Source organism: Macrotis lagotis, chromosome 3 (genome assembly GCF_037893015.1).
Source record: "Macrotis lagotis isolate mMagLag1 chromosome 3, bilby.v1.9.chrom.fasta, whole genome shotgun sequence".
Lineage (NCBI taxonomy): Eukaryota > Metazoa > Chordata > Mammalia > Peramelemorphia > Peramelidae > Macrotis > Macrotis lagotis.
Window position 1 is genome coordinate 8,529,998 of NC_133660.1, and position 72,089 is coordinate 8,602,086.

The window sequence follows — 72,089 nt, forward strand, 5'->3', positions numbered from 1 at the left end:
TTAGGGTGGCACTAGGGCGCTCAGAGGGTTAGGGTGGCACTAGGGCGCTCAGAGGGTTAGCAGCGCTTCCAAGGCCTTCTGCCCCTTTCCCGCCGCTTCAGTGCGCTGGGCCGGATCCGGAGCAGCGGGTTTGTGTGGCGGGCACAGGGTGGCGCGGGGGCGGGTGCCCGGCTCGTGCCCGCCGGCCTGGCACGGGGCCTTGGCGCCAGGCCCGGGTGCGCCCAGGGCGCTTGTCCGGCCGCGGGCCGGCACGACGGCGGCCCCTCTCGGGGCTGGGCCACGCTGGGCCGGCGCGGGCAGCGGGGTCCTTGGTCTTTGCCGCCCTTGCGCCCCCGGCTCCATGTCTGGCCTTGTGGCTTTAGTCTCGCCTCAAGTCTCACCTTTTAGCACTTTTTTATTGAAAAATGTGATTTTCTTGGCAACACGCACGCGCCTCCCTGCCGTGGGGTGCGGACGCCGCGCCGGCGCCGCGGCAGCCCCGACGGGACAGGGCCGCGGAGGCGCGGACGCCCGCGAGGGCCCCGCCGGGCCGCGCCCTCCCGCCGCCGCGGCCCTTTGTCCTCCGCCGGGCCCGAAGCGCGAGCGCGGCGCGGCCTGGCGCCCCTCCCCCCGCGGCTCCGGCCCGGAGGCCGAGGAACACGTGCGCCAGCGCCGGCGGCGGGGCGGGCGCTTCCGGGGCGGGGCCCCCTCGCGGGCCCGCCCCTTCCTCTCTGCCCCGCGCAGGCCCCGCCCCCGGCCCCTCCCCCTCGGCGCGGCGGCGGCGGCGGCGGCGGCGGCGGCGGCGGCGGCGGCGGCGGCCGCGGAGCTCGGGTGGCCCCGGCGGCGGCAGCATGGCGGCCGTGGAGAGCCGCGTGTGCGAGACGGCGGGCTGCAGCAGCGAGGCCAAGCTGCAGTGCCCCACCTGCATCAAGCTGGGCATCCACGGCTCCTACTTCTGCTCTCAGGTCAGCCCCGGCCCGGCCCCGGCGGGTCCGGCCCCGCGCGGGGCCGGCCGAGGGGTGTGCGCGCGCAGCCGCCGCCGCCCGCGTGGAGCGGCCCCCGCCCTGCCCCCGCCGCCCGACCCCCGCCCTGCCCCCGCCGCCCGACCCCCGGCTCACGTGGCCCGGCCCGGGCGGGGGTCCCCGGCCCGGCCCCCGCCCCCCGCCCCCTCCCGGGACAACTTTGTAAAACCACCCGGCCCGCCCCGGCCCCCGCCCCGGCCGGCCCGCCGCGCGCCCCGGGCTCCGGAGGCCCGAGCGGGGCGCGGGGACGTGGGCCGGGCCCCCGGCGTGGGAGCCGGGCCCCGGGAGCGGGCCCCTGGGCTGCCGGGCCCCCGAGGAGCGGGCCCCCGGGCTGCCGGGCCCCCCGGCTGGGTGGCGCTGCCGGGCCCGAGGCCGGGCTGGAACCCGGGCCCTCCCGACTCCAGGCCGGGCCCCATCCAGCTGCCCCTGGAGTCCATTTTAAAACCCGGTTTGTTGAATGAAATGAAAACTGCCTCGGCTCGGAGGTGCCCGCCTCGGAGGTGCCCGGCTCGGAGGTGCCCGCCTCGGAGGTGCCCGGCTCGGAGGTGCCCGCCTCGGACGGGCCCGGCTCGGAGGTGCCCGCCTCGGAGGTGCCCGGCTCGGAGGTGCCCGGCTCGGAGGTGCCCGGCTCGGAGGTGCCCGCCTCGGACGGGCCCGGCTCGGAAATGCCCGGCTCGGAGGTGCCCGCCTCGGACGGGCCCGGCTCGGAGGTGCCCGCCTCGGACGGGCCCGGCTCGGAGGTGCCCGCCTCGGACGGGCCCGGCTCGGAGGTGCCCGGCTCGGAGGTGCCCGCCTCGGACGGGCCCGGCTCGGAGGTGCCCGCCTCGGACGGGCCCGGCTCGGAGGTGCCCGGCTCGGACGGGCCCGGCTCGGAGGTCCCGCCTCGGACGTGGCCGCCTCTGCCCCGGGGCCCCGGCGCTTTGCGCTGGGCGGGCCTTGGCACCCCCGGGCACGGCCCGCGGGACGGAGGGCGGGCACCGCTCCTCGTGCCCCTGCCTCGCTCCCTTCACCCAGGGCCGCTTCACAGCTCGCTTGGCTCGGCGCCTCCCGGTGCCCTCCCGGCGCCTCCCGGTGCGCCCCGCTGATTTCGAAGGCCCCTTTCTGGGCCCCCTAGAAGTCGGAACTTTGCAGAATAGCAGAGGGCGCTTGCAGGCCTTAGAGGAGTCCGTGCCTGTGTATGGGAGCCTGTCTGACGTCATACTAGTAGAGTTGCAAATCCAGGTCCCGCACACACAACTGGACCAACTAGAGCATCCCAGTGGCTGGCCTCCCTCCTGTCCTCCCAGTGATAGAGCATAATAGCCCTTCGTTCACCCCGTGTCCAACCGGGGGGCACCTGCTTTATCTTGAGTATAAGTAAGAGTCTGGAACTAAGTGAAAAGTCTCTTTGGGTAGTAGAATAGATGTTGCGCCGCTCTCCTACTGTCACCGGGGAAAGAATCCAGAGGCGGGAGAAGAGAGGCAAATTGAGTGGAGAGTAGGGCGTCTTTAGCATGGCCTTAGAATGTCGCCCAAAGCCAGGTCCGTGATCCCGGTGAGCTACATTTTGGCTGTGAGCCGATCGGGATACTTGTAGCTCGTGGAAGTAGTTCATGCTCCTGAAATTACTCCGAAAAAGTTTTAACACCCTCAGATCTAGACCAGTTAAAAAAAAGATTTCATTCTGTGGCACATGTTTTCATTGGGACAAAGTAAGATCTACCCAGCTGAAACACTCAAGCTCCAGCTACCAAGGGAAGGATGATGGGATCATCCTGACGGTTCTGGATTTTTATTTATTAATGAGACTTTAAAAAAAAAATGGACCTAGGATATCAGTGCCAGGAACTTCCTCTACCAGTGAAGGTCATCACCCTCCTTGCAGTTTATTGTCCCAAGTTGCCCGGCGAACCAGTCAGCAAACATTAATTGATCAACTAAGAGGTGCCAGACCAAGGACTGAAGGAAGATTCAGGGAAAAGCAAAACACTGTCCTTGGTCTGGAAGAGCTAACTAATATCTGGGATGAAGTGGAGACAGCCAACAGCACAGTAGCAGCATGGGGGGGGGTCAGGAACAGATTCTTGAGAAAGTGGGGATTGAGTTGAGACATGAAGGAAGCAAAGAGGAAGAGATGAGGGAGTACAGCCATTAAAAAACCAGTCAGGACATGGAGCAAGGCAGTTGGCACTGGGGCGTAGAGGAAGGGCGGCCTGTGAGGTTTGTAATACTATAACATAGTAGAAGTGCAAGAAAGGACAGTGATAATCTGAACAGGATTTTTATATTTGATCCTGAAAGTAATAGGAACCCATTAGACTAGAGTTTATTGAGTGTGTGTCAAGGCATTGGGGGTGGGGTAGTCTGACCTGCATTTAAGAAGGTCCATTTGATAGTTGAGTAAAGAAGGATATACTGGAAAGAGTAAAGTAAGATCACCCAGCAACCTATTGCAATGATCCAGCCATGAGGTGAAGAAGGCCTGCACCAGAATGTCATCTGTGGCAGAGAAGAGAAAGGAGGGTGTTATATTAGGAAGGTGGAAACTACAGGCCTCATGTAAGTGGAGCCTGCAGATGAAGAGAGCAGTTGAGGATGATATCTGAGGAATAAGGGAGTTTGATGGTACCTCACCTAGTAGCATAAAACTGATAATAAGACTCTTAACCCAGGTCTTCCTCACTCAGACCAGCTCTTATCCATACTGCTTCTCAGTGAGCAATTCCCGATAACAAATAGCATACCCATTTATGATTCATTTCAGTACTGATGGGAATGCTTTATTGAGAATCAGTCCTTTTTTGACCCCATATGCATACACATGAATATCATTCATTATTGGAAAGTTTTACTTTAGAACGGATTGTTAAAACAACAAAAACCCTCACTCCTTTCTGTTGGACCCTATTGCTTTCTTCCCTCTTTCTGGTTCTCCTTGTACACAATTAGTAGATTAGGGTCCCAGGGTCTATAATTACTAATCTTTTTATTCTTGCTTTGTTTTCTGTAAAATACCTAAGCTAGGCATTTCTCTCTAAGGTATTAATTTGGCAGTGTCAGCTAGACCTTCCTTGGAACAACTTTTATTGAAAACGTCTGTTTCCTTGTTATAAGTAATAAAACATATTCAAATAGATACCCCATTCTTAGATGGGGGCAGGAGGAGGTTGACAACATTTAATAAGCACCTAGCACAACAGGAATACAGGTGCTAGTGATATATACAAAGGCATGAAGAGAGGGATTTTTATAAAGTTTAATAGAATGTATTCATAAGTTAAAGTTAGGTTAGTATGTAATAGTAATAGTTTCCATTTGTATATTTATGGTTTACAAAGTATTTCTCTCTGACCCCTGGTGTACAAAATGCCATCATTATTGTTGTTGTTATTATTTCCATTTTATAGATGGGAAACTGAGGCCCAGAGCAGTTAAGTGGCTTGCCAAAGTCAGGTGAGCAGAGTTGAGTTTTCCTTTTTTTAGATGGTGATTGATTATACACAAGATTTTTAACGTTGTTGTTCCATTATTTTCAGTTGTGTCCAACTCTTTGTGACTCCATTTGGGGTTTCTTGGCAAAGATATCAGAGTGGTTTACCAATGCTTTCTCCAGCTCATTTTACAGTTGAAACTGAGGCAAACGGGTAAATGACTTGCTCAGGGTCAGAGTCTGAGGTTGTATTTGAACTCAGGTCTCCTGACTCCTGGCCTGGTGTTCTATTCACTCTACCACCTACTTGTTCAAGATTTTGAAGAGGAGGTGTATATATATATATGTATTAATAGAGAGAAGGAAAGAAGATATTTCCCTGGGAAGGAATGGTATCTACCAAGACATGGAGTCGGAAGCAGCGCATATATATATATATATATATATATGTAATGTTTTACTGGTGGAGGAAATTCCCCACAGGGCAGCAAACTGTTTGATAGAATAGTTGTTCATGTGACTAATAAAATAAACAGCCGAACTTGATTCAAGGAGGCAAGGATCAGTGAAGAACTTGGTACCTGTTAGTGGAAATATATAACTTTTCTTGTAAGTCGACATGTTTGGAATTGATGTGATAAACAGTAGTAGTGAGCTTCTGTGACTCCCATAGACAAGGAAATGATATGATAGGGAAAATGTTAGTCAGATAAGATGACAGTGTAACCTGGAGCAGGATGAAACCAGTCAGAGACAAGGATGGTAAGATCCTGAAATCAGGCAGAGGCTTTGAGAAGTCAGTTCCTAGGAAGATTTAGCCTATTTAGGGAAGAAAGAGAAGGAGGGGGAGGAGTAAAGAGTTGGTTTCAAATATGGAAGCCCAGAAGAATAGCAGTGGAGCTGGCAGATAAAACTTGATGTTCTTCTCAGAAACTCAGTGTGAGAAGAGATGTTAGAAGACATAATCATTCAATCTGCCTCTGAGAAGAAATCCTCACCATGGGAGACTTTTAAGTGGAAGGTACCTGGAGAGGCAACCTCTTTCATCTTGGATTAGTTCTCATTTTTAGGGAAGTTTTTTTCCTTACCTCAAAGTCTAAAACCTCTTTGTAATTATATAGGATTATAGTTAGTTAAGCTGGAGGGTCATCCACAGTGGTGTCAAACTCAAGTAGAAATGATTCCTTCTAGCAGCATATTGTCTAGAACATTCCAAATGGACACTATCCATGCCATATTATGTTTATTGAACATTTTCATTACATTAATTATGACTGGGGGGGCCATGATGTTGACAACCTTTGATCTAATCCAACTGAGGGATCATTTTGCAGACAAGCCCAGGGAGGTGAAGTGATCCAAGGTCACTTGGATCACACAGATAGCAAGGATTCAACCTGATCTGCCCAGATTTATGTGTTCTCTTCAGCCTAATAGAAAAACTAATGTCTCTTTCTACAGTTTTTTAAATACTTTGAAGACAGTGATTTCTGTCTACTCTATCTACTTGTGATTTCTGTACCAGATTTTTCTAGAACGCCTCATCCCTTTGTAGTACTGGTCATCCTTCTTTGGAAGTATGTCCATTCCTTCCTCTATATCCAAAACCCATTCTGCAAAAACTCCATAAGGCCAAAGCCTATAATGAAAATCTTATCTCCATTAACTTCTATGGGGAAAATGGTGGGATAATTTCAGCTGGGTTTTGCAGTGAATAGAGCTCACTTGAACAGAGTTTTGATGCTAATTGGTTTTATTGCTGTAGTACCAAAATTTATTTGAAATTTTTCTCTGAAAACCTAACAGCATTATTGTACAGGTCTTAATGGTATTGGGAGGACTCTTTCTACCTCCTTTTATAAAGCACAAAGAGGTAGCCTGGGGGGCATGGTGGGGTTAGGATTGAATTTGGAATCTAGAAGACCTGGAAGAATCCTGCCTCCTTTGCTTATCAGCTACGTGACCCTGAGCAAGTCACTAGATCTCTCTCAATCTAATTTTTCTCTATAAAAATGGGCATAATTCTGAAGTGCTTTGTGAGCCTTAAAGGCTTTCTATGTGCTTTTATTATAAAGACTTTCTTTTGTCATCTAGATCTGCTAAAATTACACATTCCTCAAAATAAATGAATGTTAAGTCAGTGTGATGGGAAAGGTGAAGGAGAACATACATGTCATAAAAGGAGTAAGGTTAAAAACAAAATGAGTATCAAGACACAGCAGAAGGTTTTGTCATTTCATGGGGTATCAAGCAGACTTAGTAGCAGCAGACTAAATATTGGAAATAGTGTTATTTTCTACTTACAATTATGCATTTTATCTATTCCTTTATGTATGCCTATGTCTGTTATATGGAGGAATTTATCTATTATGATGAAAATAAGTCCATATAATGAAAAATAAGCATAGATCAATGTTCATTAAAATGAAGAATTCATAAATCTGCTGTCTAGACAGTGTGAGATGGATTTGCCAATATCTTCCAGCTTAAGTTTTCTAAACTAATCTTTTAACTGACCCAGTGTGGTTCATTATTTGTAGAGGGTCCCATGAGATCATGTCAAAATAGAAGTGGGTATATTCAATACTGAATTATGTTTTTGAAAGGAAGAGGTACCGCTTCTTTCCCTTTCTTTGAGTTGGCAGGGTATTTAGGGGCATTTCCATTTAGCCTAGCTGAATTCAGTGAGTTCAGAAATATTGAGAGTAAGGAACTACCTTTTGGATGAGCAAATACAATCTGAAGTACTTCTTGATATTTCTGGAGCATTTGCATGCTATCCAAAAGAGGGGTCAGTGGCATTACCTTAATTCAGCTATGAATTTGTGAGTTTTATGAGCTCAGTTCATCATAATTATGGTTTCAATATTGAGAGAAGTGTTTTAAAGATGGCAGAAGAGAGATGGTGGAAGGCAGCCAAAGATAATTTCATTCCTTTTATTTTTTTTTTTTTAAGAAAAAGGCATAGATTTTAATTCACAGGTTGTTTCCAAAAGTTCACTGGTTAAGTTCTCTAAGCAAGATAAAGACTTCTTAAGACAATAAATTTAAGCACAGAAAAACTTTGGTCTGGGGAGAACAGCACCATTAAGAAAGGGGGAAAAGGGCAGCTAGGTGGCGCAGTGGATAAAGCACTGCCCCTGGAGTCAGGAGTACCTGGGTTCAAATCTGGACTCAGACACTTAATAATGACCTAGCTGTGTGGCTTTGGGCAAGCCACTTAGGCTCATTGCCTTGCAAAAACCTAAAAAAAAGGGGGGGGGGAAGAGAAAGGGACCAGCCATGAGATGGTGATTGGGCTTAGATTAACATGGATCCAGCTGCATGATGAAGGTGGTGGTTCAGTTTGGCGATGATGCTTCCCAAGAGCAGGTTGACCTCCCGAGGAGAGGAGCAAGCTGGAATACATAGTTGAGAAGTGCATAGGGGAGTGAGGGGTTATTTGGGGAATGAATGTTCCCTTAGAGCAGGCTGATCTTCCTAAGGAAATCAAGAAACTCAACAGAGTGAGCAAGCTTTTAAGGAGGACTTGGAGGCCTGTAACCCAGAAAGCAGAGAGGAGGTAATTAGGTTATTTGTGCAGAGACTTAATCCTTTCAGGCTAAGTAAGGCTCCATCCATTGCTTAGTTGCTAGAGGCTCCTTTTGTGCCCTGGGGACTGATGGGATGAGCGACTCCATCAGGGTTGCTCATCACCCCCATGTTGCTGTTAGGGTGTACAATGTTCTGGTTTTGTGCATCTCACTCAGCATCAGTCCGTGCAAATCCCTCCAGGCTTCCCTGAATTCCCATCCCTCCTGGTTTCTAATAGAACAATAGTGTTCCATGACATACATATACCAGTTTGCTAAGCCATTCCCCATTTGAAGGACATTTACTTGATTTCCACTTCTTTGCCACCACAAACAGGGCTGATAGGAATATTTTTGTAGAAATGATGTTTTATCCTTTTTCATCATCTCTTCAGGATGTAGACCCAGTAGTGGTATTTCAGGATCAAAGGGTATGCACATTTTTATTGCCTTTTTGGATGTAATTCCAAATTTCTCTCCAGAAAGGTTGGGTGAGTTCACAGCTCCACCAACAATGCATTAGTGTCCCAGATTTCCCACATCCCTTCCAACATTGATCATTGTCCTTTCTGGTCATATTGGCCAATCTGAGAGGTGTGCATTTCTCTAATAAGTAATGAAAATCTTGTTTTCTTCATCACTATTTTCATTTTAACCAGAATAGTATAACCATGTCTATAGTTTGATACCAGTTATATTTGTTTCTTATTATTCATTGACATTTAGGAGACACCTCATGGTTTTGCATATGGTCTGTGTATGAATGATTTAACATAATTAAACTTAACCATAGAATCTTCTTCTATGTTGCCTTTTTTATTTGCATCCCCACCAATTCTTCGATATTTCATTCAGAAATCATCTTCCTTGTAAAGATTTGCCCTTTTCTCCTGACCAAATATTTCACCAGATACAGCTATATTGTAAGGATTATTTATTGGGGTAGCTAGATGTTGGACTTTGGAGTCAGGAAGACCTGAATTCAAATTCCACCTTAGACACGGATTAACTGTGAGACCCTGAATAAATCACTTAACCCTGTTTGTTTCAGTTTCCTTATCTGTAAAATGAGCTGCAGAAGGAAATTGCAAATCACTCAAGTGTCTTTGTCAAGGGAGCCCCAAAGGTGGAAACAAAACATCAGGCATGACTGAATATCAACAACAATAATTATGTATTAAAAATGGAGCCAATTTTTTTTTTTTTTTTGTGAGGAAATAAAGTGACTTGCCCAGAGTTACACAGCTACTTTGTGTCAAGCATTTGAAACTTTGAACTCAGGTCCTCCTGATTTCACAGTGCCACCTAGCTGCCCTGGAGCCATTTTTAAGTTTATAGAAGTTATTTTAAAAAATTCTCTTTTCTTTTAATTAGACCCCAAATACATATTCCTCTGACTTGTATGAAGGAGAAAATTTGCTTTGTTGAAATCTGGGTTTTTAGGAAATTTTTTTCAAGTCACAAACATGCTTTATTTTACAGAAAAGATTTTCTATCAGCCAATCTACAAACATTTATTGATAGTTTTTGTAAGGCAAGCGGGGTTAAGTGGCTTGCCCAAGGCCACACAGCTAGCTAATTATTAAGTGTCTGAGACCAGATTTGAACCCAGGTACTCCTGTCTTCAGGGCCAGTGCTTTATGCACTGCGCCACCTAGCCACCCCTACAAACATTTATTAATACCTGCTGTGTACTAGGGAATTTGACTATAAAGTGAATTTATGTGGTCAAACCATATTTTCCATTGATGTCTGTTTACAGGTTAGAAATGTGGTTCCCACAGAAAAATTGTTGATCCCCAATGTACTTATGACCAAATTTCAGAAATTCAGTACTTCAAGCCTTTATGATTTATTTCATCAGAATTTCTTTTTACTGACAGATTGTAAATTCTTTTATGTCCTAGAAAAGTTTTCATGAGTTTCAGATGGCTGAGTTCCTGAGCTTAGGACCAGATCAGGTGTGCTTTGGTTAGACTTCTGCTTTACCAATGTGAAAATCTGATTCAAGAATTAGTCGAGCAAAATTCATGCTACAGTAAAAACAAAAATACTATTTGAAACAAGTTACTAAGTACACATACTAAGTATACATACTTTTGAAATTATATATTTGGTTTTTGCAAGGCAAATGGGGTTAAGTGGCTTGCCCAAGGCCACACAGCTAGGTAATTTTTAAGTGTCTGAGACTGGATTTGAACCCAAGTACTCCTGACTCCAGGGCCAGTGCTCTATCCACTGTGCCAGCTAGTCGCCCCTTAGTCTTCTTTTTAAACATAGTTCTCATAAGCTTGAGTATCAGTTTTCCTAGTACTCAGAAAGATTGATGATCCCAGGTGTGTGTGTGTGTAGTAACCTACCTCTCTGGGCTGCTCTTCCTTCTCTTTCCCAAAATCCCTCAGAGGAGAAGACAGCATATCTAAAGTTTGGAACTTGCAACCCTAAAAAAAATTTTAAAATTGCTTTTTGTAACATTTTGATGGTATGTGGCCCTATTATTTAGAGGATGCTTTCCCTTTCCCCTAAAATGGGACAATAAGGAGAGCTTCTACTTTTTGTAGTTAATACTGGCTATATTAATATCTAACCTCTCCGGGGCTTACAGCTAAGGTCAGAGGTGATCTTTATACTCAGGTCCTCATGATTTCAAGTCATTGCTTTTAACAAAACAACCCATCCTAGAAAAGGGGCAGCTAGATAGCCCAGTGGATAGAGCACTAGCCCTTGAAGTCAGGAGATCCTGAGTCCAAATCCGGCCTCAGAAACTTAATATTACTTAGCTGTATGACCCTTAGGCAAGTCACTTAGCCCCATTGCCTTACAAAACAAAATTCAGTTAATTGCTTTTGGCCATCCTCTTCATCTCCTGTCCTCTGGAATTTGAACTCTGTCCTCACACCAAACATTTTCTTTTTCTTTTTCTTAGGTTTTTGCAAGGCCGTAGGGTTAAGTGACTTGCCCAAGGCCACACAGCTAGGTAATTATTGAGTGTCTGAGGTCGAATTTGAAGTCAGGTCCTCCTGATTGCAGGGCCAGTGCTCTATCCACAGCGCCACCTAGCGGCCCCCACACCAAACATTTTCAAACTGTAATTCAGTAGCCCATTCTCTTTTTCTTCTTTTATGTTTTATCTTCCCTCATTAGAATGTAAGCTTTTTGAAAGCAGGGGCCTGCCTTGTTAGCTTCTGTTTGTATCCTTAGAACATAATATCCGACCTAGCATCTAGTAAGAATTGAATGTTTTTTTCTTTCATTCACTGTGGATTAGGCAGCTACATGACACAATGGATAGAGCATTGGGCTTGGAATCAGGAAGATTCATTTTCAGGGGTTCAGATCCAACCTCATACTTTCTTAGTTGTCTGACCTTGGACAGGTTACTTACCCCTGTTTGCCTCAGTTTCCTCATCTGTAAAATGAGCTGGAGAAGGAAATGGCAAATCACTTCAGTATTTTATTGCTAAAAAAATAAATTGGGAATCACAAAGAGTTGGGCAGAACTGAAAAATGACAAGTCTATGTAGATTGTTAACTTTTTACAATTTTATTTTTCTTATTTAATTAAAAATGTATTAATCTATTTAATGTTCAAATGCATTAAATAGACAAGAACATCATTAATAGTTCTGAGTTTGAATTTTTTTTCTGCTCCTTTCCTTCTCTCTTCCCAAGACAGCCTGTAATCTGATAAAGGTTATATATGTACGATTATGTCATACATATTTCCATATTAGTCATGTTGTGTAAAAAGAATCAGAACAAAAGGGAAAAACAAATGAGGGAAAAAAACAAAATTTGAAAAAAGTGAAAATAGTATACATTGGTCTGCATTCAGACTTTGTAGTTTTTTCTCTGAATGTGGATGGCATTTTCCATCGCCAATCTTAGAATTTTCTTTGGTTGCTATTGCTGAGAAGTCTAACATAGTTTATTATCATAAATGTTGCTGTTTTTGTGTACAATGTTCAGTTGGTTCTTCTCAGCATCAGTTCATGTAAGTCTTTCCAAATTTTCTGACATTTGTTTGCTAATGATTTCTTACAGAATAATAGTATTCCATGAGATTGTCAGATTTTTTTACAAATTTCTGTTTATTAGAAGTTTAATAGAAGTTTAAGTGATTTTCTTAAATTCATTCTAAGGCAAGGCTTGAACCTGGGTCTTCCCACATTTGAAGCTTCTCTTTATTCCCTACTCCAAACTGCCATTCCTTTACATCTCTGAAGTCTATTCATTGCATTTTCAAATTATCCAGGAAAGATCAAATGAATGAACCATTTACTTCTAGGGTTATGGTTTTTAATTACATTTTATTTTTTGAAAATTTTGTAATGTTTGTTAACTCATTTAAAATATTTGACTAACCAGAAAACCCATTTCCTTAAATATATCTGAAAATGTGTAGTACTGGGTACATACTAGATTAGAATGACTGTATAAAGTGAGAGGTACTGATATCTTTGAAGAAGACTTATTTCAGAAACAATCCCATGATTTTCCTGCTTGAAACATATCAGACCTTAATTGACTCTTGTGAATGGACAAAAAGAAAAGATACTTTGTCCAGTTTAAATGTTTAAATCACAAGCTGGGTCAGGCATCCTGACCTTTTAGGATATTCATTTTTATTTCTAATTGAAAAGAAATCAAGTTTTATCTCTCCAGACTTCTCTCATATATATATATTTTTTTTATATTTTCACATAGAGTGTAAGCTCCTTGAGGGTAGGGATCTTTTTATCTTTTACTCAGGCACTTGCACATAGCTTACACACAGGTTGGGTAGATGTATTTAAACACCCATAATCATAGTTTTGGGTCTAATGAAGTAAAGATTTCCATTTTCTATATTTATATTTGAAAACTCTCCTGTTCCTGGAGTTAAACATGCATGCTAAATTGCAGGAACATTGTTTCATTTGAACCATGAGGACCATTTAGCAACCTGATACAGTGAAAACACTGAAGTTGGTGCCCTAAAGTATTGGCTTCTGTCACTGATCCAAAACTGAGAACTCAGGCGAGTCACTTACCTCTGAGCCTTAGTTTCTTCATTTGTAAAATAGAGGTGGATACTTGGCATATTTGTCTCATAGAGTTTTATGGAAACTCTTGCTATTTGGCAAGGGTGAGTCATCATATGAAATCTTTTACAAAAATTGCTTTGTAAAACTTTTTAAAAGCTCTTCAATGTAAAACAAGAATAGATTCAGTTTTAATACTTGATTACCTAAACATGGAAAAGCATGTCATTGCTGTGCACTCCAACTAACACTAAACCACTTAGTAAGTATAAAACCTTTGCAAGGTGGTAGAAAGTAGACAGAAGTCCTTGAATTCAGGGAGCTTTTATTCTGCCAGGAAGGAATGGTAAATGTTTAGCCAGGTAAATGCAATATAATTTGTGTAGGGAGGAGGGCACCAGGAAAGACTTCCTTTAGGATGAGGAGCCTGGGCTGAGCCTTAAAAGAGAGAAACTAAGAATATATAATTAAAGAAACATTAAAAAAAATAGAAAACAGTGACTTGGGGGGGACCCCTTATAATTCTGTAATAGAGATGTGTGTGTACATACATACGTGCATACATATATAAATGCACATGTGCTTGTATGTTTATTCTTGTTGCTTGCCACATTAGATTGAAAGCTCACCCTTAATAGGATCATTTCCTTACTTGAATCCGTAGTGCTTAGCACAGGGTCTGACCCTAGCTGTTTATTGAACAGATAATTGATCTAGTTCTCAGAAGTCATTGGAGGACAAGGAATCAGGAGTGCCTAGTGCTGCAGAGAGATGTAGGTTTAGGAGGACTTGAGAAGCAACGGCAGCTCTGTGTGATGGGAAGGTTGAAATTCACCTTGCCCAGGGGTTATTCTGTGCGACCTGGCATTTACGGCTGGAATGGAAAAGTCAATCTTCAAAGACTAGCACTGGCAATGGGAAGCTCAGGAAAAGACTGGCTTAAGAGAGATATAATAGGTGATGTTTTTATAAAATTTGGTGCTTGGATAAAGGAGTTGAGGAGTAGAGAGCAGCACTTTGGTGGTGGTCAGTGTCAGATGTGGCTTGGGCACAAATCCAAAATAGAAGTTATATTGGCAGCTCTCTTAAATCTGGGTTTCCACCCATGCCATTTTTCCTTTTCCTTTTCAATTTTATTCATACCTGGGAATGTGTTCATTCAGCTCAGTTGCAACTGAATTTAAAAAAAAAAGTTGTTGTAAATCTGTTTTTGTGATGGAAGATTGGAAGATTTGGAAGATTGCTCTTGCCCTGGTGAAGACAAAGACCTGGGGCAGAATCTTGGGCCTGCTGCTTCCTGCCTATTTGGCCTTGGGGAAAGCACTTAATGCCTCTGAGCTCAATTCTGCATTTATTTATAAGTGGAATTGGACTAGATAACCTAAAAAAATCCCCTCCATCTCTTGAGTTCCTTGGAGAGGTCAGGGGACTCAGCTGTGGCAAGACTGGGCTTGTCTCATTTGGCTCTGGTTCTTTCCATTGTGTTATACCTCCTCTCAGTATTTTTGGAAATTATATCCTTGAAAGAATTGTCATGCTTGTAAGAGGGATTGCAGTTGGAAAGGATTACTTAGCTACTTTTCATCTATTATCAGTTAAAAGGAATTTAATTATAATATGAAGATGATTAGTTAATAATAGCATTTATATATTATTTTAAAATTTGCAAAACATTTTGGATATGTTATCTCATTTGATCCTTAAAACAACCTTGAAAGGTAGGTACTATTAGCCACATTTTACAAATGCGGAAATTGGGTCTCAGAGGAGTTAAGTGACTCCCCCAGAATAATAGTGAGGGTGTCTAAAGCTAGATTTGAACTCAGGTCTTTCAGACTCCAAGTCCAATGTTCTGTACTCTGTGCCACCTAACTGCCTATCATAATAAGCCTTTATTAATTACCATCTGTGGCTGATGCTGAGCTAGGCCTTGGGGATAGATACAAAGACAGGCTTTCTCCCACTTGATATAGCAGATAGAATTTGGGGTGGGAAGAAGGGCAATTACAATTAGTCTGACAGATAGGGAAAGTTCGCCTGTAGCAGATAGACTTTGAGCTTATTCTAGTAGAATTGCATTATTACCGTAGTTGGGGAAAAAAATCTTTTCCCTTTTTTTTTTTGGTCTTGTAAATCTCACTGTTTTGTGGAACCTCTTTTCATTGATCTTATCTGTAATTTGAGAAAACTCCAGAGTTGCCAGGGCAATGAGAGGAGTAACCTGTAAGGTTAGGGAGCTAGCCAGTATGGGAAGGGGGACTTGAACCCATGCCTAGATCATGCCCTGCCCTCATGGCAACAAAATGTTTTAAATAAACAATATTTGAAAAGATATACTTGTAAAAAATAATTCATTATAGTTTGGTTACTTGCTTTATAGAGCATTCCCTTTTTGAATTCTTTTAAGTAAAATGCTTCCTCTAAATATACAAAAGTAAAATTCTAGTGACAAAAACGTTGGTATGATACTTTCTCAGTCTGTATTTGGTGGGTAATAGCAAAGCCTCCAAAACCACTCTGTGCTTTTAGGGCAAGATATAATTCTCTTCCTAAATATTTTATCATAATAATCCTTGCTTTGCATTATTCTATCTCATTTGATCCTCACAACAACTCTGAGAGGAGCTGTCATTATCCCCATTTTTATAGAGGAGTGAACTGAGGCAGACAGAAGTGGAAGAGTTCCTTGCTACTTAGAGCCTGAAGCCAGATCTGGACTTTGGCCTTCTCTGCCTACCACCTGTGGTCTTCTGTAATTGTAAAATCCAGTCTGACTTCCAGGCCAGCCTTCCATGGTGGTACCGGATTCATCATCTAACACTACTTCAGCTCGCCTCTTCTCCATATACAAAGCCTAATCACGGCACATCTCATGTAAACAGGCATCAGAAAACCTCCCTATGGATGCATCCCTAGTCCTTCTTGACCTTTTGTCCCTTTTGTGAAATAAGAACATTGGATAAATGAATCCCAGGGAACCTTCTAAAACCAGCATTCGATGACTGAGTCCAGAGTCAGGCCTCCTAGTCAGGGCTTTTTCATTGGGGCACCAGTGCATACTGAATAGGGCTTGGGTCTGGGGTCAGGGAAACCTGACCCTGGGAATGTCATGGAATAGATTTGCCTCAGTTTTTTCACTAAAAATGGGGATAATAGTGTTTAATCACAGAAGTTTGTGGTGAGGACTAAATGAACTATTTGTTTAAAAAAAACTGTTAGCAATATGTCCGGCAACTAGCTCTACAAATGCTTTTTCATTTAATTGGTTTCTTTTATAATACTATGAATTTTATTTTATAAATTTCCAACATTATTCTGAGGAGGGGCTCAGAGATTTTGATAGATTACTGTGCTTATCTACCACATAAAAAAAGGGAAGAAAACCTTTCTTATCAGGTTGTGAGGAAGTGAAGAAATACAGAGGAACCTTATAGATGACTCCAGATCCTTTCCTTGATACTCATTGCCCTCCATGTCTGGACTGAGCCTTTTTTTTTTTAGGGTTTTTTTTTTTTTTTTGGCAAGGCAAATGGGGTTAAGAGGCTTGCCCAAGGCCACACAGCTAGGTCATTGTCTGAGGTCGGATTTGAACCCAGGTACTCCTGACTCCAAGGCTGGTGCTTTATCCACTGTGCCACCTAGCCGCCCCCTGAGCCTTTTTTTTAAAGTTTATTTCTCATTTCCTTTCAACAGTCCTTCACTGCTGCCAAAGTGTTTAACTCATCTCTTTTTGCTTTTCTTTTAATTTTTCATTGATAACGTTTTTTCTTTATAACTTAACAAAGACATCGAGAACACACACACACACCCCTACACCCCTTAAAATCCCCAGATCTCATTTCCCTAGCTTCCTTTGTCCTCCCCTCTCTTAATTGGACACCTAATCATGTGGCATTGGTTCAACTACTGAATTTTGGCATTCTTATTCAGCCTTGCAGGGGTCTGATTTTTCTGTTTATTCACATTTAAGCCTCTTGAGAAACAAGAACCTTGCTTCTCACTTTTTGTATTTTCCCAAGCATTTAGCCCAGCATTGAACATAACAGATACTCAGATATTTGATTACATAAATCTACATTTACCTAAACTCATAGCAGCAAAATTATTGTACAGCAAAAACTAATATCAACTCAATTATGTAGATGAAAATGCTGGTGGCATTGTTTTTGATAATGGCATAAAGAATCATTTAGTCTTTATGACCTAATTAGTTTGATTACAGAATACCTAGGATAAACTCATAGAGAAGGATTTTAAAGAGGTGGAAAAAAGAGTTTAGTTCAACCCCTTCATTTTGTGGATAGCAAACTTAGGCCCAGAAAGGCTAAATAATTCACTTGGTTTCTACAGAAAAGATAGCTTGGCAGAATGAATGGGTCACACATAGGCCTCATAGCCAGAAAGGGCAGAATGTTTGAGGCTGGCTCCTGTCTTTCCACCTTATGGTGCTAGAAGCAGTCCACTGAGGGTCCACCAGGTCAAAACTCTTTGCCTGAGACTACTAAACTGGTTTACTTCCTCATAATGCAAATAAATAAAAGCATTTTTTTAGGGGGGGAGTCCTCAATAATGAAGAGTGCAGAATGCTCTTGAGGTCAGTTTAGAATCGTGACTGAGTTGAATTCAAGGTTTTTGATCTGCATTGATAGAGGGTAGAACTGTCTGTATGTGTTGCAAACTTTATTACAACTCCTCATATTAATATTTTTTTTTTAGGTTTTTTTTAGGGCTTTTTTTTTTCTAAGTGGCTTGGCCTAGACCTTTTTTATTAAGTGTCTGAGACCGGATTTGAACCCAGGTACTCCTGACTCCAGGGTCAGTGCTTTATCCACTATGCCACCTAGCCGCCCCATCTGCGCCACCTAGCCGCCCCTCATATTAACATTGACTCATTTTATTCACTATTTTAAATTCTATTCTTTAAAACTCCCAATTCTGGCTTCTTTATGAAGCCTTCTCTAATTAATGAGCAGATGACCATTTCCTTTAGTTTCAGATACTTTTTTTCACCTCTTATCCAATGATTAATTTAGGGTTATAACACATTCCCTTCCTTTGCCCCTCCCTTCCTTTAGACAGTAAAGGTCATTTGGAAATTTTCCAGTGTCTAAGGTCGGATTTGAACTCAGGTGCTCCTGACCCCAGGGCCCGTGCTCTGGACCCCTGGGCGCGTGCTCCATCCACTGTGCCACTTAGCTGCTCCTAGGTGGAGATATCTTAAGTAGATAGATTGACATAGCCAGTGAGCAGCACGCATTGCTTCTTGACCTCCTGGACTCTCTGGCTTGTCCGGTATTCTTCAGAATGCCCTCTATTCTAACCACTGACTCCCTGTTATCCTCTAAGCCTCAACTCTCTAATCCCAACCTCCTAAGAAGTCTTCTCCAACCCCCTTCATTTCAGTGCCTTCTCTTTATTAATTATATTTCACCTGTATATAGTCAAATTTTGAGGTTGTTCATTGTGAAATCATGATGTATAAATGTGGGACATTTTTAAGGTGACAAAAAAGGAAAAACAAAACCCAGGTTAACAAGAAATATAGTTAAAGAAAGCAAATCCACATATTGGTCGTAGCCAGAAATAAATAAGTGGTCATGTTTTGCTGTGATTCACAGCCACATAGATCGTTGAATGAAAGAAAGTGTTAGAAAGGTGGCCTCTTGAATCAGGGAAAAGCTTATACTTTTTGAAAATGCACTTAACTTTCTCCAAAATAATTTAGTTTTCTTTCCTTTTCTTTTTTTAAGTGATCCCACCTTGTTTAATTTGCCTATAGTTAACTCAGTTCATATACTACTTCACCTACCCAACTTCCTGTTATAATCTATATAGTATATCATCTTTTGTTTGCTTGGTATTGATAGGCTCATCTCTTTTTGAGTGGCTATCTTATTGAGGAGACTTTGGAGTGTTTCAAATTCCTTATTTTTGAATCATTCCATTTCATCCCTTGGAAGGACAGTTCTCCATGTCATTGGGATCTACTTTTTGCAAGACTTGGACCTTGTCTTTCTTAATAATTGATAATCAAAGGATAGTTGAACAAGGATAGTCCCATTGTTGTGTCTTGTCAGGGATCTTGCATGATTTTTAAATGTATGTGGAAAACAGTTAGTTGCTCAGCTGAGTCAATGTCTTTTTGGGGGTGAGGGGCGAGTAACTGATAAACAGTGGAATCTTTATACATTAGTGTGATAGGAAATTTAGCTTGCTGTGGAAAATTATCTGTGAACGTGTTTCTCCAAGAACTTCACCTTTTGAAATCCTCCTTTTGACAAAAGCAGTCCCTGAATGTTCCTTATATGATTTTGTTGTTCTACTTTGTCATGACCACTAGTGATCTTAATTTCTTCTTCTTAAAAGTCATATTTATTCCTTCTAAGAGCACCTTAGGAACTATGATATTCCCAACAATTGTGAGGTGAGAGGACATAATCATTTTCCCCATTTTTATAGATGATGATGAAACTGGTCATTCTAGTTTGAATGCCTCATCCATCTAATTATGTCAAACTCAAATCTCCTGGTTCATTGTTATGCTTCAAGTCATATTCCTATCTCTTCCAATTTCATGTATATTTTCTCTTGTTCTTCCAGGTTTTGGGTTTTTTTGTCTTCCAACAATTATTTTGGGTGTGATTTGGCTTAGATTGCACAGCAATCTTTGTGGCAGACCTTTTCATACTCCTGGTTTTTGCAGTGATAAGTTAGGTATAAGACTTGCAATTTTATTTTGTTGATAAGGAGGGAATCTTTCTACTTTGAGAGCCCTCTACAAATATGAAACAGCGTGTTCTCAGTAATTTCTTCTTCTTGAGAAAGTTACCTGGAGCACCAAGAAGTAAGAGAGTTGATGAGTGACGTAGCCCAGATGTATCATAAGTGAGACCTGAACGCAGGTCTGACTGGTCAGGAGACTCCACTGCCTCCCCTTTTGGAATACTGTTCAAACGAGCCCACACTCCTGTGGTTTTTGTCCCTGGCTGTTAAATCTCTCTCTGTCAAGAAGATCCACTCTTGGCTGACTGGGATAGTTTTTCAAGCATTGTAGGCATCTCTCCCTTCACAACATCTAAATCCTTGCCCCCATCCACACAGGCCCTTGGCTGTTCTCACCCCCTTGTAACTGTTCCTTTGCCCCAGTCCCCCCCCCCCCCCCCCCCCCCCCCCCCCCGTACTCATAGTGGTCTTCTTTTAGCCCAGGTATGACTTGGTGTCTGCCCTTCTCCACCGTGCCTCCCCTCTTGCACTCCACAGCAGGCTCAGACCTGCTTCTCACGGATGAACCTTCATCTCTCATCTCCATCCCTCCACCCCGTCAGGGCCTCTTGCCTGAAATGCCCTTCCTCCTTGTCTCCATTTCATGCCGGCCAGTCCTTTTGTTTTAAACGGTACATTTACAGATGACTCTTGCTTCATGAGAGTTCTCCTGTAATAAAGAAAAGCTAATAGTACAGCAACGGTATCTGAGAGTTAGTTCCATGTTCCATAGCTGTAGCAACCTTGGCCCCCCCACTCCACCTGCTCATGTGATTAAAGTCAAAATGTCTGTTTTAACTTTCTTTATCCTCTATGTATTTTTATGTGTATTTGTTGGTTCTATTAGCAGTTCAGCTCATTGCAAGAAAGAATTGTTTCATTCTTTGTACATCTATTCCCAGTGCTACCAAAGGGCCTGGCCTATTGTCGTTGTTGTTGTGACTCAACTGAAAATTCATGGGGTTTTCTTGGTAAAGATAGTGGAGGAGTTTGTTGTTTTCTTTTTCCATTGCCCTTGTTTTATAGAGAAAGAACGGAGACAAAAGGGGTTCTGTGGCTTGGCCCAAGGTCACACAGCTTGTGTCCGAGGTTGGACTTGAACTTAGATATTCTTAACTCTAGACTCCAGTGCTTTATCCACTGTGCCACCTAGCTGCCCCTAGACCATTTCAGTTGTGGTCATTGCCAAATAGCAGGGGCTTAATAAAGACTTGTTGATTAATTTATGTGTGCCGAGTCTGGTTTTCTTTTTTCCTCTTTTTGTTTTGTAGGGGGTAGGAGAGACTGTTACACACTTAAACCTAATAGGGGAACCATTGTAATGAGGAAAAGTCATGTGTGGAGAGCAGTTCTCAGTTCTGGACTGCAGGTCTTGATAGTTTGGTCTCTTCCAAAATTATTCACAATCCACTTTGCCATCTCACCGCTTGCGGTCTCTGTTTTAGTCCTCCTCCCCTTCTTCTAAACAGATCTCCACTTTGGATGAGTCACTGACAAGCTCCTTTACATCCCCATCATCCTGTACAGTTTATGCTATTCCTTTGAGCCTGGGAACAGCAAAATTCCCTGGTTTGGTCCTGAGTAACCCAGACCACAGATTTCTACTTGTCTGAGCATCTCAGCCGAGTCTGAGCAGAGCTTCAGTTTGGCCCCAGACCACTGGCTGCACATCTGTTCTTTGAGCAAGAACAGATGCAAAGTCTGCTTTTTTTTGATTCCCTTTGAAACCAGAGAGAGCAGCTCGCCAGCTCTTACCTCAACCAGTCTGAACTTAGTGTTCTTAGCTGATTTCTCCTGATGGCTTCTTATCTTAGTTCATTCATAGTTGCAATTTTGTTTTTGTTTGCTTGCTTTTTCACCTCTCCAGTGCCTTAGACAATCTACTGGTGGTCATGACATGACTGACCTTTCTTTTCTTAGGCAAAACTCTTGAAATCCACCTGATTTAGGAAATCAGTGGTCTTGATTTAATTTTCCCATAATCCTCATAGTTATTTGATTTACAACTTTGTAAGTTATAAGCTCACAGATAAGGCAACTGGGTGACTAGTGAATTAAACACTTCGCCAGGAGGAAAGAAGACTTGAGTTCAAGAGTGGCTTCCAGCACTTGCTAGCCTCTTGACTTAACCTCTTTCTGCCTCTGTTTGCTCATTTGTTTTTTTTTTTTTTGCAAGGCAAACAGGGTGAAGTGACTTGCCCAAGGCCACACAGCTAGGTAATTATGAAGTGTCTGAGGCTGGATTTGAACTCGGGTCCTCCTGACTCCAGGGCCGGTGCTCTATCCACTGCGCCACCTAGCTGCCCCTATCCCTGTTTGCTCATTAATAAAATGGGGTCTGTAACAGCACCTACCTCCTAGGCTTGTTATGAGACAATATTTGTAAAGTATATTTTTAACATAAGCACCATCAAAGGGCAGCTAGGTGACGCAGTGGATAGAGCACCGGCCCTGGAGTCAGGAGGGCCCCAGTTCAAATTTGACCTCAGACACTTCATAATTGCCTAGGTGTGTGACCTTGGGCAAGTCTCAATCCCATTGCCTTGCAAAACAAAAAAAAAAACTCCCCAAAAAACAAAAACTTAAGCACACCATCTTAACTTGTTAATTAGCTGAGAAGCCACACTGCCCTGCAGCCATCAAGCAACTTCCTCTCAGTCCATTCACCTGAGAGATGAAACAGTAAGGTATAATAGAACCTTTAGATCTGTGTTAAATACTGATTGTAAGTGTAAAATGATCTGTTTCTTAGATAAGTACCATGACATATTGGAGGATCATCAGGATCCAGAATGACCTCAACAGGCTAGAACATTGGACCACATAAAATAGGATGAAAAGTTAATAGAAACCAATACAAAGTTTTAAAAGAGTGGACAGCCTAAGTATTAGATACAATGTATGCATGCTTAGATTTCAGTTTTCCTGAAGTTCTGGGGCTTTTGATGGTCTCTTAAGCTCAATATGAGTTACATATATTATAGTGGTTTAAGACCAGATTAAGAGGGGAGATAAGAATTGACAAGGAACTTTAATAGCCTTAAATTCTGCCTAGATAAAATCTTATTCAGGTTTGGATACTCATTTCTTTTTTCTTTCTTTTTTTTTTTTTTGCAAGGCAAATGGGGTTAAGTGGCTTGCCCAAGGCCACACAGCTAGGTAATTATTAAGTGTCTGAGACCAGATTTGAACCCAGGTACTCCTGACTCCAAGGCCCGTGCTTTATCCACTAAGCCACCTAGCTGCCCCTATGGATGCTCATTTCATTCATTCATTCATTTTTTTTTATTTTTTTATTTTGGGTTTTAACAATTTTTTCCCTAATCTTGCTTCACTCCCCCCCATTGTTTCCATGGTATACATTGATCCAAGCTGAATGTGATGAGAGAGAAAAATCATATCCTTAAGGAAGAAAAATAAAGTATAAGAGATAGAAAAATTAAATAATGAGATAATGTTTTTTTTCCCCTAAATTAAAGGTAATAGTCTTTGGTCTTTGTTCAAACTCCACAGTTGTTTCTCTGGATACAGATGGTATTCTCCATTGCAGAGAGCCCCAAATTGTCCCTGATTATTGCACTGATGCAGTGAGCAAGTCCATCAAGGTTGATCATCACCTCCCATATTGCTGCTAGCGTGTTTGGTTCTGCTCATCTCGCTCAGCATCAGTTCATGCCAATCCTAACAGGCTTCCCTGAGTTCCCATCCCTCCTGATTTCTAATAGAACAATAGTGTTCCATGACATACATATGCCACAGTTTGCTAAGCCATTCCCCAAGTGAAGGACATTTACTTGATTTCCAATTCTTTGCCACCACAAACAGGGCTGCTACGAATATTTTTTGTACAAGTAATGTTTTTACCCTTTTTCATCATCTCTTCAGGGTATAGACCCAATAGTGGTATTGCTGGATCAAAGGGTATGCACATTTTTGTTGCTATTTGGGTGTAATTCCAAATTTCTCTCCAGAAAGGTTGGATGAGTTCACAGCTCCACCAACAATGTATTAGTGTCCCAGATTTCCTGAATCCCTTCCAACATTGATCGGTGTCCTTTCTGGTCATATTGGCCAGTCTGAAAGGTTGTGAGGTGGTACCTCAGAAATGTTTTAATTTATATTTAATAAGTAATGGTTTAGAGCAATTTTTCATATGACTATGGATCACTTTGATTTCCTCATCTGTAAATTGCCTTTGTATATTGGATGGTCATTTTAGCAAGGATATTTATGTCCTGGGAGAGCATTAGAAAAGGGTGTTAAAATACCTCAAGATGATGTCAAATCTATCTGTTTTTCTAGTTTATTTTTCAAGAAATAACTGAGAAAATTGTTGAGAAATTTCCTTTGAATGCAATGTTAATTTTTTTTTTGTGGAGAAAGAGAAAATGACATAATATACTATGGATTGGAAATTTTACTTAGGCAATATAGTCTACATAATCTTTTAAGAAAATTTTTGTACATAAATCATAACAAATTATGGAATATGTATTAAACCTTTCTTATAATATTAATTAATGACTTCCTTCTGAGATTCTAGTTTATCCATATATCTTTTTTATATAATTGTCCACATGTCTCCTCTTGTCAGTTTGTGAGCTCCTGGAGCTCACACTATATTTAGCTTTTCTATTTTTGCCTTTCTTTGTGTTCCCAGCCCTTCTTGGTACAGGGCAGGTGCTTAATAAATTCTTCTTGGTTTCCCTCTGGCTTCTCATAGCATTCCTAGTGCCCCTTTTTAGAAGTTTAAAAATACTAACAATATTTTACACAGGAACACATTCTGTTTTTAGTGGTCTACATCGAAGAAGACTGTTCTAAAATGTATTTTGAATCATAGGGAAAGGGACAAGACCTGTGATTGCATCTGTGTGGGGAACTCCCAATTCCCTTTACCAAAGTCTTCCAAAGCAATTTCTATTCTTAGAGAGTTGCCCGAAGGCTGAGTTTTGAACGACTTGTCCCATCATGGTCACTGTGTGTCATTCTGTGTGTGAACCCTTATCTCCCTACACTACTATATCAAATTCATAATAGCAGAATTTGAAATACAAACTTAAAGAATGCTTACATTCATCTCATCCTCCATTCATTGGACATTGTGAAGTTGAAAAAGCAGGGGCAATTTTTCTTTACCAAGACATGAAGAACAATAGAAGAGGATGGATGATGAGAACTGCATAACTTTATTTTAACTTGCCTAAAATAACATTTTTCCATTTTTGTTAAGAACTTATAGTGTCCAGATAGAGGTAAGAAAGAAAAATAGTTGGGGAGGGGAGAAACAAAAGAGAAATTATTGAAAAAAAAATCTAGATTATATAACTCTTTTGCTTAAATGCACTGACTTAGGTATGTTGCTTTTGGTTTTACATGCATGATTTTGTCAGTCCTTTTTATGTTTATATTTTCTGGGAAAAGGCAGCAGTAGATTTGGTCATATTAAAATTCTGCCAGTATTTTCAGAAGCATCTTTATCAAAGATTTATTGGAGACTCTTAAGGGCCTCTGGAAGTAAGTCATCTGTCTCACTCAGCCCTACCTTGCAATATGAGGTCTCATCTACAAATATCACTGTGAATGACCACTTTACCTTTTCATCACCAAATATAGCCAAAATATTTATCTTTCTTCATTTTTTCTTTTGTTGATTTTTGTTACATTTGAAATATGATGAAAAATAAGAAATTTATACTATAAACTCCATGTAGGGAATGGCATTGTTAAGATTTGATTCTCCATCCCCCAAGCAATAGTGTGGTATAGGGCACAGAGGTCAGATCTTAAAGCTATCAAAATCTGAGTTCAGTCTTAATCTCTGGCACAAATTGACTTTGTGACTGGGAGTAAGCCACTTGACCTCTCATTGCCCCAAATAGCTTTCTTGCTATTATATGGTAAATTTGTGTTGTTGATATATACCCTTAGTAAGGTTTCTACACAGCCCTGTGTTTCATACAGATGAAATCATGGGTATGAAATCCCACTGCCCCCCCCCCAAAATTCTCATTTCCTAGGAGAATATATTCCAAATAGAGGTATTTAATAAATATTTGTTGAATGGAATTAAATAATACTAAAATAATGCTATGCCTTTCAAAGCGATTTAGCATATATCATTTTATACTTCCCATCACATCATTTGGTTCTCCAAGTCATGCTGTGAGTTAGGGCAGGTAATATCTTCATTGTACGAATGAGAAAGTAAATGTAGACCTTGAGGATCAAAGCCCACCCTTCCCTCACAGCAGTGAGAAGCAAGTGCTGTGGTGGGGTTTCTCTGGCTGCTGGTGCACCATTTTTGCTTTGATGGTGCTCCAGTACTGTTGGGCTAAGCATTAATTAAATCATGAGATCCTCCTATGCAGTTCCTCGTCCCTGTTCATATCTTATTTTTGCATATCCTGATTTATAATATCTCCTCCAATAAGATGTTAACTCCTTGAGACCATTTCCATTTTTGACTTTGTATCCCCGGAACTGAGCTCAGTGTCTCCAATTCAACAGATGGGGGGGGCAGATGCTCACTAATGGTTCAGTCAATGATTGATTGTGTTGCCTTTCCTTTCATCTTTTCATACATTTGGACTTTTGAAAATGGAATATCTATATTCATGTGAAAAAATCTTGCTACAATTTGAGTTACTTAGAAGGTGTGTTGAGCTCTTTGAACTAAAGTATGTATGAAAATAAAGTGAAATACACCTTTCAGACTGACCAATATGACCAGAAAGGGTAACCATCATTGTTGGAAGGGTTATGGAAAGTCTGGGACACTATTACATAGTTGGTGGAGCTGTGAACTCATCCACCTTTACTGGAGAGCAATTTGGAACTGCCCTCAAAGGGCAACAAAAATATGCATACCCTTTGATCCAGCAATACCACTACTGGGTCTGTGCCCTGAAGAGATGATGAAAAAGGGTAAAAACATCACTTGAACAAAAATATTCATAGCAGCTCTGTTTGTGGTGGCAAAGAATTGGAAATCAAGTAAATGTCCTTCACTTGGGGAATGGCTTAGCAAACTGTGGTCTATGTATGTCATGGAACATTATTGTTCTATTAGAAACCAGGAGGGATGGGAATTCAGGGAAACCTGGAGGGATTTGCATGAACTGATGCTGAGTGAGATGAGCAGAACCAGAAAAACACTGTACACCCTAACAGCAACATGGGGGCGATCATCAACCTTGATGGACTCGCTCATCCCATCAGTGCAACAATCAGGGACAATTTGGGGCTGTCTGCAATGGAGAATACCATCTGTATCCAGAGAAAGAACCGTGGAGTTTGAACAAAGACCAAGGATTATTACCCTTAATTTAGGGAAAAAAAAACCTGATCTCTTATTGTCTAATATTGCTCTTATATTTTATGTTTCTTCCTTAAGGATATGATTTCTCTCTCATCACATTCAATTTGAGTCAATGTATACCATGGAAACCATGTAAAGACTGGCAAATTGCCTTCTGTGGGGGGAGGGAAGTAAGATTGGGGGGGAAATTATATAAAACTCAAAATAAATAAAAAATCTTTTTTTAAAAAAATAAAGTGAAATAAATTGTGAACCATTTGTATTTCAAATTAAGCAACCATTTCACCATTCACCAGTGTTTCTCTTTGATATTGCATAAAATCATCATTACCATAAAAATGACTACTTCAGATAAGGAGATGTGCAAAGAATGAAACTGTACTAGCAAGTATTCAATAATATGACCTAGTCCTCTTTAGAAATTTTATGAGAGAGCGCCCAAGACACGATCTGCTCTTGTCACCATCTTGGCTCTGCCCCCCCCCCCAACCTAGTCCTCTTTAAACACTGTATTGTTGCCAGTGGTTTAAGCTTAATCTGCATGTTGAAGGTGAATAATACTTGAAACAGATGTCATGAATATTTGTTTTTTTTTAAGGTTTTACCAGAAGATGCCACAATTATTCATAATCCATTAGGATATGCAAGCAATCAGAGCTACTCTTATTCCTAAAAATTTAAGTATATTTCTACTAAGGAAGGCACAACACTAACTTTTGTAATATTTGCAATTTTAGGAGTGTTTTAAGGGAAGCTGGGCCACTCACAAGTTACTTCACAAGAAAGCGAGTAAGTAAAAGCACTTCTCTCTTCTATCATAAATTTTCTATTCAGCTTTTTGATCCTCTAGAGTATAAGCACCTTGAGGACAGATATTTTGGATTTTCATTTTATCTTTGTATCCCCAGTACCTGGTAGTACCTCATGCTTAATAGGTGTCTTGTGTTCTTTGGGTTGAATTTTCATACCACAGGAAAAAAACTCTTTGCTAAAAGGAATATTGGTATTATTTTCATAATGCTTCTGAACTAAAATTTGCGCAATGTATTGCTCTTTTTAAAAATGTTATTGTTTGCAAAATGCTTTGCTGACCTTAAAGTTCAGTAATAGGGGTTCTTAAAACCTTGTTTGTATCACAGACCCATTTGCAGTCCAAGGAGTCACCTCAGTGGACCCCAATTATTGACCAGTTATATCACACAGTTGTTTCTTTAGACAATTATACTGTGACAATTATACTGTGTCTAATAATTTCAATAATTCCATAGTTATGAGCATAAACAACATTTTGATATATCTATGTCTATATCTGTATAATGTGATGTAAAGCTATTTGTGATTTGAATTGATGGCAAAATCACAGTTCTAATGTTTTGTTACCTATGTTTTGTTTTGTTTTTTGCAAGGCAAATGGGGTTAAAATGACTTGCCCAAGGCCACATGACTAGGTAATTATTAAGTGAAGCCAGATTTGAACTCAGGGACTCCTGACTCCAGGGCCAGTACTCTATCCACTGTGCCACCTAGCTGCCCCAATGTTACCTTTGTTTTTATTTATTTATTCTCTTTTTGTACAAATAATGTTTTTTTATACATTAATAAAATATACTTGTTTAAGAGTAAACAAAATATCCCCTTCCCCCCACAAAATATAGACTTGCTTGAGCAATAAAGTAAAGGGGAGAGAAAAAAATTAAAATTAAAAAAAATAATAGTAATAATTGTAGGTATGGCCAGGTGGCGCAACGGATGGAGCCCCAGCCCTGGAGCCAGGAGCACCCAAGCCCACATCCAGCCCCGTACACCCAACAATCACCCAGCTGTTTGACATGCAAGCCACTCCAACCCCACTGCCTTGCAAAAACCAAAAAAAGAAAAAAAAAGACCCCAAATAAAATAGTAATAATAGTAGGGGCGGCTGGGTGGTGGACAGAGCATTTTCCTTGAGCCAGGAGCACCTGGGTCCAAATCCAGCCTCAGACACCCAAAGATCACCCTGCTATGTGTCTCCAGGCAGACCACCCAGCCCCACTTGCCCTGCACCCTCCCCCAAAATAATAATAAAAAATGTGCTTGAGCATAGTAATACCCCACCTTTTTGGAACATTTTTTTCGTTTTTTAACTGAAATAATGTATATCTTATAGCCAAAGTGTAGCAGATGCCATTAGACATCATTAGCTAGACTCATATATCATTTGTCTTTCAATTGAATTTATCCACTGTTAGCATTGTTTAGTGTCCTTGCAGGATATTATGACTCAAGTTATAGGGATTTAAGCTGACCCTGGGAAGCTAACTCCACAGCTGTTAGTGTAGTCTGTACTTCTCCCTTTAGCTTCCCCATCTGGCGTTGTATCATTCAGTCCAAGGAAATGCATGGATGGAAGATGATTGAGCACAACCCGTGCTTTTGGAAAACCAGTTTAATCTATCATGGTGCCTGCCACCACTTAACTATTGTGAAGCCTATTTTATGTTATTTCAGGCAACATCATTTCACACTTGTTAATCAAAGTATCCATCTGTTACAAGATCACTTTTGAAAGAGGTATCCGATTCTGATCAATTTGATATGCTGCTAAAATATATCCTTAATTTTCATTTGTTAATTCAGTAGTCAGCTTGAGATGTTGTTTTCTGTTTGTCTTTGTTTTGTTTTTAATGGACTTAGCTTCTCTAATTGCACTGAGTAAAATACAGTTCTCTACCTTGGTGTCATCTTAGATTGCTCCTCATTTAGCTCACATTTCCAATTGGTTACCAATTCTCATCATTTCTTCTCTCACAATATCTCATATACCTTCTTGGTTCCTCTAATCAGCACCTTGGCACTGGTCCTCCATCACCTCTTTTAAGAACTATTGCAATAGGCTCTTGGCTTCAGGTTTCGACTATCTCCTATCCATCCTTCACACAGCTGGCTGCAAGAGAGATTTCCCACAAGGGCAGATTTGAGGACTTCCCTGCTCTGTAAGTTGTATTGGCTCTCCTATTTAAAGCTCCTTCACAACCTTGACCCAGTCTTCCTGGTCTTTTTTTTTTTTAGGTTTTTTTTTTGGCAAGGCAAATGGGGTTAAGTGGCTTGCCCAAGGCCACACAGCTAGGTCATTATTAAGTGTCTGAGACCGGATTTGAACCCAGGTACTCCTGACTCCAGGGCTGGTGCTTTATCCACTAAGCCACCTAGCCGCCCCGTTCCTGGTCTTCTTCAACATTATTCCTTTCCCCATTTTCTGTGGTCTTATTATACTGCCTTCTTGCTGTTCCTCATACTTGATGCTCCAACTTTTATCTGTGCTCCTGTTGCTTTGAATTCTCTCCTTTGTGTCTTAGAATTCCTGATCTCTTTGGAGGTTCAGCTCAAGTGCAGCTTTTTCTACCCTTTTCATGGTCCATCCTCCCTCCAGACTGTTGGTGCCTCCTTTCTAAGGGGATGCTTCCTTATTATGCTAATGCATAGACAGACATGTGATCCCTCCCATCCTGAAAACTTCTTGGGGACAGGGGTTATTTTTACTGTCATTTTTTGGTATCCTCAGGACAGTGCAGGGTGTGCCTGTCATATGTTAAACTCTTAATTAGTGCTTTTTGATTGACAAAAGATCTAGTGTCAAATGAGACCTTGGTTATCTATTCCAATCTCTCATTTTACAAAATTGCCATAGTTGGAGCATCAGTGGCAAGATTTGAACCCGACTATCAGACTCCAGAGCCACTGGACTAGATTGAACAGAATGTCAAATCAAAAAAATGCTGAGATACCTTTTTGTCTCCTTCCTATTTTTGAGATGCCACAATAAAGAAAAAGTCAGTCCACAAGTTCATAATTAAATGATCATAAATCTATAAATAGATGCATGAGAATAGAACTGAATAGGCAGCTGGGTGGTACAATGGATAGAGGACTGGGCTTGGAATCAAGAGGACTTGAGTTCAAATCCCAGCATCAGCCGTTTACTAGTTATGTGATTCTAAGCAGGCCAATTAACTGTTTTATGCCTCATTTTCCTCATTTGTGAAGTAGGAATAATAGTAGGAACTATCTCCCTGGGTTGTTGTGAGATTAGAATGAGATACTAATCATAAAGCACTTTGCAAATCAAGAAAGTGTTATAAAATACTAGCTTTGTCATCTTCGGGTATCTCATTCCCTTTGCCCTTATGATAGTGCTGTTAGCATCTGTTTCATTCAGCCTGCTAGATTCGGTATCCAAATCCTCAGTTCCCCTTTGCTTAGAGGGACTCCGTGTCCTGATGTCTTTACTCAGTGTCTTCTTTCTTAAAATTCAAAGATAAAAGCTTTTATTTTTTTAAAGTATTCGGAACTGTCTTCTTAAATATATAAAGCAATTCTTTTTTTAGTACTTTAATAGTCTTCTCTACTTACTTTCAACTATTTCTCCCTCTGTCTCAAGCCATCCTATACGTGATATCTCATCTCAGCCGTGTCTCTAGAGTCAGAGGACCCAAATAAAATTTCTGTCATTTACTATTTGTGTGGCTTTGAGCAAGTCATTTAACTTCTGTTTCCTCATCTGTAAAATTAAAGACCTTAGACCAGATAGTCTCTGCAGTGTCTTCTAGCTAGGAACCTATATTTCTAAGTGTTTGATTAAACTGAAGGCTTCCCTGAAGGCTGCATTTGCAATTTTTACATTTTAATACCAGGAACAAAATATTCTTCTTGTTCAAGAAAACTCAGGTTAGTGGACTGAATGACCCATTCTATGCAGAGCTGTAAAAGGGGGAAATCAGAATCTGGATTTGGTGGGTAATACCTAAGATTGTGAATTAGGGTGAAGTTAGTGTGATCTTTCCCAGGATTGTAGGATTGTTTCACTGTTAATATCTAACAGTATATCTACTAGGTATTATTAGATATATTAGAGCTGAACACTTTTTTGTGCCCCTCCAGTGAGCAGAAACCTCAGTGATGATTTTTATCTAATAATATGTTTGAAAGATAATGCTCAGTTATTTAATAAGCATTTATTAAGTGACTTTGTGGTACAGTCATTTTGGATGTGTCCAACTCTTTGTAAGCCCACATAAACTGGGGGGGGGTTTGTTTGTTTGTTTTTTGGCAGAGATACTGCAGTAGTTTGTCATCTCCTTCTCCAGATATTTTACAGAGGAAGAAATTGAAAAAACAGGGTTCAGTGACTTGCCCAGGTCACACAGCTAGGAAGAGGAGTCTTTCTGATATCCAGGCCTGTCGCTCACATCCTGTACCTCCCATCTGCCATTAAGTGCCTACTCTGTACAAAGACAAAAATAGTGGCCCTTTCTGATTTACAAAGTAGTTTGCATTCGATCTTGTGTTCTCACAATCTGAGAGAAGGGTGATTGCTATCCTTTTTTTTTTCAAAAGAGGAAACTGAGGCTCAGTGAGGTTAAGTGACTTGCCTAAAATCACAGCCAGTGAGTACCTGAGGCTGCTTTTGCATTTAGGTCTTCCTTCCTGTAGGGCAAGTGCTTTATTCTCTGAACTTGTTTTTCCCTCCTTGTTCTCTAGGAAAGCATTAAAAGACCTATTTGTGTGAAGTTAATTGACTCTAATTTTCAGATTTAGCAGCTCGGGTCTGCTATTATGTTGGGGTGTAGAGCAATTGAGGTGAATTTACACATTGTCTTGGAATGACTGGTTGATGCAACATATAACCAAACACATTTGAACCATCAATCTCTAAGTGTGAATAATGCCCCCAAAACTGAATAAAATCAGCTATACATTAGTCTTATACAGATTGCTTTGATTGCTTGATTTTTTTTCACAGGCATATTTGTGATTCTTCTCTGAAAATGGACTGGGGGGGCAGATTGTGCAACTGCAGGATCAGCTGGAAGCCTAGGAATCTTTTATACTTTTTTTTTTAATTTTAGGAATATATTAAAAGCAAAGGCCCCCACATCCTGTTGCTATTCTGTCCTTGCTTTTAGGTTAAAAACATGACTCTTCAGGCTCATATTTTGAAATAGAATTGCTTCCTGCCACTTAGAGTTGCAGCAGGCATCCACGTTGTCAGCATTTTGATCACTTTTTTCCTCTATGACTTGACCCTTGTGTTAGGGAACATCACTTAATATTTAGTGTGACTATCTTCAACTCTTAGAAAGGAAAAAAGTGTCAGAAATCGAATAGTATAATGCAATTTAATAATAACCACCTGCTTTCAGTCTTGCTTTATGACTTGTTGTTGTTCACTTTTTTCTTTTTAAATGTCTTCTGGACCGTGGTAGAATGAAAAGGGCACAGAACTGGCTCTCAAGAGATCCGGGTTCTAATCTCAGCTTTGGTACTTTCTAATTTGGGTTAATGTTGGGCAAATATTTCACTTTTGTGCTCAAGATTTTCTTATATAGAAATGTATGTAATGTTGTTCTAATTCCACAATTCTGCCTTCTGTGTTCTGTACCAGTTTATAATGTGTCAATTGATAGAAAAAGTAAGCTTTTCTTACAAAACTGTTTTGTCTTATTTTTTAATTAATAAGCATTTACTTTTTTGTTCCTCCTCAATTTAAAAGGGGAAAAAAAGCAAAGCCTTTATAACAAATATGCATAATCAATTTAGACAAATCCTCACATTTCCCATGTTGAAAAATTGTTTCCTTGTGCATCTTAAATCATTTTTTAACTTTTTAAATAGGTGCTGACCCCCAATAGCATGAGGATTATGGGAAAAGAGAGATTTATCTCTGTTGGGAGAGGGAAGGAGGTGGGAAAATGGATCTTGTGCTGGTTTCCTAAGCATATCATTCAATTGTCTCCCGTTTTTAGTTCTTTAGTTGACTGATGTATTTAGATATTGCTGAAGTCTGATTCAGAATGTCCACTTCTTGAGGATTGAGTGTTGTTCTATATTGGTACCCACTAAATATTTAGAATTAATAGGGAACTCCAATAATAATTTATGTTGGGGTTTTTTTTTGGGGGGGTGCTTCTTTGCTGCGGCCTGTTTGTCTTACTGCTACAGGTCTTCCCTACATCCTTCACTCAGTTGTCAAAATGATCTTCCTAAAGTATATAGATCTGTCCTTAAATTGAATCATTAAACAGTAACTCTCAGTTTCCTTCAGAATCAAATATAAAAATCTTCTGTTGAGGTTTTAAATCCCTTTATAGCTTGATCCCTTCTTACATTCTCTATCCCCCTTTCTACCTCCTTTTGTGTCCTGTCTCCTTTAGAGTGTAAGCTCTTTGAGGGCTGGGACTGTCTTTTTATTATTTGTTTTGGCAGCATTTAGCATTGTGCTTAGCATAGTAAGTGGTTAATAAAAATATTTCAGATTGGATTGAATTTCCAGACTTCTTATACCCTGCACCTCCTTATGTAGTCTGCAGTCTAGTGAAATTGCTGTTCACACAAAGCTCATTGGTTCTGAACTTTTTCACTATTTCCTATGCCTAAGATTCTCTCCTTCCTCATCTCTGACTCTTGCCTTCCTTAACTTTCTTCAAGTCCCATCTAAAACCCCACCTCCTTTTTTAAAAATTCAGTTTTAGGGTCAGCTAGGTGGCGCAGTGGATAAAAGCACCGACCCTGGAGTCAGGAGTACCTGGGTTCAAATCTGGTCTCAGACACTTAATAATTACCTAGCTGTGTGGCCTTGGGCAAGCCACTTAACCCTCTTTGCCCTGCAAAAACCTAAAAAAAAAAAAAATTCAGTTTTATTTTACTTTCTATTCCAAATTCTCTTCTTCCTCTCCTGTTTCCCTACCCATTAAGAGGAAAAGAAAAACAAAATCCATTTCAAATATATCTGGTTGTGCAAAACAAATTCCACATTAGCTATCTTCCAAAAAAACAAAAGCAAAGACAAGAAAAAGAAAACAAAATAGCCCTCCATTTGTATGCTGAATGCATCAGCTCTCTATCTGATTTCATCATAAGCCCTTTGGAATTGTGTAAGATCATTGTGTTCATAAGAGTTAGTTGATTGTTTCTATAGGATTGTTGTCACTTTTATCAGTTCTCTTGGTTCTACTCATTTTGCTTTGCATCAGTTCATCCAAATCTTTACAGATTTTTATGAAATCATTCCCTTCATTATTTCTTTTTTAGTTGTTTTTAGTTTTTGCAAGGCAATGGGGTTAGGTGGCTTGCCCAAAGCCACACAGCTAGGTAATTATTAAGTGTCTGAGGCTGGATTTGAACTCTGGTACTCCTGACTCCAGGGCTGGTGCTCTTATCCACTGTACCACCTAGCCACCCCTACCCTTCATTATTTCTCTCTTTTTTTTTTTTTTTTGCAAGGCAAATGGGGTTAAGTGGCTTGCCCAAGGTCACACAGCTAGGTAATTATTAAGTGTCAGACCGGATTTGAACCCAGGTACTCCTGACTACGGGGCCAGTGCTTTATCCACTACGCCACCTAGCCGCCCCTCCTTCATTATTTCTTAAAATACAATAGAATTACATCACGTTTATATATAGTACTGGTTCAGCCATTACCTGTTTGATCTTTTTTATTTTCCAATTCTTTGCTACTACAAAAAAAAAGACTTAAATATTTTTGTACATATGAGTCCTTCCCCTCTTTATTTGATCTCTTTAGAGTATATTGAACAATTAGTAGTATTGCTGGTCAAACATGGTTTAATAGCAAAAAAACCTGCCTTCTGCAAGAAGACTTTCCCAGGCTTCCTTGATCTTAGTGACTTACGTCTGAGATTATATCCAGTTTACCCCGTGTAGATGCTGTTTGTGTGGAATTGTTGTTATGGGTTCTCCCTTCTCCACCATTGATTAGAGCCTGGACTCCTTGAGAACAGGGACTCTTGACTGCTCTTAGCAGCATGCTTGGTACCTGAAAGATGCATCAGCAATGTTGGCTAACTTGTCTGTGCTTCCTTTGTTATCGTATGTGTGTGGATTTGAACAGTCAACTCTGAGAACAGGGCATAATAGTAAAAGCTAGGTAATATAATTCTGTGTTTCAGGTGTGGTGAAAACCACTCAGATAAATCTAGGACAGATTTTTCAGTTCTCTGTTTTTTGTAGAGCATAGAAATCTGAGCTTTTAATCAGTCCTACAATAGAAAGGTTTTTGCCTAAAACCTGAAGCTTTAAATTAAACTTAGATATGTGTGCATGTGTGTGTGTTGTATTGTGTCTTCTGCTTTTACATCACCTTCATTTTCCATACCCTACTCTCAATGTGAAACAATAAACACAGATGTTGAATACAAAACTGCATCTAGTAGTGAGGGAAGCTATCAGTATTCTGTACTACAGTCCCCTCTTCTTTCTTCTGGTGTAGGGGAAGGGTGTTTGGATGGGCTTCAAGCTTCATTATACATTTTTCCATATTTCAAAGTTCAACTTAATCATTTTGAAGTGTTGCTCTTATATCGTATTTTGCTTTTCATCCTCATCCATCATTTCTTTGGTACCCAATGACATTCTAAACTAAGCATACTATAATAGAAGCAAATGGTACTTATGTATGACAGTTTAAGACATGCCAATAATGGGATATTATTGAGAATTAGTTATATTCAACCATGGGGGAGAAAATTATAATCTTGTTTTCAGAAATTTTACTTGGATTAGAAATTATTTCCACTAGCCCAGATGGGATACTGGAGGCTAGTGATGCGTAAATAAACTTGCTCTATTTTTCTTATTTTTGTATACTTAAGATTTTTTTTTACCTTATTAGTGAAAACTGATGTCACTGAAATGGCATGTTACATTTTCATGTATTTTAAATATACAAAATTTAAATGTTTAATTGAGATCTTTAAAAATTCTTTAAATATTTCTTTTTCTAGAAGATGAAAAAGCAAAACAAGAAGTTTCTTCTTGGACCATGGAAGGTGATATTAACACAGATCCTTGGGCAGGTTATAGATATACTGGTAAACTTAGACCACATTATCCCCTGGTGAGTAAATAAAGTAACATTTTTATTTTAAATGACAATTACATGTTAAGTGACATATTTCAGAACTATATTTTTCAAGATTGGAATCTTTTCCAAGTCTTTTGCTATCCTTCAAATTTGAGTTGGATTACTTAAATTGTCTTAGCACTTTAAAGGTACATATTTTATAGATATTTTTGTTTTTGCATTACTTGATTTCCCCTATGTATCTTCTTTCACCTTCCAGTGGGCCATCTCTTACTAACAAAGAAAGTTTAAAAAAAATTGGAAAGAGGAAAAGGAAAAAAATCCAGTGGTTGTTTTATTATTTTCTTAAAATATAACGCTTAGATTTCTGTTTCCTCCTTGTTATCCCTCTGTGAGAAACATCCATTAATATTGTTTTTTAAGCATTTAAAAAGAAGACAAAATTTTTATTATTTTAGGGCAACTTTGAAATAGTTATTTTCAACAAAGTGCTTTACAATAGAAAAGCAGGACAGCTTTCATATTTCTTTAGAATTTATTATTTTCTTTTTAAAAAAGGAATTAGTTTGGAGGCAGCTAGGTGGCGCAGTGGATAGAGCACTGGCTTTGGAGTCAGGCAGACCTGAGTTCAAATTTGACCTCAGATACTTAATAATTACCTAGCTGTGTGGCCTTGATTGGGCAAACCACTTAACTCCCATTGCCTTGCCAAAAAAAAAAAGAAAAAGAAGGAATTAGTATGAAATAGTATTTCTCACATAGAATCCTTTTGACATGTTTCTGGATATCCTTCTTTCCTATCCTATTTTTTTTAATATTCAGTAAAAAGATTCCATATACTCTCAAAGTGTTTTGTAATCCTCTAAGCACAATATGTAGAATTCTATTAAGCCTTTCTTTTCTCTAAAATTTAAATTGTCATTATCAGGAAAGAGATTTGGCATCATAACCAAGTAATAATGATGTGTTAAATAAAATTTTAGAGAGAGCAAATTTATTTTTTTCTTCAATAATGACTAATTCAAATAATGGCTATGCATTATACTTTTAAGTTGTTTATACTCTTTGATGCTTTTTAGATGCCAACAAGACCAGTGCCAAGTTATATCCAGAGACCTGATTATGCTGATCATCCTTTAGGTAATTTCAGTTATATATCTTACTTTTTATTTAGTCTGTATATTTGGTGGCTGCCACTAACAACAGGAATTTGGTTTGCTTGTGATTTCTTATGTACAAATTTCATTGCCTAATTCTATTCACTATTTCATTTTATTAACTCCTTGTCTATCTCTATAGTATGAATTTTTATTTTTGCTTTGCCTGATAGCATGATTGCAAGTTGTGTTTTTTTGGTTTTACTTGATGCTGAGTAAATTTTGTTATAGCCTCTTATTTTTATTTTGTGTATATCTTTACTTTTTTTTCTTGTAAGCTGTAGATTTTCAAGTTTTGATTCCTTTGTCAAAACAACAGTGCCTGTTCTCAAGGAGTTTTATATTCTAGTTCAGTCTTTTTTTTTTAAAGATTTTATTTGAGTTTTACAATTTTTCTCCCAATCTTACTTCCCTCCTCCCACCCTCTATGGAAGGTAATCTGTCAGTCTTTATTTTGTTTCCATGTTGTACTTTGATCCAAATTGAGTGTGATGAGAGAGAAATCATATCCTTAAGGAAGAGACAAAAAGTATAAGAGATAACAAGATCAGACAATAAGATATCTCCTTTTTTCTAAATTAAAGGGAATAGTCCTTGAAATTTGTTCAAACTCCACAGTCTAGTTCAGTCTTTAAAATATAGTTATCCCTTCTGCATCGTGTCTTTCCCCATTATTATTGCAATATATCATGGAACAGCACAAGAAAATAAATGGGAAGTTTTGGAGAGTTTAATGGAAGCTGCAGACAACATGTAAATGGCACAGAACTCATGACCAAATAGTCAATCCAAATTATACAAGAAGGTACTGTTGTAAACATTCCATAAAAGAAAAAGAAAAAATTCAGACTGATTCTGAAAAAATTCAAACCAAAAACATTTTATGTGGATTTTCCAGATCAAAGTGGGTGCTACACCTTTTACCCCTGTGATATAGAAGGGATAACTGTAACTTTTTCCAGAGTATAAGGATCATATGTAAATAAAAATAGATGTGGTTTTTTTTGATGTCTTAAGAATGATTTTTATCAAAGAAAACTTTTAATTTCACAAAGTATAAAATCCAAATGAGACCCAAACCCCCCCCCCCCCGGGGTGGGGTTTGAATTGAAAGAGCTTGTTGACATTAGGGGGTCAAAGGGACCATATTCAAAGAGCTGATGAATACTATGAGCCCAGATAGACCAAGCTCAAAGTGGGGGGAACTCAAAAGAATAAGATTCAAACTACTCAGCATTAGGGACTCTGATGAAGGAGCATGGTTATGACTTCTGTTCCATGGCAGCTGTTGCTTTCTATTGCTGTGTGTTCGTTTCAGTTATAAGGTTGTGCTTATAGAGCCAGGGCCCTTTGGGATGTGAGGAGGTCCCAGTTCAACTAGGAGAGGCTGGAACTTTCTAGAGAATTCTTTCATAGGTTCTAGGAGATTGCACCTAAATTTTTAATTTTCTCCACAGTTTTCAGTCTTTTGAAAATATGGATGGTATTTAAATTGGTAAGACAGCCTTTATAAAAATACATTTTGCTCAATAAGATTTGACTTTTTAATGCTCTAGTCAGAATCCTGATTTTTTATCCTGGGGGTGGAAAAACCAACTTAATAATTTCACTTTAAGTAGAATTGAGTTTTTGCAAATGCATAAATGTAGAATTGTATTGCTATTTGTGGTAAGGGTTAGGAATGTGATGGTGCATTTATGACTTTGCTTACACATTGTCAAAGTGTAGAAAAGTGAGCAAATGTTTTTGGATGGAGTGTGTGATTGAGTACAAACTTTTAAAAATTAATTATTATGTGCTAGTATGTGTGTAAATGTGGACCAAGAAGATTAATTTCATGAAGACATTAGAGATGACTTTTAAATATAGTATGACTTTACAAAAGTCAGATTAATTAAAATACTACTAAAGAGAGTTGAATTGTTCTTATGAGAATAACTTGAATTACACATAGTGAGAATGATATTAGGATAATGAATACCTAAAAACACATTGACATATTGGTTATTTCTAGTTATAATCCCTTTAGATGATTAATTTTCTGAGGGCAGTCCATTTTTTCATAATGCAAAGATGAAAAATTCAGTCCAGCTTCTCACAGTATTGTACAATCTAAATAAATGAGATTTTATTGTAATGTCACCAGTGGCATTGCTGTGTCGATCACTACATGTCTTCTCTCCTTCCTTTTCTGTATTGGTTTTATGTTTCTTTTTAGGAATGTCTGAATCTGAACAGGCTCTCAAAGGTACTTCTCAAATAAAAATACTTTCCTCTGAAGATTTAGAAGGCATGCGGTTAGTGTGTAGGGTAAGATTTTTTTCTTTTTTATTGGTTTTGATATGTTGAAGTAATCATGTAGGAAGTCAGATGTTATGTACCTTCCAGAAGCATCAAGAGTTGCATTGTAAGATTGTGGCTCCTAATTTAGTAAGATGTAAGATATTAATTGAAATTACTATATAATGATTTGATGCTTCTGTTCTTCCTGAGCCTACTAGACAGCTATCATTTTAAGATATAAAGAGCAGATAATCTGACACGGTCCATTGTCCTTCAGTTCTTCATGGTTTGAAATAATGGGTGAAATCTTATGATGCCTCATCATTTTTAAATTAGCATTAAAGCATAAATCATCATGACAAAAATAACAAGGCTTTTTTGTTTGTAGGAACTTTGAGGTCCATTTGTTCTTTCCAAAGTTATCAAGCATCTTTTTAATTGCTAAATTTGGTCACCTTTTCTCAGTACTTCTTTTTTTACTTTTGCACCTTTTGGTAGTATTGACCACCTTCTTTCTGTATTCTCTTTCTGCTATCTCTTATTTTTCTTCTCTTTGATTGCTACTTCTGCTGGACCATCATCTCCTGCCTTCTAACCAAAAGTATTTCTCATAGTCTGTTTTTAAAAATCTCATCAATTGATACATTCAGCCTTGATCCTACTGAGCTCTAATCTGCTGCTCACCAGCTGCATGGTTTCATAGGTATTTCAGTCTTAACATGTCCAAAATGGAACTGAGTATCTTCACTCCTAAAATTTAGTATCCTTGACTCCTGTCTACCTTTCAGTTCTCTGTTTCTTTTGAGCACCCCAATCCTTCATCCCTTGACTCATGCTCCAGATTTAATCAAGTGATAGGTATTTTAACTTCCACTTTTTTATTTCTCCCCTCTTCAATCAAATAGCCACCGATATAACTTACCCATTCCACTCACTGTCCAACAATATTCTCTAGGTCCTTATTGTCTCTAGAGTAAAGCACAAACTCTTCCCCAGTCCTTAAAAATCATTCAGTTTTATTTTTAATTATCTATTCTTATTTCATACTACTTTTTTAACCACTTTTATGTTCTATCCAGAATAGCCAGTTTATTCAGCTGCCCCGCTCTTGCCTGGAATGAACTCCCTTCTGACTTTGACCTCTTAACATTCTTAGGTTCCTTTTGCCAGGAAGTCCTTTCTGATTCCTGTAGTTATTATTAATCATCCTCTCCCTTCTCAAAATGTGAATTCCTTGAGAGCAGGGAAAATTTTTTCCTTTTGTCTTTCTAGCACTTAGCACAGTGCCTTGCTGATCACATACACTTAATAAATATTTGTTGAGTATTAGGGGTTGAATATATTGCATTACTTTGTCATAGCTAATATATTCAGAACTTATAGGGTAGGATAATTAGTTAGTATACCATATGAGAATTCACATATCATATTACTTATACTAACAAAATGATGTTTGCTGTTTTGATTACCTAGTTATTTTTCTGATAATATAAATTTTTCATAAATTTGATTACTCACTTTACAGTGACCAGTTTGTTTCAGGGACATTCACGTATGCATGCACACACAAACACACACACACACACATACATACACACATGCTTCCAGTAATTAAATATTATTTCTCTTTTTTAAAAGATGGCTATTCTCTGGACTAGCATCAAAAAAGTTAATAAATTTAAAAAATTTAAATCTTTTAGTTTTTTACAAGGCAAATGGGGTTAAGTGGCTTGCCCAAGGCCACACGGCTAGGTAATTATTAAGTGTCTGAGGTCAGATTTGAACTCAGGTACTCCTGACTCCAGGGCTGGTTCTCTATCCACTACGCCATCTAGCTGCCCCCAAAATTTAAATCTTAAGTTAATATATCCCTATGAAGATAAAAATTAATTTTCTCATTTCTTTATAAAATCTAAGACTGAAAATGTTGTCATTTTCTGTTTCTGTTGTATTATTCTAAATTTGCTTTTGTTTACTCCTTTACAGCTTGCGAGGGAAGTGTTGGATGTTGCTGCAATGATGGTTAAACCAGGTGTAACTACTGAAGAAATAGATCATGCTGTCCATTTAGTAAGTTAGCTTTATTTTTATATTTTAAAGTTTGTCTTCTCTTTTCTAAATAAGATATAACATGAAAGTTATGATCTTTAAAATATTAGGGAACTGAATTGATTCAAAACAGGTTTTGAACATATTTTGGCAAGCACCTTAGTCCTAGTGTTAAATAAAGAATGCTGTAATTAATTGCAAAATAACAATCTCAAATCGAAATACAGTTATCTAGGGGCAGCTAGGTGGCGCAGTGAATAGAGCATGGGCCTTGGAGTCAGGAGTACCTGGGTTCAAATGTGACCTCAGACACTTAATAATTACCTAGCCGTGTGGCCTTGGGCAAGCCACTTAACCCCATTACCTTGAAAAATCTAAAAATCTGAAAAAAAAAAAGAAAACAAAAGAAATACAGCTATCTTTAAGATACACATGTGGCAGAAGAGAATTCTTTAGCTTAAGTACATTGCGGAAATTGCAAGTTTTTTTCCATTATTTAGCTTCATCTCTTGTATCATTATTATGTTGTAATCACTGAAAAGAGTCATTTTATTGTATTTCTTTTTTTTAAGATATAAGTTTATTTCTAGTTTTGAAATTTTAATTAAATAGAAGTTGGATGGGCAAGGTAACTTCTGAGTCATGCCTTGTATTTGAATGACCTTGAACCTCAGTTTCCTTATCTGTAAGATGAGAAAGTTGAACTTGGCCACTTCTAAGCTCAGCCTTTCTAGATTTAGAGAGCTATGATATTATTCTTAAAAGATGAGATTTCATATTTGTTATTTTTGTTATTTAAAATAATATAACTAGATTTTCATGGTGCTTGAAGTTTTGCGAAGTACTTTATAAATATGTCTTTTGATCTTCACTGTAATTTTGTGAGGTAGGTATGTTACCATTATCCCCATTTTATAGATGAGGCTGAGAAATTAGCTGATTTCCCAGGGTCACACAGTTGTATTTATCTAAAGTTAAGTAGATATATCAACACAGCTAATGCTTTTATATATCTAAACTTGGTAGACAGATCTTCCATCTGTATTAAATAATTAAGTGACTTAGTCTGACAATCTCACACTTTCAGAGAAATTTAGTTAAGTACATGTCAGGTATGATCTGATTGGCAGATACTGTAAATATTATTCTAGACTGAAAATTGCCATAGTGTGTTCTGTCTAATGATTTTGTTCCTTTTGATTCTGAAGATCTGAACTCATGGCATTAAAATAGATAGATGTTTTAATATTGCCTATATTTCCAGTATATTCTTCCTCTTCCACTTCCTCCCAGAACCAACTTATGGTAACAATTAACAAAGAAGCAAAAAAAAAAAATTAACAGAGAAGGAAAAAACTAACCAACAAATGGACTAACCTCAATTATATGTAAACTCCCACATCAATAGCTGTCCAGCTTACAAAGAAGCAGGAATGCACCCTTCTATCTCTTTTGGGATCCATCTTAATCAGTTACAATTTTGTAGCATTTGTTTTAGTTGTGTTGTTGTTTTTTATATTTCTGTTGTTGTCTCTTGATTGTTGTTTTTAGATTTGTTTTAGATTAGGTTATAAAAATCTCAAGATTCTCTGCTTTTTAAAATGTAAATTAGACTTTTATGGAATTTGAGTTTTAGTTGGTTTTTTCAATTTTTGATTTTTATTCTGGTTGTTCTTAATTTGACAAATGCTCTTTTCTGCATTTCACTTATTGATGTCCTTAGCTTACTCAAGTTCCAACTAAATTTTCATCTTTTATTGGAAACCTCCAATCCTTTTTAAACTAGTGTCTTCCTTCTGTTAATTATTTATTATTTCCTATTTATCCTATATGCAGCTTGATTTTTGTTTGTGGGTTTGCATGTTGTCTCCCCCTAGTGAGAGACTTGAGGGTAGAGTTTGGCTTTTGTCTTTTTTTGTATCCCCCCCCCCCATACTTGACACATTAATAAACATTTAATGATTTTCAAATGTCAGCAAACACCTCATATAACTTGGTAATATTCCTTTACATTAGTGATAGAATTTGTTTAGGCATTCCTCACTCCAGGAGCATTTACTTGATTTTCCTACTGTTGCTATAAATATTTTGTTATGTGGGGGGTGGGAGTAGAGGTGGGTCTTTCTTTTTAATTGACCTCTTTGTGGTATGAACCTAGCAGTGTGATTTCTGAGTTTTGAAACATAATTCCAGATTTCCAGAATGGTTAGAGTATGAATACTTGATCCCATAATGTCTTCTGTTATCAGTCTAGGCAACTTGCAAGATTAGAAAGATGTCACAGACTAGTGGAAAGACTTATTTCAAATCCCAGATTTTCCATTTTCTGCCTATATGACATAGGGCAAGTCACTGAACCTTTCTGGGCTTCAGTTTCCTAATCTGAAATGGAGGTTTTGAACTATTACTCTCTTCCAGCTTTAAATCTGGGATCTTAGGAATTTAAGAGGGAGCTGAAGGCTTAAAAGAATTGGAATAATGGCAGTTGCCTTGAACTTTTTTTATGTAGTATGACTGAATAATTACTGATTATGTCTTTTTTTCACATTCTAAATTATTTTTCTTTCATATATTTTTAAATGTTATAGGCTTGCATTGCAAGAAATTGCTATCCTTCTCCATTGAATTATTATAATTTTCCTAAGTCATGTTGTACTTCAGTGAATGAAGTGATCTGCCATGGAATTCCAGACAGGAGACCCTTGCAAGATGGTGATATTGTTAATGGTAGGAAATAAAAAAAATTATGACTTCTCCACAGGGAAAATCCCTGAAGCAAAAATGAGGTCTTACGAGGAGGGGAATGGGCATGCTGGTGTGAAATATTACAGATGGAAGTTTTTTCCCTGACTTCTCTTGATCCTTAGCTTTAATGCTGTTCCATTTTTTTTAAAAGTGTGTGTGGGGGGTAAAGGTAACTCCTTTTAGAAATGTTTTTGTGATGGTTTCTTACATGTTGCTTGCATGTTTATTTTCATGAAATCCTTGTTATTTAATGAATTCATGATTCATGACTAAATATTCTTGACATTTTGTTTTTGAGTTCCTAATGATACTTTTACATTCCTTATTCTTAAACTATAACCTCAGTCATAGCAACCCAAAGGAAAACAAATGATCATGCAATGCCAAAAAGAGGGAAAGGTTTTATTAAACAGTGCAGGAAAAGGTAGCATCCTGCATCTGTCCATCAGTACTTTTAGAACATATTCCCCCATGTTTGGCGCAAAGCAGAGTTGGAGGGAGAGGGTAAAAGGGCATAGATATTTTAGTCACTTTCTAAATTTCTAGAATGATCAGATCATGGCTCTTTAAAGCTTCCTATATCTTGATATATGTTGAGCTAGAGAGATAACATTAATATTACGGTGTGGTTCTTATCTTTTAGCCTAAATTTTTTTCATTTTTTTTTCCATTCCTAACTAGTTCACATGTGAGAAAAACTTGCATTGTATCAATGAACATTTTTCTCACATGTGAACTAGTGGTGTTGTACCTAAATTAGTTCAACTAGATTCACGTTTTCTTTTTACACTTTATACTGTTGCTTTAGGACAACGAATTTTATACTAGATGACTTTCAACTTCATTATTAATTTGGAATATATAGAAGTTTTCCCCTTTTCCATCAGGGATCTTTGTCACTAAAGCAAAGCTCTAGCTCTAGGAGAACAGATGGATTATGTTTAACCTGTGGGGTTTTTCTTCTTAGTGGATATCACTATCTATCGAAATGGTTATCATGGGGACCTGAATGAAACATTTTTTGTTGGAGAAGTGGATGAGAGTGCAAGAAAGCTGGTTCAGACAACTTATGAGTGTCTCATGCAAGCAATTGATGCAGGTGAGGCCTGGTGGCAGGGACAGCTGATGACAAGAACTGTAACTTGACTCTTTTCTTGCTCTAACATTCTTGATCTATAGTCTCTGCTTGGAATGCATGTTATGGAGAGCTCTTTCCTTTGTTTTTGTTTGTTTGTTTTTACAAGGCAGTGGGGTTAAGTGACTTTCCCAAGGTCACACACAGCTGGGTAATTATTAATTGTCTGTGGCAGAATTTGAATTCAGTTCCTCTTGACTCCATGGCCAGTGCTCTATCCACTGTGCCACCTAGCTAGCCTTTGAGCTCTTTCCTTTGTAAGCCAGCTTGCGCACCCCCCCCCCCCCCCCCATTTTTTGGACACCTATTCCTTGCTCAGAATACCATCTCTGACTTGGACCTCATCCTTCTATGTAAAGAAGCACATGATCCTTCTAATTCCTCTTTCCTAAAAGAACACTTGAAAAATTTGGAGTTAGCCTTCATGTTCTATCCAAGTCTTCAAGTTGAACTAGCCTAAATTTCTCAACAATTTGCACCCTTTTAGAACAAGGCAGAAAAAAATACTGCCATTTCACAGTGCTCAGTGAAACCAAAGAACCTCTTAGATAGTAAAAAAAAAATCCTCATTCGTACTAGATTTGCACATGTTCTTCACTGTGTAGTCTTTAAAGAGTTGCTTGGGACACTTAGAGCATAAATTGCTTCACTGGTCACATAACCAGTGTATTTCAGAAATGGACTGGAATCCAGGTCCTTCTCAGCCTCTGACATCATTAGCTATCCACTACTGACAATTGACACTAATATATTTACATGCTGAAGTCTTCTTCAGAACAAAGAAGATTGGTAGCAATCCTACTGATAGAACATTGTTTCCAATCCAGGAAACTAATTGTCTGTTTTGTGTGGGCCCACCCAGGTGGTACAATGGATAGACCTGCCTGAGTTTAAACCTCTCAGACTCTTACTAGCTGTGTGACCCTGGGCAAGTCACTTAATCCTGTTCGCCTCATCTATCAAATGAACTGGAATGTCTTTGCCAAGAAAACCTCAAATGGAGATCACAGAGTCAGACACAACTGAAAAACAACTGAACAGCCACAAAATTGTTATACTAGAAGAAAGGATAATTATGAATAATTTAGAGCAGCACAGGAAGTCTTAAGAATTGATGCAAAGTACAGGGAGCACAGACAGGAAAACATCTACAATGATTATAATGATGTAAATGAGGACACAAAGGAATGTTATGTGATTTTAATAACTTAGCTTGTCCCTGAAGAGGTGAGAGAATGCACCTCCTTTATTTCTTTACAAAAATTGGGGATTGTGTGGGCAAAATATTGCAATGAATTGCCATGTTGATTAATTTCTTTTTTCTTTTTCTTTTTTATAAGGGATGACATTAGAAAAGGGGAGGACTGAGGAATTTGGATATGAAATGAAAATAATATTAAAAACAATAGAGCAATAATTTTTTAAGGGAGCTTAATAGACAATTTGATTTTTAATATTCTATTTTCTACCTTCTGCATTGTAAAATAGAACCCCCTCCCTCCCAACCTCAAGGGTTCTTTGAGGTCAAAACTTTTCATAATGCTAAGATTTTTTTCATTTCCAGTATGATAAATAAGACTAGATACATTCTACATAGACGAGCTCTTTGCAGGAGGTCTGAATAATTTTTAATAGTACAAGAGTATAAAAAGATCATGAGAACAAAAAGCTTAAGAATCTTTGATGGTAAAGCATTTGCTGTTGATGAAAGGACTGAAAAAGAACCTCCTTCAGGATGGCTGAGGGGACCAGGAGGGGCTCTGACAGCTTCCTGGACTTTCTTAGGACCCAGGCAGTCTGCTCCTGCTCACTGAAAAGAAGAGGGGCCTGTCCTTTTGAATCTCATGTGTGCTGCTTGTTGTGAGTGTTTTCTTAGTGAAATGTCATTTCTTTTACAGTGAAACCTGGAGTTCGATACAGAGAGCTGGGGAACATTATTCAGAAGCATGCTCAAGCAAATGGTTTTTCAGTTGTTCGAAGCTACTGCGGCCATGGAATCCATAAGCTTTTCCATACGGCCCCCAATGTCCCACATTATGCCAGTGAGTACCACCTGTGAGCTTGAGAGGTTGGCTGTTGAGACAACAGATTTTGAATGGCTATCATGTATCGATGAATGAATGAATGCATTCATTAATAATTTATTGTGAACCAAACCCTTAGCTAAGTACCAAGGTTACAAATAAAACTCCCAAGGAGCTTTCCAGTTCCTGGTTGGGATGAAAGTTACTAGTTGACTATGTAGACTGGAACTTAGAATAACTCATGTTCTTACTATTTATGGTCAGAGACAAGAAGTCTTTGCACACAAGCTGCAGTGGTTCATTGGTGCTTATTTCTTCTCAAGCATGCAGCATGAGTTGGTAACTCTTTTCTTTGGGCACATTAACCGTAAACTGCACAGTTCTTATACACATTTGGGACCAGGACAATCCTTTTCTTTGAAATTCAAGTGTTCAGAGTCAATCTGGTTCATAGACAGTCTTTAGCTTTAATAGGGATGAGCCTCTTGAAATTTAGCAAGGCTGTTCCTCAGGTGTCAGGCAGGCAAGGACATTGTTGAGCCCAAGATCTCCAACTTTTGTTGTCCAACCATTTTTGCTTTATTCCCTGGAATAAAATTTATAGAAATGAGTGTACCTTGTAAGTACAGAGTGGATGAAAAGTGAGCTTAAAGTAACTAAGAAAGTCACCTTAGAATTGTGCTTGCCTTTGAGCAGATGTCCATATCAACCTTCCCCCTTGGGGCAAGCTCAAGAACTTTGGTGAAGTGCTGAAGCGTCTGAGGCTATAGAAGAGGGGGGCAGGGCACCTGTGGTTGTGGCTTTTGTTTTGGTTTTGGGTTTTTTTGCAAGGCAATGGGGTTAAGTGACCTGCCCAAGTTCACACAGCTAGTAATTATTAAGTGTCTGAGGCTGGATTTGAACTCAGGTCCTCCTGACTCCAGGGTCGGTGCTCTATCCCCTGAGCCACCTAGCTGCCCAGTAGTGTCTTTGATATCTCCAGTGTTGACCAACTGAGTTTCTCCAGGTGAATTGGTGCAAGTGTTGATGGATGGTGTGAAGTTACTCATTGAGATGGAGAAGGTGTGGGCCAGGCTCAGTCCATCAGTGATCTCTTGCCAGCCCAGAAATGAACAGTTGCTCCTCCTGAATTCTGCCTTTCTATCCTTCCTGCTTCTGTGCCCTGGGAGGAATATGGATGCAGTCTACCGATCATGCTTCAGAGAAATCTTCCTTCCATCCTTTAGTATTTGAGTTTCATGTTGGATGGTTGAGATGTTGCTGAATGCTGAAATAATGAACTGTTGTTTTGACTTGAAAAAAGAAATTGTACTTACAGGGAGCTAAAGGACCAGGAAAGATCTCCTGGAGAATATGGTGAATCTAGGTATTAGGAGAGTTGGAGGCTGGGAAGGAGAGTGTTCCAGTGTGGGTCTGGATTATAGAATACCTGGAAGGAAGTAGAAGAAGGCTGGGAAGGTAGGAAAAGGTTAGAAAAAGCTTTCAATGCAAGTGAGAAGTTTGGTTTATGTGGATTATGTGAGTTTCTTAGTTGTGGATGCAGGCACACATTTGAGGAAAATCATCTTAACATCAAATAGAAGGTGTTTGGAGTGAGTAGAGACTGGAGGCAGGATGATTAAATCAACAGCTCCTGCAGTCTTCCAGACAAAAGGTGAGGAAGACTGTGTGAATAGAGAGGACAGGGAGTGTGACAGAAGACAGCCTGGCACGGCTGTCTGGAGGTGTTGGGTGAGTGAGAAAGAAAGGAGTCCAAGCCTTGGCATTTGGAAGTCTGTAGTAATAGGGAACTTTGGGAGAGGGGGAAAGGAATAAGTTCTGTTTGGGACCCAGTAATGGTGTTTCTACAGTGCCTGCTGTGTGCTGTGGAGGTTGACTCTGTTGTGAGCCGTCTTACAGTTGAGGAAATGGAGACAAAAGGTGAAATCATTTGCCTAAGGTCACACACCTAGAAAATGTCTAAGGCCAGATTGAAATAGCTTTTCTTGACTCCAGACCAGTGCACTATTCACTGAACCATCTAGTTGTCTCACAGGTTGAGTTTGAGATGCCTCTGAATAATGACATTTGAAATGACCAAAAGGCTGTTGTTGGCAGTATTCAACAAGAAGTAGGAGGAGAGACTAGTGCTGGATAAATAGATGTGTGAGAATCAATCATGATAATGGAACTCAAGGTTGCTGATGTAGTCACCAAAGGAGAGTGGACCTAGGACAGAGCCTTTGGAGTCACCTTGGACCTGATACAAATGAAAATCCAACAAAGCAAATAGAACAGCCATCCAGGAGGAGAACAAAGATCACAAAAACTACTAGAGAGGTGTGGGGGGGTGGGGAATAGATGTTTAACACTAGCGAAATCAAGGATGAGCATCTAGAAAGAGCATTTTTGGCAATTAAGAGAGATTTCAGTTATTGAAATCAGCACAGCAGCAGATGGTTCAGAAGAGAAGAAATAATGGAACTTTGGCACTATTATAGGCAACAAGGGAAGCACCAGTAGATGGGAAGTAAAGTTTTAAGAGACTAGAGACAATGGTTGGTTCAGTCTGCTGTGGAAGATGGAACAGGAAGGTCTTGGCAAGGACAAGGTACTGACTCATGATTAGAGACATGTGTGAAGACAGAAAAGAAAATAGGGAGCCCATGACCTGTTTTTTCAGTTTAGTATGAGGCCGGGTCTTCAACCCAGCGTGTGGAGTAAATTATGACAGACCTGAGGGGGGAAATAAGGCTAGGAACAGTTGCCGTTGTGAGTCGAATAGTGGATTTATAGGGAGAGTGGTATCACTTTACTACAGTGAGGGTAGAGTTGAGCTTAACTGGAAGAAATGTGTAATGAACCTAGTTCCTTGATTTTTCAGTAGCAGATGAATTGAGTAAGAGGGAAAGAGGAAAAGGATTTAATCCAGGGTTGAGGTTTTGGCAAGGTGTGATTTGTGTATGAGGAACTCTAGATTGTGTGATAAAACTGAATTGTGGAAACCTCCCAGGAAGAGAGGATGGTTGTGGGGAAAGAGTCTAAAAGTTGAAATGCATTATTCTCACTACCCCCCCCCCCCCCACAGATCAGTGAGTTAGGGTTTAGAAATGGGGGTACTTCCAGGATTTGAAAGGGTGGCCAGAGAAACAGCAGGAGGAGATGAAGTTAAAGAGGTCCTGGTGTGAGGATACCAGAGGTGGGTATTGTTGGGGTGGGGTTGAGGGGAATGGGAGCAGACAGAGTAGACTTAAGGAAAAGATTTATCTTCTCCATGTTCAGTATCACAGGGATGGGGTTAGTAGGAAGAAGTCAGACTTGTGAACCAGGCAGAGTCATAGTGAGGTCCTCTGTCAGACCTGCCATATTGCTGAGACTTCTCTGTCTTCAGGAAGCCCACCTGATGGTAGGTGAGAATGTCTAGCAAGGAACCTGGAGATGATTTCTCCTTTCCTTTCCTTTCCCTCTCAGTCCTACTCCTACCTCCAGCAGGGCCTGGCCTTCATTGTACTTTCTGTCAGGAGACCTGAAGCCTGGCAGAGAAGCAAGAGCTTTGATTCCTAGGGTTTTGGTTTTCTTAGAAGTGAGGACCATTTGTGAGGTTTACCATAACAAAACATCAGCCAGCTTCTCCCATTTCTAGGAGTTTTTCTAGGATGCAACAGGAGTTTTCAGTAGCTAACAGTGACTAATTCTTAAAGATATGACCCTAGAAAGAAAGTGGTACACTTAAGAGGAAGTGCTTCTCTGCTAACGGCTCCTAGGCCATTCCTTACCTTAAGAAGAACAGGGATGCTTGCAGTGTACATGATTTCTCCTGGGACTCCTACAGCATCCTCCAGTGTTCTCTCCATTTTTAGCCATACCTAGGTGAATGAATTCCCTCTATCAATGGAGATTAGCATGTTCTCTACAAACTTCATATTCTTAAGATTAGCCTGGGACCTGCCTCCTTTGGTCCTTAAGCACTGCCTCTTCTGATTTTTTACCTTCCTAGACCTGATGTTTCTGTGAAGGGGAAATGAATGATCCTTGGAATGTAGAAAATTAGGTATAATATGTTTCTCCATTGAGCCTTTCTCTGCTCTGTTGAAGTCGGCGGGGGGGAGGTAAGAAGAATAATACTATCTTATTTGGATGAGCATTTGAAGGTTTTTTCAAAGGGTTTTTACATGCTTTTTTACATACTTGAAAACTAGAAAGTTGAAAAATTGAAGTTCAAAGACTTGCCCAAGGTCACAGTAAGGGAATAGTAGTACCAAACCTGGAACCTGGGTTACTTGACTTGTTAATCTTTGTTTACTGCTGCCATATTTTCTACTTTGCTACTTCCTAGGCTGACTACCCAACAATTTCTCCCCCCCCCCCCCACACACACTTTGTATACAAAGTTCAACATGTTACTTTCAGAATGTCCTGGAATTTCTTGTTTATTTACAAAACCAAAAGAAACTACTTGTAAAAACCCCAAAAACCCAGTCTTATTTAGAGTAATGTTAATTTGCCACTGAAATAAAAAATGAAATTCTTAGGAAAATTCTCATGATAGCTGGAAAGCAGTAGATGAAATCATTGCTTTATCATTGGGAGTTGTAAAGAAATATGACTTGCTTCTCTCTCTGAATAAAAGCTACTTTAATATACGTTTATTTTTTTTCCAATTATAAGTAATGATAATTTTCAATATTTTTTGTCATTTTCTTCCTTCCCTTTTCCCACCCTGAGGTAGCAGGTAGTCTGATATGGGTTATACATGTACAATTTTGTTACACAGTTTTCCATTAGTCACACTGTGAAAGAGGAATCAGAACAAAAGGGAAAAACCACAAGGAAAAATCAAAAATAAATTTTAAAAAAGTGAAAATAGAATGCTTTGATTTACACTCAGATTCCATAGTTTTTTTCCTCTGGATGTGTATGACATTTTCCTTTACAAGTCTTTTAGAATTGTTTTTGATTGGGGCAGCTAGGTGGCACAGTGCATTGAGTCAGGAGTACCTGAGTTCAAATCCAGCCTCAGACACTTAATAATTACCTGGCTGTGTGGCCTTGGGCAAGCCACTGAACCCCATTTGCTTTGCAAACACCTTAAAAAAAAGAGAGAGTTGTTTTTGATTGTTTTTCTGAGAAGAGGTAAGTCTGTCATAGTTGCTTATCAGACAATGTTAATGTGTACAGTGTTCTCGTTCTACTCACTTCACTCAGCATCAGTTCATCTAAGTGGTTACAGCTTTTTCTGAAATCTGTGTGTTCATCATTTCTTACAGAACAATAGTATTCCAATTTATTAACATCTGTTTCCTGTAAGTGTATTACACAGATATGAGAAGTAGTTGTTGTTCCCATAATTCACACTTGAGCACCCGAGGTTTCACAAGAATGAGCAGTGGTACTATTTTTCCCCTAGGAGAAGCTATGCTTTTGCATATCTGAAACAAAGCCAAAGAATCCTTTGCCATTTTGGAAGATGCAGTTTTAAGAAGTGAAATATATTTGAAAAAAAAATCATATCTGAAAAATGGAATGGAACGTTTGCTTAAGAATCATTGATATATGGGGCAGCTAGGTGGTGCAGTGGATGGAGGTCCAGTCCAGAGTCAGGAGGACCTGAGTACAAATCTTGTCTCAGACATACTTAATACTTAATTAGCTATGTGACCTTGGGCAAGCCACTTTCCCCATTGCCTTGCCACACCCCCCCAAAAAAAGAAAGAATAAGTGATATAAATATTTATTGTTAATTCCCCTCTCCAGTTATCTACATCATAAGCTAAGGCCTGAACAGGGCTCTTGGGGGGGGGGGGTGTAAAAGAAGGGAAATGATGCATCTTGAGATTTGTTCATTTGTGTTTTCTATTTTTATTTCAGAAAATAAAGCAGTTGGAGTCATGAAGCCCGGTCATGTATTTACAATTGAACCTATGATCTGTGAAGGTGAGAATTAACAAAATACAATAGTTCTCAATTAGAGGACAGCTCTATGATTAGTAAATTGCAACCAAGTTTCCTCCAGTCTCTTTCTTTGCTTTGAATTTTTGTCCTCCACTTTGACCCTCACTTTTCAGCTTTATTTAGAAAAACAAAAGTTGAAGATTTGGTTAGAAAATAGTCACTGGTTACATGTTAGCATCAAAAGATGGGAGAATATATTTCTAATGAAGTGACCTCAAGAATTGCTAGAATTCAGGCCTGTTCACATTCATTAAGAGACTACTCAGCCGTTGGCAAGAATACTCATGGAATAATTTTGTGTAGATTGATGCACATTGAAGGGCATCCAGCAAGACTTGGCATGGATCTGGGCAGAATTCAGAGACGTATCATCAGCAGTGCTTTGACTGCATTAAATGAGGAACTCTCACTCCTTCCTTATTCTGTGGCTGTCTCGTTTGATTGTTCTTGTTTTGTAATTCTTTGGGGAGTTCTTTAGGATCCTAGGGACTGACAGGAGAGGCTCTTGCTACAATTTTTCCCCCTAACTTGAAGACTAGCCAGGAAAATTGGAAAATAGGAGTCATTTTCCCCTTATTTAAAAGTGTTGGTATAGTACTAGAAGACACTTGACCAACCTGAGGCTTTTTAATTACCAGCTTTAAAGCCAGTTCTCTATTTTGTGATGATAGATTTTCTTAGGATATTTACTCCAATAAAAGTTAAGTATGTATGTTAAATAGAGTATAGAGTAATTCATAAAGTCTTTAGGGAGTGAATACTTTGCTTGGATACATTCCCTGGGGCTTCACAAAAGCTGTTTACCTAGAAAAAGGAAAGAATAATCTTCATCAAATATTCCTAAAATGCCTAGTCCAAGGTACAGTCATTCAAATGGAACATCACTCTAATAATGGAAAGGCCATGCGGGGATTATTTAGAGTACACATACAGCCTGGGGTCAGCAAATGGGAGGTTTGAGATCCTAGCTGAAGTGCCCGCCCCCCCCCCCCCCCCCCCCCCAATCCATCTATGGGGAATGGAACTGGCACATTGCCTTTGTTTATAAGGTGTACTTAGTAATTCACAAGAGTGATCGCACAACTTCATTAGAACCCCAAGTATTCAGAATTCAAGGGCTTATAGTCATAGAGGTATTCTTGGATAAGTAGTCAAGCACTCAGAGCTTTTTGTTTATTATTTTGTATATTCTATTTCATTTTAATAGTAAAGGTAAATATTTTTCAAATATTTTTATGAAAAAGTTATTAATTTGAATAAATCAGCTGTTCAATCATTTAGATGTTTATCAAAGCTTGAATTATTTTATTTTCTCTTATGCCTCTTTGTATTTTTTTATTTTTTTAGTTTTTTTGCAAGGCAATGGGGTAAAGTGGCTTGCCCAAGGCCACATGGCTAGGTAATTATTAAGTGTCTGAGGTCGGATTTGAACTCAGGTACTCTTGACTCCAGGGCCAGTGCTCTATTCAGTGTGCCACCTAGCCACCCCTGTATTTTCTTTTGAACCTGAAATTGAGGTTTAATAGAAATATATTATTTCATCTTTTTCTTGGATTTTTTAAAATTTATTTTTATTAAAGATATTATTTGAGGGGCAGCTAGGTGGCCTTTGGCAAGCTACTTGACCCCATTTGCCTTGCAAAAACCTAAAAAAAAGATTATTTAAATTTTACAATTTTCCTCCCAATCTTACTTCCCTCCCCCACCCCCAGCCACCACTGAAAGCACTCTGTCAGTCTTTACTTTGTTTCCATGTTGTACATTGATCCAAATTGAGTGTGATGAGAGAGTTTATTGGATTTTTAATCTTTGTGAAGCCTCGAAATATTCCACCTGAAATTTGTCATAATGAATAATGTATCAAATTTTCTTAAATACTTAATTTCTATAAAGGAAATTACTTTATAAATACAGATTATTGTACCAGATACCTATTGCTGCAGTTGTATCCCTTCCATTCTCCTTCATTGCCTTTATTTACCTCTTTCTGTTGGTTCTTCTCAAGCTATTTTTCCTGCTCTTTTTTGCTTTATTTTTAATTTATTTTTCTCTATTTATTCTTACCCATTTCATTTTTCATCTTCTTTTCCCTAGCTTTCTTTTCTCTTTTCTGTATTTGCCAGTCAGCTGTCTTCTCTTCCTTGTCTCATATGACTTCTCTCCTCTCTTCCTAGTCTCATATGACTTCTCTCCTCTCTTCCTAATTGTCTCTCCCTCCCTTTAATTTAGTAGCAGAAAAACCAAATGTAGGTATCAGGATGCAAGCAATAATAATAAATAATAATATAATTTAAGAAAACTATTCAGAATTTCTGAATACAGATGGGAAAACATTTGAAAGATTACACAAATTACAATGAGGAAAAATCAAAAAAGAACCCTATACTAAACTCAGGTAAAAGTTCAGTAAATGTTTTCATTTTATCCAACACACCCTTGGAGAATTATTGTTCTAAAATCATTTAATCAATCTTACAACATTCCTTGAAACAGTTCTCCCCTTTCAGCTAGTCAAAGGTGAACTGAGGAGATACTTCCCTAAATTGAATGAATCATAGACTTTTTTTCTGCTCTCAGTCTGATCATTTCCCTAAATCCCTGAGACAGTGAGGGGGAAAAAAACTGATTTCTCTTAAGTGGATCGATCTAGAGTCTCTTGGTCACCTCCCTAAATCTGTCAAAAGGGAGAATAGTTCCTTCCAGCATTTCACCCAATATATCTCATGGCGCATCATTTGGGGGGAAAAAAAGGTGGGGAAATCCAGCAAAGGATATTATTTTGGAATTGATAGTTAAATAAAATTGATAAGGATTTCTCAGCCAGGTGAGACCATGTATCTTAAAAATATTATCCTAGGTGGTTCAGTGGATAGAGCGCTGGCCCTGGAGTCAGGAGAACCCGAGTTCAAATCCGGGCTCAGACACTTAATAATTACCTAGCTGTGTGGCCTTGAGCAAGCCACTTCACCCCATTGCCTTGCAAAATCCTTTAAAAAAATATTATCCTAAAATTATTGTGTAACTTCTAGGCTAAGGGGGGGGGGACACAACTCAGCATGATTTCACAGTAGTATTTGGGGAGTTGTTTGCATATTTAGAAAATTTTTACTTGCCAAGTTATGAATATTTCTTGCATGTTTTTCAACTTGCGGTGCATTTTATGCTTTTTAAGGTGGATGGCAAGATGAAACCTGGCCAGATGGCTGGACTGCTGTGACTAGAGACGGGAAGCGCTCTGCTCAGTTTGAGCACACCTTGCTGGTTACGGACACTGGCTGTGAAATCTTAACCCGACCACTAGATGGTGTACGTCCTCACTTCATGTCCCAGTTTTAAGTTTTTCTGCGGAAGATGCCGCAAAATAATCTGTTGACTGTACGATGCATTTTATTGAGAGTACAGAATAGAGGAGGGTATTTTGTCATTTGTTTTCATTGTCTTTAGCTAAGAGAAGAGTACAGCATTGGATGTGTGTACCGTCAAGAACTTGTTGTGGGTCTGAAAAAGCAGTGAAAAATAAAAAAAAATGTTCTGTACTTTCTTTCCCAATACCCTTCATTCCCTGCTTCCTCATTTGCTTTCTAGACATTTTCCCTTCAGTCGGCTTCTAGTTGCTTTGGTCTCTGCTGGGACAGGCCACTCAGTGCCAGCTGCTTTCCAACTGGTTTTGTTTGTAAATGAGAATTCTTGAATCAGCCAAATTTTTTGCACCAGATTTAAAAAAAAGATATATATGTGTACATATATGTATGTGTGTATTTGTGTGTGTGTATATATGTGTACATATATATTAAAATTTCAGAGAGTCATAATTGCTTGTCAACCCTTTAGACTTTGATTCTGGTCTAAAGGTTACATAGGATAGGATGTGATAAGGAATGGACCTACTGTCTGTAATATGATGTAATTCTCAATTAGGGAATTCCTGTTTTATTTTTGTCTCCCATTTTGCTTTTCCTCATGTTCTGTAGCTCTTGTTGCAACTGTGCTTGAGGAAATCCTAAATCCATAAGACTTACTTCCCAGCCTAGACTCTTAGACATACCAGTGGGGTCATGCAACAAGTCCACTTTAGAAAAAGTCACCGGCCATTTCTCTGCTTGTGACAGAGCTCCCTGTTTACTAAGGGGCCCAACGGATGAATACAATACACTGCTGTTTCACACCTTTCTTATTTTGAGATTTAAACCAAAAATTTTTCTCCCCTTTGTTTTATTTATTGAGCCAACTTAGGGACTATCATAGGGTGCAGATTACCCTGGGAGAAAAGATGTGAAAAGACAATCTCTTACATATACCCAGTTTGTATGAGGAGGAAAAATGAAATGCTGGTTGGATGTCTGATATAAAATTGAATGCACCTCATATTAGTATGGAACAAACCACTATAACCCCCTCAGGGTCTTGAGATTGTCCTTAGCAGTGAGGGTGACTCTTTTCCCCATACCTCTGGCAATGCACTCCAAGTGGGAAACAGATGCTCCCCTTGGGTTAGATAGGTTACTGGATTGGAACCTTTGCCATGGGGGGAGGCAGGGATCCTAGTAAACTATTGTTGCCCCTTAAGCTGTAAGACTGATCTCAGTTACTGCTTTAGACCTGGTATTTCTATTCTTCTAAATTCTGGAGGCCTGCCCCCACTAAATAAAGTTGATGAAGTCATAGCAAAACATAAAATCATGGTGTCTGATGGTATACATTGTTTTTTTTGGGGGGGGGTCTGATGACTACTTGTCTTGTAATTGGCACCACTGAAACAATTAGCCATGTAGGAAAGTATCATCTTTTCCAGAGTACCTCAGACCTTTATTCGAAAATTTTGATTGCAGTTTCTTAACCTTAGTGTTTTTATGATTCAATAAAATGTCCTGTTGGTAGGTGGGTTTTGAGAAGGTTGAGAGTAGAACATATGGTGAAAATTTTTATTACATCAAGTGCAATACGATTGAAAGTAATGTATAACATAAATGGTCATACCATGTTTGCCTAGGGATTATGAAAAGGAAGAAAAATGTAGTGATGATGCTGACATGATTATCTGTTTTGTTCTGGTTGTTTGGCAAAGGGGGAAGCTATTTTTTCCAGTCTAAATAAAATCAATAGCATTGTTAAGGAACAAAATACTTCGTGGCTGTAAATCCCACATTTGGGATATTACTAACTTTCTTAAGAATGCAGAATCTTGGAGGAAGGAAGTGGTAGTTTTAGTGTTAATTTTTATTGAGAGCTTTTATATCACCTTCATTTTTCAATTTCCCTTTCTTTTCCCTCACCAAGAGAATATAGCTTGTTTTTAAATATAGTTCTAGTCAGAGGAAACTGCATGCAATTGAGAAAACAAATTTCCCATGGCAAATCATTAAGGATTTCATTCATTTTGATGAGTTCATATACCTCTGGTGAAAGACTTGGGCCTTTGCCTCTCTTTATATCCCTATGCTTTTATTCACATTGTCATGATTTTTCCTTATTCTTTTTTTTAGTCTCTTTGTAAGGGCTTATATATTGCAAACAACCATAAGAATGCTGTTCACCAATATCACAGTGATTTGCAAAGCAAGATTTCCTCTAATGATCTCCTTTAATTTTTCCTAAGGTTCTTATTTTAAAATGTGTCTTATTAATTCACTGAGCACTCAGAAGTGGACCTTTAGTTTTAACTGGCTTTGGTTAGTTGGAAAGTTTTAGTCTTTGAAGAAAATATACCTCCCTTGGAGCCACAAATCTGGCTACTCAGAAAATTCCTTCATTGATTGTGAAGCCACAATACCTTTTGAGGGAAAATGTATTGTAGGAGTTCTAAACCTTTGATAGTCATTATCCTGTTGACTTTCTGGTGAGACTTATGGAGTTATATGTATTATTCCTTACCTTCATAATTAGAGGCAGTGTTAAGTTTTGGTTTAAGTCTACTGAAAATAAAGTTGTAGTTTTTCCTCCAGTTCAGAGACCCCCCCCCCCCCCCCAATTGACTCCGGACCAAGAGGCCCTGCCTTTAGATATTTGGGAAAAAATTTGGCACTTTTTGAGAAAAGGTGTCATGATATATATCAGAATTTACCTGATGGGTTAGGAAAAGATTGGAGACCATCCAGATTTGCTGCCTTCTTTGTCTTTCCACAAGAGTGGAAGGCAACATCTGGACTTTCAACTCTTGGAACACCAGGAATAATGTACCAGTACTCAACTGTTTGTGCTTTCAGAATGAACTCTCCTATCCCATCACTTCTGAGGAAGGCATATCTTTTCATACCTAGAACTTTGCTGTTAAGTCTAGCTGAATTGTGTTTGAACTCTTTGAGGGGCAAGGAACTCTTGGCTGCTGTGGTTTCAGCTGCTCAACCTCTGTGACCCCACCTCACCTTTCAAGAGGGGCAATTAAGATTTTGCCAGAAGAAAACTGGAATACCTTGTAAGGGTCTGTCTCTACACTCCCTCATATCCTTGTGATATACTTATTGGTCTATTGTCTTTTAAAAGTGACCTACCAGGCTCTCCTGATATTCTGATATATTGTTAATTTGGAGGGACTACAAGTAAGCAATAGAACTATTGGTATGTGGTAATTTTATGAATATTTCTGAAAAATGCAATGTGTGTGCTAACTTATCATTACTATGTTGTTTTTCTGAAATGTGCCAAAAACCATCCCAAAGAGTGCTTCTTAGTGATATTTTCTCCATAGGTCTTTGTGGTTTCATAGCATTTTAATAAGTGGTGATTACAAACTGGCTTCAAAATATATTTTAAACATTTTAGTTGAAGGAAAACTGAGCATTTCTGAAATGAACTACTGAGATATCAACAAACCTAGAAAACAAGGGAAGGAGGTCATTTAACTTAGAATTTATAGTAGTACTTAGAATAGTACTCTAAATTTTCTCTTTTTGGTTTGTTTTTGGACAACTTAAAAATCCTCTTTACTGCAGTTATTATAAAAAAATTTTAAATTATTCCAAAGTGGTCTGTCTTTTAGAAACAAACAGCATGGTGTAGAAGTGGAATTAGGCATCAAATATGTGGGTTCTGATTAGCCATGCCAACTTAGCTTCTATGCCTCAGTCTCCTTATTTCAGGAATGAATGGAAGGGATTGACTAGATCAAAGATGTCCAGTAGGTGGTCAAGAGCTGCCAGATTAAAGTGGAATTGAAAATAAATAACAAAATAAAATAGAATAGGGCATACATGGTGTTGAATATGTGTTTTCTAAGTCATTGTGGTACCAGAATAGATCATTATGGTTTATGGGTTTGGCATCACTGATCGAGATGATCTCTAAAGTCTTTTAAGTTCTATCATTCTGGTAGTTTCAGCAAATCTTAAGATGTCATTTAGATTAGAAACCATGACTTGGTTTTAGTTTAGTGGGATCTTAATGTGAAATTTTTATCATGGTGTGTACCATCTGTTATGGTGTCAAAATTGCCTTTTATGTTTTTCTGCCTCTCCCTTTGCTATATAAAATGTGTCCTTGATTGGAAGAGTATTTGGTGGTTGTTTGAAGTTAATTTCACTTAATTATCTGACATTAATGCCGGTTTTCTTATGAAGACTTTTTCTGCAAGAAATATCATTTTTAACCAAACTCAGTTCTCCTTTATGAGCACATAGCAAATAATGCCCACCGCTATTTTGGCATAACATTTAAATTTTGATTTTTTTTACTCTTTGAAGATTTTGTAATATTACAACCATGACCCTTAATTTCTTTCTGCTTAAGTGGTAAGGAGAATACTTTCATAAGTAAGTATCTAAAACTGGGTCTTTCCGTTTCTCCATGAACTAGTATTGACTGTGACTGAAATTGATAGATGTTTAATCCTAGAATTAATAAACATCTTTGGTTATGACCTTTTCATCCCTGAGACATCATTGAAATGCAAAAGTACTAAATTTGTAACACAAGAACGTCCTTGAGACCTTCTTGGTAAAATTGTCTCAGTCTCTATTCCAATTATACATTTCCTTAATTAGTATCATTTGTTACTATGATATTAAAATGACAGATGTTTTCAAACTTGATTTTGTGATGTTCGCCTGGTTTAATTCATTTATGTGCTCATCTATGCATTAGACAATTTTTACTAGGCTTGGTTTTTTTCTTTTTTTGTTGCTATAAAATGAAATAAAAAGAAAAATGAATGCATTAATTGAGCCTTTTGTGACTAGGGAGAAAGAAGACTTAAATGAGTATGAAAATACTCCTTAAATGGAAAGTAGAGAAATGAGGTTGTGTTTTGTTTTTAAGCAAGATTTTGCCTTAATCTCCTGTGCAACAAATCTTAGTACTGTTATGGTTAAGGATTCCTCAGTATGCTTGAAATAAATTGGAAATAGTCTACCAATTTATATTATCAATCCTTCATAAAGAAACAGCTTTTTATATGTGTAGATACATGTATATATTATGTGTATATGTACATATGCACAGATACATGAAGAATCTTTTTTCAACAAATATCATTACAATCCTTTTTTAAAATGAATATTTCTATGTCCATCTTGACTGATGGCCCATAAAACAGATCTTTGCTGATACTTCTATAACAAATTTCATTGGACAAGAAATCCTATGTGATAAATGTTACTTGTCCAAGTAGCCAAAATTATTCAACAGGGATATGTCCATTCTAATATTTATGTATATTGATCATCAATGTTCTGTACATTGTTTAATACTCAATAAAATTTGATGTGTTTTTCAAAATGTGTTGGGTGATTGGGCTTGATACACAGAATCAGCTGTAGAATTGGAAGAGAGACTATGTAGTCCATTTTCTACACTTCTTAGAGCTGAAGAAACTGAGGCCCAGTGAGGTTGCCCAAAGCAGCTGGGCAGGATTTAAACCTAGGTTATTGCCAAATTATCTATAATGATTTGCTTTATAATGGAATGAACATTTGACGATGGGGAATTGGCATCCAATTTTTTGTTTTTTGGTTGTTTTTTTTTAGATTTTTGCAAGGCAATGGGGTTAAGTGGCTTGCCCAAGACCACACAGCTAGGTGATTATTAAGTGTTTGAGGCAGTATTTGAACTTGGGTACTCCTGACTCCAGGGCTGGTGCTCTATCCGCTGTGCCACCTAGCTACCCCTTGACATCCTATTTTGATCAAGACTATCAACTGAACACATCTGAATACTGACCCAAAGGATTCACACTTAGCCATAAATATTGTCTAGTAAAAAGTGTTTTGGATATAAGGGGAATAGTGGATACTTAGCTGGGTCAGAAAAGATTCATATTTAAGGTAAGATGAATCATTTTGCAGACTTCCTTGATTTCCAACTAAGCTTGGAAGGTGGTGAGTTAAAAATCAGAATATGATGTTATCTCATTATCCTTATTTTTGGAGTCAAGATATGGGTATCATCTCTTCCACGCTATCACTCCCTCCATATATAATATGTATGTGTATGTATGAGGTTTCCTCCCCAAGTCAGTGTTTTGAAAATCATATCACTGTAAGACTAATTAAAAAATTGTTAGAGAAGAAGAGATGGTGTCATAGCATGCTATTTGGAAAGCTACACTGTTTATATGAAATGTTGGCAAAACTGAACAGTCCATTACCCCTTCAGGGGATGTTAGCAATAAGACTAATAATAAGGTCAGAGTTAAACTCCAACAATGGGTTTGCCTCCTACCTAAAATAATAAATACTGTTTAGCAAGGCATACACAAAAACACTCCTATCTGGAGATAACTATTATGACTGTTTATAGAAATCTTTTAACTGCTTAAAGACTTTTCCCTAAAGGGAAATGACATTCATTCTATAAGACTATTGATTAGATTTTTCAGAATTGATTTTTTCCCCTCATTTCCTTTATAGTTTAACAATTTTCTTATTAATAAATATATAATTTTTTATTCTTGTTACAAGGGAAGATAGGTGGAGTAGGAAAAAGATAAGTTCAAAAATGAAAATGATAGAAAAATAAGCACTGTGGGAAGATTGGGGTGTGCTGGAATCCAGAAATAGCCCCCAAAGGCACTCCATCAGGCTTAGAGAGGTCCCATTGTACTAGGCCATAGAAGGAGTTACCTCTGGACTCCCCTACCAAACCCAATGATCTACAGAGGGACCCCCAGAGTCCCCTAAATTGAGAACAAAGTGATAAAGCTTGAAGGACAGAAAGTAGGCCACCGTGAAGCTAGTGCCCAAGCCAGCCAAGTCTGAATCCTTCTCCCAAGTCTAGTAGCAGAACAACTACTTGGGGACGTTTTGTTCCACCCTGAGGCCCCTCTCCCCATATCCCTGGCTGGCAGCCCAACCTGACTCAGAAGCAATTGGACTCCAGTTGTTGTGGGCAGGGCCAGCCCTTCTGGACAGAGCCCGAGGCTGGTCTTGTTCCTACAGGGCCACTTGCCATCCATAACTGGGAGGGCTGCCATAGGGCATTTCTACAGGATCCAGCAGGGCACCAGTAAGAAGCCAGCTTATAATAGCCAACATCTCTGAAACACTTTGTGCCATCCCTCTGCTAAGGGTAATTATTTCATTTGATCAACCCCAGAACTTAGGGGCTCTTATCTCCATTTTTACAGATGGGGACACTAAATCAAACAAGTACACAGCTGGAGTCTGAGGTCAATTTTGAACTTGGGTCTCTTGGACCCCAGGCTGCATTCTCTCTATTGCAAGACCCCAAGCCAAATCTGGCCTGAGCAGTTCTGAAGCCTGTGATGGGAGTTTGGGACAGGAGAGTAACCCCAGGCTCAGCGGCAGAGAGGGGAGACCTCAGGCAAAGTACAGCCGAGGGAAGTCCAAGAAGCCTGTAATGAGCAGCAGCCTCCAGAAAGACTCCCAGAGTCCTTTGAAGGAGGGACCTAGACTGGCTCATTGGCTTATTGCCCAACAGACATGAGCAAACCAAGGAAAACTGATCACAATGAAATACTGTGCTTTGAAAGATACTCTGGGAATCAACTCCCAAGTGGATGATAATCCCCAGCAAGTCTAGGTAAAATTTCAAAGGAAATAAAACAACAAAACCCTGGACTTAGGAACTGCAGGATTACCTGGAGGAAACAGAACAAGAGATTTCAGAATGGAAAAAAAGTTGAAAGAATTGCACATTAAGACTATTTGAAAGAAAGCCTCACTCGAGCCAAATGCTCTAAAATAGGAATAAGCTGATGTGATGACAATCAATACAAGAAATCCAAAAAAAAAGATCAAAATTGAAAAAATGAGAAAACATCTAAGAAGTGAAGTGACTTGAAAAAACAAGTCATGTCGAGATAATGTATGAATTACCAGATCCTTAAAATTATGATCACAAAACTATATCTTATTTCAGGAAATTAAAAATGCAACTTTCCCAAAATAGATAAAACTGACAGATCATCTAGAATGAAACCCCATAACGAAAGCTTCTGGGAACATCATGCAAATTCCCGAAAGAAAAAAATACACTATGCAAACTGAAAAAAGTTCAAATATAGAGGAACTACAGTAAAAAATTATAAAAGACTTGCTACCTACTATTAAAAAGGAGAGGTAACCTTGGAATTTAGTATTCTAAAACCTGAACCATAATGGTTTACAACTTTGCAACCAAAGATAACCTCTCTGGCAAAAATTAGTATAAATCCTATGTAGGGGAAAAACTGGACCTTTAATAGAATAGAAAATTTCCAAATATTCCTGATGAAAAAACCAGAACTGATAGATATTTGGAAATGGAAATGCAGATACAAGAGAAACATAGGAAGGTCTATTTAGCTATATAATTGAAAAGGGATGGGTGGGAATGAATTGTTGACCTGTAAGTAGGAGGATAAGAAATATATACTCTAAAAACTGATATATTTATGTATCATAAAGAACAATTACTATTGATGGGTTTGTTCCATTTTAATGAACTCAGGCCAAGGTAAGGGAATATATTAAGGGGGAAAGTAGGAAGAAGGGGCAGGAAATCAATTTTGAAAAATTGAGGTGCATAAGATGAGCATATAGATCTAGAGAAAAGGATTGGGGGTGGGGGAAAGCATCTAAAGAGTCTCACTTCATTTGAATCAGTAAATGAAAATTAAATATTATTGCACACAGATACATCCATCCATTTTGGTATAGAAATATATTAACTTTCAAAGGGGTCAGGGAGATACCCAAGAGGGATGGTAAAATAGGTAAGATAAGTAATTTAAGCCAGTCAGCCTTTATTGCTATACTCCAGTGGTAGAATGGCAAATTATAATTCATTCCTGCTTTGTTATTTTCTAAGAATAAATTTTTATTGATAAAATATTTTTTGTATTAACAGAATTTCTCCCACTATCTCTCCTCCCAGAAAGTCATTCCATATATCAAATAATATTATTAAAGAAAAAAGGGAGAAATCAGCAAAACCAAGAAATTGAAAAAGCCTGAAATATGGGCAATGTTCCGCGGACCTCTCACCTTTGTCAAGGATTTGGGGTGGGGGTAACTTCCTTCTCATTCTCTGATTAGTCTTCATGTTTTTCTCTGGGGGTTTCTATATATTTTTTACATTTTATAGCTATCAGGACAGCACTCAGGTTGTTTATGATCCCTCACTCCCTGTGTGACATTATTATTAAGATGCAGTCCAATTTTAATTTTAACACAGTATCTATGAATTTGACATATTCAGATCCTCCAAGTGTTTTCTCATAACATGTCTCAATGATTCTGTTAGGGTGGCCAAACATTAGAATGATGAGTTTGTAATTTTGGATGGGGGAAAAAAAATCACAAGAGACTAAAGGATTCATAGTGAGTCAACTTGGAGAGTGCAGGGGAGAGTAGGAGATAATAGATTTAGTATTTGAAAGTCCTGAAAATTAACTCCTAAGTACTTAGGTACCTTACCATAAACTGGAATTCAGTCTCTGGAAGGGGATTCAAATATCTTAACCATTCTCACCCTTACCAAATGGTGATACTATGGTGTCACTGTTTATATTCTACAGGAAGAAATAATTTGAGATGGACAATATAAAATTGTCTTAATTCCTGGGCTCAGAATCTCAGTTTCCTGATCATTACAAAAATCTAGGTACATCAAAGACCTGGAGAGCAATGCTTGTGATTATTTTACACTTTTTCTATGACTCCCCTTCCCCGCCCCAGCAAATTTATTAATTAATAAAAGATAGTTCTCCCTCCTTGCTTTGTATCTTTTCTTCCTATCTGCCTTTTGAGAAGACAATACTGAAGAGGTTTCCATTTCTTACCTCAGTACAAACATTTTTTCCTCTATTTGAAACAAAACAAAATAAAACATATCAGAGCCCAATCTAGTTAAAATGTACTTTGTTCTTGCAGTTCAAACCATAGATTAAAGTAAAAGTTACAAACTCTTTATTCTTTTATGGCATGAGGAAACTCCTCTGCACCTCCCTTCTTATTGCTGCCTTTTAATCTTTTCAGAAGTTTTAAACATGGAGTCCATAGACCCTCACTGTGTTTTTCAGGGGTTCTGTAAACTTGGATGGGGAAAAAAACATCTTTATTTTCACTAAATTTTAATTGAAATTTTGCATTTTGTTCAAGTATGAACATAGGCAACAAGAATAATTCAGAGAAATAATTTATTGGTTCACATCAGCAGTCAAATTCATTTGGTTATTATTTGCCTACTGACTGTTGATAGTCAACATTTATTGAGCATCTACCATATTGTTAAGATTCAAAGAAACAGAAAAGACAGTCCCTGCTCGCAAAAAGTCCATGGTTTAATGGTGTCCATGATACAACAAAGGTTATGTGTGACACAAACCTGTTGGGGATCCCTAATGCAACCTCTACAGTAATGAGTTAAAAGTGTAAGACTCAAGAATACAGAATGAAGGAAAGCAAAATGTTGCAGAATGAAGTAAACAGAACTAAGGAAACAACATACACAACAAATATATTAAAATGCTTGGGGAAAACAATAACAACAAAGCAAAACTGTTGTATAATGATAATGACCAATCCTGTTCCCAAGGAAGAGGTGAAAATATTCATGTTCCTTTTTTAGAGAGGTAGTTGCACTTTTTTTGGATTGGTTAATTTTGCTGAAATTAGTCTCTCCCCACCCCCAACCCCATTCTTCTAAACCTGTAAGCAAAGCCTCTAGGGTTTTCCAAACCAAACTTCTATGAGCCAGTCCCTCCCCCAAAAAAAGATCCTAGAAAAATGAAGAAAGGCCATTGGGAAGGGGGACCCATTGAAAATGACTTCGAAAAAAAAAAGAAAATGACTTTGAAGGCAAAGACTATAACCCAGAGAGATCTAGAACGTCTGAGGAGAATATGAATTGATCTCCAGGACAGAAAGACTTCCTAGAAAAAAAAAAGGCATAAAGGAGTTTAAAAATCATTTGGAAAAAACTGAGAAAAGAAACTCAAGAGAAAATTAACACCTCACAAGAGAAAACATGTTGCAATAAGAAAATAAATCCTTGGAAAAAACAAGTGGACAAATACAAAAAGAAAATAATTCTCTCACAATATCAATTGGGCAATTGCAAAAAAGAAAATCATTCTCTCAAAACTATAATTGGGCAAATGGAAAACTCCTTCAGAAATAGAATTGGTCAATTGGAAAAGGAGTTGCAAAAGGTAAATGAAGAAAACTCTTCTCTTTAAAAAATGGAATTGGTGGAAACGAATGACTTCATGAGACAACAAGAATCTGTTCAACAAAAACCAAAAAAATAAAAATAGAAGATGTCAAATACCTCATCAGCAAAACCACTGACCTTAAGAATAGATCCAGGAGACACAACTTAAGGGTCATTGGGCTTCCTTAAAACATTGAAGAGGGAAAAAAAAAAGCCTGGACTCAAAATTACAGGATTTAGTGATAGAAAACTTCCATGACATCATGGAACTAGAGGGCAAAATAGTTATTGAAAGAATACATCAATCCCCTCTGGAAAAGGATCCCAAAATGAAAACACCAAGGAACATTGTGAACAAATTCCAGAACTATCAGATAAAAGAGAAAATCATGCAAATAGCCAGAAAGAAACAATTTAGATACCAAGTAGCCACAGTGAGGTTTACAGAGGACTTGGCTGCATCAGCATTAAGGAATTGAAGGACCTAGAATGATTTTGGATTATCATTCAAAGAGCAAAGGAGCTTGGAATGCAGCCAAGAATCCACTCCAGCAAAACTGAGCCTTCACTTCTAGGGGAAAAGATGGACATTTAACAAAATAGGAGAATTCCAACTTTTCCTGATGAAAAGATCAGAGCTAAACAGAAAATTTAGATATCAGACAGAAGACTCAAGAGACACATGAAAAGGTAAAAAAGGGGAAAAAAAATTGCTATCCAATAAGATGAAACTGGCTATATCCCCACTAGAGAAAGACTACCAAGTGGTATAGCATCCAAATTCTTAGAGAAGAAGTTGAATGAGTTACAGGAAGACATAGACAGCAAAACTCTACTGGTGGGAGATCTTGACCTCCTGCTCTCAGATTTAGATAAATCTAACCATAAAATCAACAAGAAGAAAGTTAAGTAGGTAAATAGAATGTTAGAATGGTAGACCTTTGGAGAAAGTTGAATGGGGATAGGAAGGAATATACTTTCTTTTCTGCAGTACATGGCACTTACACAAAAATTGACCATGTACTAGGGCATAAAAACCTAATAATCAAATGCAAAAAGGCAGAAATAGTGAACACATCCTTCTCAGATTATAATGCAATAAAAAAAAATCACATGCAATATTGGTCCAAGGAGAGATAGACCTAAAACTAATTGGAATATGTACTAAAATATAAATTGCCCAGATTAAATTAAATTAAATTATAAACCTAACCCTCTCAGAAAAAGAAATTCAACAAGTTATTTTTTTTTAGGTTTTTGCAAGGCAAATGGGGTTAAGTGGCTTGCCCAAGGCCACACAGCTAGGCAATTATTAAGTGTCTGAGACCGGATTTGAACCCAGATACTCCTGATTCCAGGGCTGGTGCTTTATCCACTGCATCAACAAGCTATTATTGAACTCCTAAGAAAAAATCTCCAGGGCCAGATGAAGTCACAAGTGAATTCTATCAAACATTTAAGGAACAATTCGTTCCAATTCTATATAAACTCTGGAAAAATAGGTGAGAACAGAACTCTGCCTAACTCTATGACACTAATATGGTGCTGATACCCAAACCTGGAAGAGCCAAAACAGAGAAAGAAAATTATAGACCTTTCTCTCTATTGAATATAGATGCAAAAAATCTTAAATAAAATCTTAGCAAAACAATTACAATAAATTATCACTAGGATAATACACTATGACCAAGTAGAATTTATCCCAGGAATGCAGGGTTGGTTCAATATTAGGAAAGCTGTTAGTTTAATTAACTATATCTATCAATAACACCTATCAGAAATATAATTATATCAATAGATGCTGAAAAAGCCTTTGAGAAAATACAGCACCCATTCCTACTAAAAACTCCAGGGAACATAGGAATAAATTGATCATTCCTTAGGATGATAAGTAGTATCTATCTAAAACCATCAACAAGCATTATATGCAATGGGGATAAGGCAGAGGTGAAATTGGAGAAGAAAAAGAAATTGAAGTAATTAGAAGTAATTAGAATTGGGAAGGAAGAAACAAAATTCTTACCCTTTGCAGATGACATGAGGTATATCTAGAGAATCCCAAAAATTCATCTAAAAAACTAGTAGAAAAATTAGCAACTTCAGCAAAGTCACAGGATATAAAATAAACCTTCACAAATCCTCAGCATTTCTATATATTACTAGCAAGAGATAGCAGCAAGAGCTAGAAAGAGAAATCCCATTCAAAGTAACTTCAGACAATATAAATTATTTGGGAGTCTACCTGCCAAGGCAAACTCAGAATCTATGAGAACAACTGCAAAACACTTCTCTCACAAATAAAATCAGATTTAAATAACTGGGCAAATATCAACTTCTCATGGAGAGGGTGAGCTAATATAATAAAAATGACAATTCTACCTAAATTAAACTACGTATTTAATGTCATACATTCAAACTTACAAAAATTTCTTTAGAGCTAGGAAAAAAATTATAACTAAATTCATATGAAGAAACAAAAAGTCAAGAATATCAAGGGGTTTAATGAAAAAAAAGTGCAAAAGAAAGATGGTTTAGTCCTACCAGATGTAAAATTATATTATAAAGCATCAGTCATCAAAATTGTCTGGTATTGGCTAACAAATAGAATCGTGGATCAGTGAATAGACTAGGTACAAAAGAGATAGCAGGAAATGATTATAGTAATCTGCTGTTTGATAAACCCAAAGAATCCAGCTTCTGCTTTCTTCAATAAAAACTGTTGGGAAAATTGGAAGTAGAAACTTGGATTAGATCAACATCTCACACCCTATAGAAAAATGGGTACAAGATTTAGCTATAAAAGACAAAATATCAGCAAAGTGAGGAATAGTTTACCTGTCAGATCTATAGAAAGGGAAGCAGTTTATGACCAAGGAAGAGATGGAGAACATCATTAAAAACAAACTAGACAATTTTGATTACATTACATTAAAAAGCTTTTGCATAAAAAACCCATTGTAACCAAGATCAAAAGAAATGTAGTAAATGTAGTAAATTGGGAAACGATTTTTACAACTAGACTAGTGTTTCTGACCAAGGACTCATTTCTAAAATATATAGAGAACTGAGTCAAATTTATAAAAAAAAACCAAGCCATTCCCCCATTGACAAATGTGGAGGCACTTTAAAGATGAGGAAGTCAAAGTCAAAGCGATCCATAATCATATGAAAAATTTCTCTAAATCATTACTGATTTGAGAAATGCAAATTAAAGTATCTCTGAGGTACTAC

General features: G+C 38.5%; 1 protein-coding gene across 2 annotated transcripts; it reads left to right on the top strand.

Annotated features, from left to right (window-relative positions):
• The first annotated feature begins 772 nt into the window (after positions 1-772).
• Positions 773-57,821, top strand: METAP1 (methionyl aminopeptidase 1). Of its 2 annotated transcripts, none has more exons than XM_074228083.1 (11): positions 773-944; positions 27,827-27,878; positions 36,869-36,981; positions 38,028-38,088; positions 40,324-40,415; positions 42,375-42,458; positions 45,026-45,164; positions 46,150-46,281; positions 48,216-48,359; positions 54,189-54,254; positions 57,445-57,821. In XM_074228083.1, the coding sequence occupies exons 1-11, from the start codon at positions 831-833 to the stop codon at positions 57,606-57,608; spliced, it is 1,161 nt and encodes a 386-aa protein (XP_074084184.1). In that variant the 5' UTR covers positions 773-830; the 3' UTR covers positions 57,609-57,821. The 2 variants fall into 2 exon arrangements, with proteins under 2 accessions (XP_074084184.1, XP_074084185.1); XM_074228084.1 differs by lacking the exon at positions 773-944 and adding an exon at positions 4,388-4,433.
• The last annotated feature ends 14,268 nt before the right edge of the window (positions 57,822-72,089 follow it).

What these genes read in the sequence shown, in the direction of transcription:
- METAP1 (XM_074228083.1), top strand. Translation starts at nt 831, where the DNA reads ATGGCGGCCGTGGAGAGCCGCGTGTGCGAGACGGCGGGCTGCAGCAGC. An exon ending in TTAGACCACATTATCCCCTG is followed by an intron (nt 36,982 to 38,027) that starts GTGAGTAAATAA and finishes GATGCTTTTTAG; the next exon opens with ATGCCAACAAGACCAGTGCC. An exon ending in CATGCAAGCAATTGATGCAG is followed by an intron (nt 46,282 to 48,215) that starts GTGAGGCCTGGT and finishes TTTCTTTTACAG; the next exon opens with TGAAACCTGGAGTTCGATAC.